This window comes from Mauremys mutica, chromosome 6 (genome assembly GCF_020497125.1).
Source record: "Mauremys mutica isolate MM-2020 ecotype Southern chromosome 6, ASM2049712v1, whole genome shotgun sequence".
Lineage (NCBI taxonomy): Eukaryota > Metazoa > Chordata > Testudines > Geoemydidae > Mauremys > Mauremys mutica.
This window is the reverse complement of record NC_059077.1, coordinates 40,988,809-41,060,897: the sequence shown is the minus strand read 5'-3', so window position 1 is coordinate 41,060,897 and position 72,089 is coordinate 40,988,809. Positions and strand designations below refer to the sequence as shown.

The 72,089-nt window shown below is 42.4% G+C and overlaps 1 long non-coding RNA gene across 1 annotated transcript; it reads right to left on the bottom strand.

Moving 5' to 3' along the window:
- Positions 1–32,522: 32,522 nt before the first annotated feature.
- LOC123373139 lies at positions 32,523–69,247 on the bottom strand. The gene is made up of 3 exons (XR_006580581.1): positions 69,100–69,247; positions 47,448–47,521; positions 32,523–34,271 (listed from the first exon to the last, which is right to left on the bottom strand). It is a non-coding gene; the product is annotated as an uncharacterized LOC123373139 (long non-coding RNA).
- Positions 69,248–72,089: the final 2,842 nt, after the last annotated feature.

Here is a 72,089-nt window from a genome sequence, read left to right as displayed (position 1 = left end):
CATTGATATAGCACCAAATGTACCCATAACTTTATTGAACTCAACTGGTTTGAATCATGGCTTCATAATATCTACAGCCTCCTTCCCCCTAAATAAAACTATATTTTTCATATGCTCCTTAATACTAACTGCCTCCATTCTAGTCAGTCAGACTCTAAACCAAAACATGTGAAAGAATCACATTTTTATTTTATTGCTGTTTGATCAATGACAGGATGTGCAGTGCTGTTATCTAACTGGCCTTGAGAAAAGAACTATCCTGAGAAACATAGAGTTAAGAGGTTTAGGAGCCAGTATAAGTAATGTCGTGTGTAGGAAGGGCAAGGCACAGGACATAACCTTTCCTGCCACAACAAGGGTTGCCCTGCAATCAATAGGGGGGTAATGATGAAACTATTTCCCCTTCACCGTAAAGGCTGTTCCTCTGGGGCCAGCCTTGGAGATAATAAACATTTGAAGTAAAGTGGGCTGATTCTTTTTCTTTAGTGGTTTTCATAATCTCTTCTGAATGTTAATCGGGAAGACCAAACATAATGCTGGTGATGGCAAATGTGACAATTATGCTCATACGAAAGAGGGAAATAGAACTGAACTGCACCAGCGAGAAGGCCTCTATGTTCCTGGCAGCACCTTTTGTGAACTCTGGTCTACCATCCACTAGCCAATCCCAGTGCCTCCTAGAGGTGTTCGGATTTACCAATAGCAGCCCTCCTAAAAAGTAAGGGCTATCATTGACAGCAGGCAGTACCATGCAACCCCTGGAATGTGGCTTGCCTTCCCTGCCCAGCTCAGCTCTCTGGCATCAGCTGAGGTGACTGGCACTCTAAACTTGGCCATGGTTGTCAGGCCTTACACTCAACTGTCTGCGGGTATGGAACATGATAGCTTTTTAATACTACATCAGATCCACTCCAAAATGTCAGGGTATGCTCTAGGCATCAATGGATAGAACCCTATTGACCTGGGGGGAAATCAGAAAACCCCAAGGGGGAAAATGGGGAACACACTGAGCCCCTGCCATCTGTCTAGCAAAGCCACAGCTCAAGCACCTCTGTGATTGCAGTTGATGACACCCATTAATGCCACCCAGCATAACAGTACCTCTATCTTCTCACTGCCCATCCTCCCAGTAGTGTTTAACACATTGACACCCTGAATGACTTCTCTCCCCAGGCAGAAAGAAGAGAAATAATAATGGTGGTGGAGGAGAGCCTGAGGGAGAAGGGTAGAATTGGGACAGAGCTGGGGGATGTGGGAAACACAGTGCCCTTGGCAGGGGGGAAAGGTAGGAATGGGCAGCCCACAAATGGAGGAGGTGGGAGGGTGACACACGTAAACTTGTAGGGGAGCATGGAGGATTGCAAGGAGCCCCCAGTGTTTGCAATTAATGCAGCCTAAAGGAGCAACAATGTTCTTTACTTTGCCTCCTCCTATTTTTTTCAATGTCCTTTTTTTCTATTCTTAATCAGGGGCAGGAGTTATGTGCATTCACGGAATTAAGGCCTTCACATGCATTTTACAGCATTCTCCAGAATTTAAGCTCTTGTTAAATATAAGGAAGTGAAATCTTTGCTCATGTAACTCCAGTGTAGTCCATGGTTTTTTGGGGAAAAGGTTTGCGGCCTTTCTGGTTTTTCAGATAACCTTAACAAGATGAAAACATGCATGGTTATCTGATTGAGTCTGTAGCCAGAAATACTGAAACAATACCACCAATAGAGGTGTGATCCCTCTTTCATCTTAAAGGATTGTAAATTTTGAAACTGCATTGGCAGAGACAGTGACTGTCTGGATCCAGGAAAATGCAGATGGAGCAACAATTAGCTGAGCCGAATTTGAATTTATCACCAGCACAAATATGCAGTAAAACTGGATTGGGGGACCTGATAGAATGATGATTCCAGGCAACTGTTGTCTTTGGCCCCTAGACCCAGACTGGTTCTGGGCTCTCTGCTGCTGCAGTGTCAAATCTCTAATCTAATTCACACTCCTTTTGCTACACCAGCCCCATCTATTTGTCCTCTTTTCCCTGCCCCTTCTGGTAGCATTCCTCCTGAGTTTCAAGAGACTCATTTCCACTCCACCAGCTATGACCTGTATGAGGCATAGGAATAACACTAATTTAAAACGAATAAAAGTTTTTTATTTCTACCACATCGCTGTCCATGTCAATATTAGCCTGGCAGCCCAGTTGGGTGTTTTGCTGAGTTGGCTCTCTGCTACACAGTAGTGCTGCTTCTTTCTGATGGACAGGAAGTCTTGCATGTGGCACAAAACACATGCATTGCTGTGCAGTAGTAGGGATGACAGAAAAGGAGCAGAACAGGTGTGGGCTTACAATGTAGTTTTAAGTGATCACCTTTTCTCCATAGAGGAAAAATCATTTTAATTCTTCTCTTTTTCTCTCACTATCATTTTTCTATTTAATCTTTTTAATTCACACACATACACACATCCCCTCAAACAGAAGTTGTGGGGGCCGATGCAAAAATTCCAGGGTAAGGTTCTATGGCCCATGTCATAGGAGGTCAGATTAGATCATCATAATGGTCCCTACTGACCTTAAAATGTATTAATCTTTTGAAGGATATTAAGGGTACATGAAAAAATGTTTATAAATGTAATGAAAAAAGAGCTTTTATGTATATTTTTTGCTAAATAATAAATAACTATTCTCAACAAGAGGCAAATAAAATTAAGATGAAGCCAATCTGTAAGCCCCTCGGAAAGCAGAAACCGCCTTCCCCACTAGTCTGCTGATTACAAAATCAGTCTGGTGCCTTTTTGCAGAGGAATAGAAAACAAAAAAAATTGCCCTCCAAACTCTTTTGAACCAGGTTTAGTTTGCATTCTTCACCAGTTTTGCACACCGGTTTGGACTGATTCTTGTTTTATCTGCATCCCCGTCACCCATCTTCACATTAGTATACATCAAGTGGGGTTTTCAGAAGCACATGCCATAGGCCTTCCTCTGCTCCTATTAAAGTCATTAGCAAAACTCCCAGTGACCGTAACAGCAGCAGAGTTAGGCCAACATTGAGCACTTTGAAAATCCCACCCAAAATAATAAAATCTAGTGTGAGTTCACAGAAAAAACAGTAGGAAATGGAGAAGCAGCTCTCAGTTGCTTAAGTTCCTTTAACAGCCAAGTGCTGTAATGGTACCATTGTAAGACCTCTTAGTGGGCATTACGTAAAGGTTCGTTACTATTGTGCTCAAGGCATGTGTGTGTAAGGGTGGGAAGATTAAGAATCTTCTCCCCATGCAGCACTAACAGTGGCTTTGATCACAGACACAAGTTGTGTACAGGGATAACTCCGTTCAAGTGCTAACAGCAGCATAGCATTCCTTAAGGAGCTGAGAGTAGGGGAGAGCAGTGTCATAGACTCAATGTATTGGTGAGCAGAGCTGGGCTGGGTTTGGGTTTTGCCTTTCACTCGGTGAAGCAAGGGCTGCTCTGGCCTACATACCCTCTCAATGGCACTGCAGCTTAGTGAGCACGTCCAAACTGTGCATGTTTAGTTATTTTCATCTCTCCTCAAACATCAGCCCTTTAATAACTATTGTAAGCACTCTTCTTCAAATTCCTTCCCTTAAGCTGATGCCCCTTTGGAAGGAGATACATTACCTACATTACTCACACACCCCAGAGAATGTTGCAGACACGCATACCACTCAAGTGTCTGTCATTTTAGTCCCCAGACAACTTGCATTCCACACAGATTTGGTGTCCCCCTCACTTCTTTATTGTTGAATACCATTTACCTCAGAAACACGTTATGGAGAGTTATTTACACTAAAATAGATCCCAAGTTTCCTGCATGGATAATTTTATTGTGTCCCTAATTGTGAGGCTTCATCACAGCTAGTGTCCATCATTTGTGTCTTGGCACATTGAAAGATAAGCAGACATGTTCCCCTTGGGTGAAATAGATCCCTATGAGAACTATGCACCACTTAAATAGTATTTAAGTGGTGCATGGGACTCATGCTGGTCCTCTGCACTGGGTTACCTATTGTGAAGATGACAGTAATATTTCCCTAGAACCAATAATATACAGCACCCAAGAACCTTACTCTATCTTTTTCAGGTCCTATAGCCAAAGCAGAATGTAAAAAGTGAAATTTCATCTTATTTGCACATCCTGTTCCAGTTGCTTTCATGGCAGTCTTTTTTTAAGCAGAAATCAGCTTGAATACATCTACCTCTGAAGAAGAGAATGCAGTGGGGAACTATTCTCTTGGCAGGGCTTAGCAGGTGTTGCACTGGCCAATAAGAAACAAAGACAATTTGTACTAGGAGGTTCAGACAATGGACAGAACATGATACATATGTAAAGACTGATATTTTTATAACCTTGACAAAGCCAGTCCCATCATCAGAAACAGTGAGTTCCTGTGAGATTGACAAGGCAGAGAACTGTTCTTTTAGTTCCTTTAGCACTGTTATTCCTTAAAAAAGGTTTCAGGGGCCAGAACAGGGAGATCCTGGAGTGACAGGACACTTGGTTTTGTGGGGTAACTCTTTTTGGCTGCATATTACTTACTCGGGATGGGTGCACAACACCAAGTGTACAGCTAGAGGAATTTTATAGCACCCATTATAAATGATTGTGTGATTATTCTGTGTGGCTGTACCCGGTGTGTTTTTTGGGAGACTGAAGGAAGTTGTGTCCAGTAGGCTGTGTTGCAGCCGGGCACTGTGTGCAATGCTTCATTTTCTATCACACTTGGAAAAAGTTTCTGTGAAGTCTGCAGGCTTGGATTGTTGCCAGGCGTTGCACTGAAGAACAGAACCCTAGTCTGAACATCTCTCTTTTCTCCGCCCCCTAAAGCATCCCCATATTTTGAAATGTTTTCTAGCTAGAGAGAAGACTGGAATATGCAAGATAGCACTGACATACTCAGGATTAACCCTCAGACCACTGAGAGTGAGAGACTTGGGAACTTGCCCCAACCCCTTCTCTCCTCTCCCTGTCCCCATCCCGGCATTTTCCCCATCTCCCTCCTTCCTTCTGGTCTTGTCCTCTTCATCCCATCACACACTTAATATGCTTCCAATCACCTTAGCTCTCAGCAAACCCATTCACTCAGCACTGGGATGGGCTAGCTGTGACATTCTACTCTCTGTGTCACTGGAGCAGAGAGCAGATCTCTTGGCTTGACATGCCCCCTTTGCAGTCTTCTGTGATGGGCTTCATAAGACTGTTGTGGAGACTTTCTGCATAGGGTGTGTGCAAACACTCCTGTGTGGTCACTTGACTCATGAGCTCCTTGCACTGCCCCGTTAGTGGTGTGAACTTGTGCTGATCCTCAGCATCACAAGTAAATTCCACTGTGGCCTGATTTTAAGAAGAGCCAAGCACCCATATCTCCCACTGACGTCTGATAAGGAGACTAATCATTTAACATAACTGAAAAGCTAAACACAGGTTTTGCTTCCGATACTGAAATGTGTGTGATTTATATTTACCCTAGTAATAACTCTGGAATTATATTTAAACTGGTATTAGAATAGTGGGTTTGCCCTGGAGTTTCATTTTCCCACAGCTTTTATTTTCAAAGTCTTACATTAGCCTTTTACATAGTTTGGAACTATTCCCTGGATTCATACTAGTGACATAGAGGTTAAAGACTCCATCATCCACTACTAATTCCCTGACCCACCCACTCCTCCATTTTTGCATAGCTGTAAAAAAAAAAAAAAAAAAAACCATCGTCCAGGCTCTTTTTCATCTTAGTGCTAGCCGCTTTCTTGAGCAATTTAATGGCTATGCTTTGCATCTCTGTACATTTCCACCATGAAAGTAAAACTACTGGAGCATCATAAGGAAAAGCAATAGAGAGACTTTTGGAGGGACAGGCTTTGGAAGTATAGTATTCACCTCTCTGAAAATAATCTAGGTGTTTGAGACTGGCTCAGAAATTAAAGCAGGCTCCATTCCCAAAGAAACCATCCCATCCTGATCTTTGTCTATCAGATATCTTCACATGGCATGTCTCCATTTTTTTTCACACTAACTGCAAAATGTGCTGAAATACAAAACTTAGTGCAACTTCAGTGAAACTATGCAAAAGGACAAGTCAGCACAGGGGACAAAAGGAACTACAGTGCTCAGCTTTTAGTTAAAGCTATTAAGCCTGTGGATATCTGTGCTCCCATCAAGCTTATTAAATCACCCAGAAATGCATCACTTCCCCCATTTCTTTTAGGACTCTCTCAAATGTTTCTGACATGCTCTCACCTCTTAAAAACATGTCTCCCCATATGATAAAACTTTGGACAATGGCCTCTGATACCACACATGGGAATGGGGAACATAGCAAATCTTGTTAGAGCGGGAAGTCACATAGGATGCAAAATAAATGTTTTCAGTGTCATTTATATTTACATGAAATTCATGATTTATATTAGTAACTAATATTAACAAAATGGGGGACCCCATTATGTTGCAACTAGGTTTGAGGAAAGTTTGGATCCACAATCTGGGATGCCCCACACTGGGAAGAACTAAGTGCAAACTGCAAAAAAAAAAAAATCATAAGCACGCTCTCAAATTTTTACATGTATTTGCTTCAGGTCTGTTCATGCCCTGTTCGTATTTACTTTCTATGAATGTTCTAGCAAACAAAAACAGTTGCAGGAATAGTCATAGAAACCCTGATTTTTAAGTCACTATTGCAGGATTTTCAGGGAGAGTGAATTCCAGATTCATGATCATGAGTACTTGCCCTGGAAACTGGATAAAAGATTATCATTCCATCAAAGAACAAAACGTACCATGTGACCTTCATGTTCAATCAAAACAGCTTGAATGTTTAATTGCAAATATCAAATATTTAGAGTCATAGAGTCTAAGGCCTGAAGGGACCACTGATAATTTAGTCTAACCTCCTCTATATCACAGGCTACCAACATCACCCAGCACCCACACTACAACCCCAATACCCGAAATGAGACCAAAGTATTATAGCCCACAGGAGATTAGACTATTATGTGCCACAGGCAGAGAATAGGGAGGACTGAGGTGCACCAATTCTCAAGGCCCACAGAATGGCAGGGAAGTGATTGAGTGAGATGCACCCTGATAATCCTGGCTGGTGATCCATGTCCCCACATTGCAGAGGAAAGCATCACCCCCCCCCCCAGGTCACTGCCAATATTACCTGGGAGAAAATTCCTTCCCAACCCCATATATGGTGTTCAGTGAGACCCTGAGCGTGTGAACAAGACCAGACAGCCAAGTATCTGACAAAGAGAATGATCAGTGCCGCCTCAGAACCCTGATCCACCCTGCCCAAAGTGCCATCTCCGGTCATGACCATCCCTGATGTTTCAGAGGAAGGAGATAAAAAATAAACTGGAAGGGAAAATCCCTTCCTGACCCCTGCCAGTGACCTGTTGAAACCCTGAAGCATGAGCTTTAGGAACATAAGACATAAATCAGAAATGAGCCCCAGGACTGTGGGGCCCTGCCCTTACCATCACAAGCAAACCCATCATACAACTGCACTCATAAATTTGTCCATCTCTCTCAAAACTAATTAAGTTGTTTGCCCCCACAACTCGTATTAGGAGGCTGTTCCAGAACTTCACTTCTCTGATGGTTAGAAACCTTCTAATTTGTTCATGGCCAGTTAATATCCATTTGTTAATATCCATTTACCTCCCTATTGCATTTATAGAGAGAAATCATATTCCCTCTCAGCGTTCTTTTTGCTAGACTAAACAAGCCAAACTCTTCCACTCTTCTCTTATAAGACACATGAAGCAATCCACAGAGCAAATAGTTCATGACCAACCCATAGGCTGAAATAACATTAACTTCACATAAAACATTCATTAACATTTTTTGAACAATGAACACACATGTGGGAATTGTGATCTGTCCATAGACAACGCACAACTGTGGAAGTGCTACATTTCACAAATAAATTGATTGTTGACAATAGTTTTACCGCCTTCTTAAGTGGAATGCAGGCACAGCAGTGTGGTCAATGGACTACTACAAGTAGCTGGTAGCTATGGAAAGTGGTTTCTCAGCCTTTTGAGACAATTTAGCAGTTTACCAAACAAAGGGATTGAATCAAAGCCTGTTGAAATTAATGTGAAGCTTTCCATTAATTTCAATAAGTTTTGGTCAGGCATCAGCTATAGTAGCTATTGAATTCCTTGCCTCCTTCCTCTTGCAGCCACAACCAGCTGGCAGCCCTACCTTCAAGGTGAACTCCACATCTAGTCTCTGCATTGGGCCATGATGTGTTACCAGGAAGGCACCTGAGCTGCCTGACTTCATACACATGTGTTTGCTATAACCCACAGTGGAGATCTGAGCACTCTAAGTTGTGGAGCATACTGGACTCTGCATGGGTGAGGTTGGGAAAAGTCTGAGTTCCATTCTGGGTTGGCACGCACATATTTCAATGGGAGGTTGGCAGCTTCAGTTTGGAGATACTTAGCACAGAGATGTTATGTTGATTTTATCACTAAGATTTGGCGGGCGGGTGAGATTTGTAGTAGGAACCCCAACCAGAGGAGAAGAAAGGTAAACACCAGTGACATCAGCTTGAAATACCAATACTAATATAGATACAAGTGGCCGGGAGTCACTGATCTAGGGGAGAAATGGAGATAAAACTATTGTACAGCTATAAATTCTTGAATTTCCAGAGCACTGTAATTTGCTTATTGCAGAGGACAGATGAAAATTCTTGTGAAAAATTGCTTTTCCATAAAGCAAAGTGAATTAAATCAGGTTTCCTTTTCTGCATTCATATTCAGACACTGGAAAGAGCCGGTCTAAGAGCCGGGCAAGGCCTGAAACTGCACAGGCCCAAATCCCTGCCAGCTTGCACAAGATCCTAAGTTGGCTTTCTGTTCTCTAGACTCTCTAAAGTGTGCCAGTTCCAGTAGGAAAATGCTTGAAAACAATTCTACAGTCCTTTTCCAGTTATAAATTGCTTTTCAGCTGATGTCTTTTGAAGTGAAATCTCACACTGCAAAATATTCCAGCTCTTCGCTTTTGAATGTCAATGAGTTAAAGAATACTTAAGAGCCGGGAACTGACCTCAGCTAACATTCCACGCAAGGGTGAGGAGGTTGGAAATGGGTTAATTTTAGGATCCCTAACTTTGAATAAGTAGAAATATTTGAGGTGTTGAACTTTTAACCATCTTTGAGACTGAAGAATGTGGACCTCCTTCAATGACTGCACCTCACAAAAAGCTGTCACATGGTCTAATGCATGTTTGAGACCCCTGGTCTAATGCTACCTTAAAAACTGAACAGATGCCCCCAAAACTCCCATTAGATCTTTGTAATATTTATATGGACCTGCTTTATATTTGCTTATCTTAGGTAAGATTCTGCCCTCAGTTATACACATGAAGTCAGTGGGAGTTTTTGCACATATGCCGGGACAGAATTTGGCCCTTGTCCTTAACACAAAGTGTTCATTTTAAAAAAAACCAGTTGAATGACTGCCCAGTGCATACTTGAACTCTGCCTGATAATTGTAGCTTTTCTTTTGATATATTCCTGTTTCATATCCGCAAACTGATAAAGTCACTACCACTTAATAGAAAGGAGAGAATGACATTAACATTACCAATTAAAAGATGTCAACAGCATCCATTTCTCAAAATTATGTGACTCCTAACCACCATCTCTTTCTGAGAGTTGTCTGCTAGCCCAGTGACAGGAAGGGATTGGCCTGTTCTGGTGCCGGTGTCAAGGTTATTGCATGGATCAACCAACAAGAGGTAATTGCTACTTCTGCAACATTCTTGACCCTCTCTAACCCACTGTCTGGGAATTTGAGATCTAAACTCAGGTCTATCACATGGCAGTGCACTGTGCAGCTGTCACAAAATCAGCCTATACTACAAATGGGAAAATTCTATTTTTAAACTAAAAGTCCAAACACCCTCCGTCTTCCTTAGCATGGACATTTTTAGAACCAAACTTGAGTCTGGTACTGACCATCATTTCAAACTGCATAGGCCGCATTTTTTCACCTCAGATATGTGGGAATGCATTGTTGCATGTCTTGACAAAGTCAGTTACTCTGCCTCTGTTGCCTGCATCTAATCATTGGAGTTGGATTTGACCCACTATTCCATTCAACTTTTTTCTTAGCAGCAATTGAATTTTATCTGTGTTGGCTTAATTAATAGGCAATGTGGTACCTTAAATGTTATCAAAGCAATGAACATTTCAATAATGGATGCCTAAAGTTAGGCTCCTACGTCCATATTTTGGGGCTAAATAAGTGCTGAGCTCCCAGTAGCTCCATTGACTTCATTCAGCAGCTGTCAGCATAGACTTAGCAGAGATCCCAAGAAACCACTTCCTCTTCTTCTCTAGCTACCTCAGACCAATAGGTAAGCAGCACTGTCTGCAACAAGGTCATGGCCATGGCAATGAAAATGCACTTCTTCAGTGCATTACCTAAGATGCCTTAGCTTGTGGAATTCTGTGAAGCTTTAATTGCAATGCACAGCTACTCTCCCTAATCAGAAACATCAGTCTAAGGCAGGAAGAGCTGGCTACATCAACACAGCAGTAGCTCGATGAGGCACAGTGTTTGAGCTATGCATAATGCTTCTGGGACCACTTGAGTAATATGGTGGCAGAATTTGCTACAACCTTCTTACAAGGGATGTATGTGTATTTCCTCAGCATTAGTCCTCTTCCTGCTCCCTATGGCTGTCTACATTTGCATGCATATTCTGGTAGCTGACCGTGTACATGCTCACACATGTTCCCCATACCCATACCAAGTGTCCACATCTGCTGTGGTAAAGATGGGTTTAACACTTTCTGCACACATATACCCACGTCCACACTGCCTCTTTCGTTACGTGACATTAGCACTACCATTTCAGGGCAGCATCCCAGGTTATGTGCAGCAGAGGAAACAGGAACAGCCTTGACGTTCGATGTTGGCTGTTGCAGTTCCTGCTTGCTTTTCCCTCCGGCCAAACCAAGTGGAAGACATGGAGCAACTGGATGATTATCTGCAGGACATTTGCTTATGTGATGGAAGAGATGATTGACAAGGTGCAGGGTGGAATCTTGGCAGAACTTTCTGACACACAAAGATGGCTGACCTTGAGGGTGAATGACAATCCATTAGAGTCCCCTGGAACAGATATGGTGACTGCTGGTGGTATTGCTGTATATCCAGGGGTGAACCACTGTTTCAGGTCCAGGAGAAATGGCATGATGTGGTGGGATCACATTGTTATGGAAACCTGGGATGACCTGCAGTGGCTTCAGAACTTCCAAATGAGGAAACAGACCTCGATGGAGCTGTGTGAGGAGCCTACACCACACCTCCAGCACCAGAACACTGGGTTTGAGAAAGCCATGCCAGTACGGAAGCAGGTGGTTATTGCCCTGTGGATGCTGGCAACATTGGTCAGAAGAAAACCATTCTGGGGTTGGAAAGTCCACTGCTGGGATAGGGGTTGTTTCAGTTTGCAAGGCAGTTAACAATGTGATCTATCAATGGGTGGTTGCCATAAGCAAAGTTCCAGTACTAAACACTGGATTTGAGAAGATTGGGTTTCTGAACTGAACACTGCCTATTGATGGCACCACGTCCCAATACTTTGCCCACCTGAAACAGGCAAGTGAGCATGTGACCTGGAAAGGTTACTATTCATTTGTTCTGCAAGGCTTAGTGGACCACAGAGGCAGATTCATTAATACCAACACAGGAAACAGTGGAAAGGTTCATGACACCAGGATGCTGAGGAGGTCGGGATTGTCCTTGACAATACCACAAAATATACATCTCAGTAGTAAAATAATGTAGCTAAAGTGTTGTGAGATGATGTAGTGAATCGCTGACCTTTGCTGTACTCTTGCTGTACCAGCCTGCCCAAACACTCTTCATTGCTTCCTTACTTATTTTGCTGTCAAAACTGATTACAAGCAAATATATTACTATTTACACATACACACCGGCCTGGTCTACACTGGCGGGGGGGGGGGTCGATCTAAGGTATGCAACTTCAGCTACGTGAATAGTGTAGCTGAAGTCGAAGTACCTTAGCTCGAATTACTTATCCGTCCTCACGGCGCGGGATCGACGTCCGCGGCTCCCCCGTCGACTCCGCTACCGCCACTCACTCCGGTGGAGTTCCGGAGTCGACAGGAGCGCGTTCGGGGTTCGATATATCGCATGTAGATGAGACGCGATATATCGAACTCCGAGAAATCGATTGCTACCTGCCGATCCGTCGGGTAGTGAAGACGTACCCACCTGCATAATAAGACCCAAATCCAGGACCCAACATACATCTTGGATAGTGGGCTGAGTCCGGGTATAACAAAGGTATAATAAGATCCAATGGCTGGAAGTTGAAGCTAGGCAAATTCAGACTGAAGATAAGGTGCAAACCTTAGAACAGCTTACCAGGGTTATGGTGGATTCTCCATCTCTGGCAATTTTAAAATCAAGATTGAATGTTTTTCCTAAATAGACCTAGTTCAAAGAAGAATTAATTCAGGGAAGTTCTCTGGCCTGTGTTATGCAGACTAGATGATCACAATGGTCCCTTCTGGCTTTACAGTCTATGAATCTATACCCTCAGTGAGAGTTTTAGGCAGAGGAATTCTCTCCCTCAGGCTACGGAGTGGCAGGGAGTCACTCTGGGAGGCTACTTCATGCCCATGACCTTTATTACTCTAACCCGGGGAGAGAGACTGGAAAATGTGCATCAGTTAGATCGGTGGTTTTCAACCTTTTTTTTCATTTGTGGACCCCTAACAAATTTTGAATGAAGATGCAGACCCCTTTGGTAATCTTAGACATAGTCTGCAGACTCCCAGGGATCCACGGACCACAGATTGAAAACCACTGAGCTAGATCCTTTGCCTTCACCCCCTGCCCTTGTCTGCTCTTAAAAGAGCCTTTCAGAGCAAAGCTCTATGCCAAACATAGTGCACACCCCCCATTCAGCCCCTCTTCTCAATTGTGCTCCCCCCCCTTGCACTGGCAGAACCTCACCTATGAGCTGCTAGGAAAACACTCTGTAGCTGCAGAGATGGTCCCAGCATTTGTACCTAAACATATAAGATGCACATATTTTAATCTACCATTCAGATAGCAAGGCTCTGCCTCTGCATACCACTTTGTTAGTATGTTGGATTTAATCCTCATGCACATAGTACAGGAAAAATGAAAGGCAGAGAGGAGTGCTCTGCTCGCTCCCTCTCATTTAGCAGAGTGCTTTTTGAATGGATGAGATAATGATCCAGGAGAGTGACGTAATTCTGCACAGATGTAGCCATATTGATCTGTATGCGTCCAACATCCGTTCAACACTCATTAATACAACTGAGTGCAGAAAGTTTTCAGGGAAAATAGATGTAGGAAGAACAATGTGCGCTACCGACTTGGAGTAGGAGGGAAATTCAATAGACTATTTTTGTGCAGCTCAGTTGAAACCTACTCAGTGATATTTTTAACAGGCTGCTTTCAAAGGCCCTGATTCTCTCCCTACTTCATCTGCCAGCAGCACAATCACTGTCATGACAGAGCGGTGTTGCCCCACTCTGCTGCAGAGTATCAGCACACGATTTCTATTGTTGGAGGGTAAACAATAAAACCTATTTCTATTGTTGGTTGGGTCTGCATTTTTTTGCTGTAATACCACACTCGAGCAGATTCATATTTCCCACTGGAAAGGGGAAGTAGCTACATTCCCATTAGTGTGTAAACATAAATAGCAGCTTGAACTAAAGCAGCTTGAACTAATAGCAGCTTGCACATGCAAGTATATGAGAGCTTTCATTTGGCAGCTTTGCCTTTTTCAGTGGTATGATGAGGAAGAGTAGGGGATAAACTAGGCATAAGAAGACGCATCTCCGGGTGCTGATACTCTGCAGCAGAGTTTTTCCACTAGTTTTTCCTTTTGGAGATGCGGATGAATGTGGAGACTGAGCACATGATTCTTCTCTCATGCCAGTGTAACTCAATTGACGCCAATGGAATTACTCCCAATTTATACCAATGTAAGTAGAAAGAGAATCAGACCCTGAATTAGCTCACAATTCCATCTATGTTGACTATATGATGTAAGACATGAAAGAGATTTGTGTCACAGTGGTCACCTCTTCTACATCCCCATAAGCTTTTAAGAGGTTGTGCTTGTTTGTCTCTTGCTTCAGAATGAAGAGAACTTGTCTTCTCTTGTTATGGAAATGGTTAGAATCTGAAATGCGGGATTTGCCCATGTTAAGGAAAATATGCAGGTGAAGAGCTGATCTCTGCCTGGATGAACTATTCTCAATAATATATGTCATGTAAAGAATGCATGGTGGTGTGATATTAAGACTTATTGGCATTCATGTAGGAACATATTAATGAGGATAAAGTCTTTATTTCAAAGTACACCATCATGCATTCTCTAAACAGCTAATATGAAATACACACGCACATCTGGGGGCCTCATGGTATTGATGTAACCAGATCCTATTTCGTTTTAATCCAACCCTTGAGTTCCATCTCTACACAGATCTTGGTGTCTGTCTCCTCTGCTACTGCCATTCACTTGGACTGTAGCTGGGGAAACTGGAGCCTATGACAAGGATCCTAGTGAGCCAAAAGTACCAATATGAGTTACCAACTGATAAGTACAGATAGTATTTGGAGGCAATCATCACTGACGAAGGATCCAAGGCAGAAATTCGGGCAAGAACTGCACAAACAACAGCAGCAGTGGCAAAGCTAGAGTGAATTTGGAGGAATAAGAACATCTCCCTGGAATCCAAACTGAAACTTCTGCACGCACTGGTCATCTCCATTTTTCTGTATGCATGGACTCTTACAGCAGAACTTGAATGGAAAATACAGGTAGTAGAGATGAGATGCTTCCGTAAAATCCTGGGCATCTCCAACTTCGACCACATCACTAATGAAGAGGTCTGCAACAGTATCACCCAATGCACTGGGTCATATGAAGACCTCCGGACGACTGTGAAGAAGTGTAAGCTGAAGTGGCACGGCCATGTAACAGGATCATCTGACCTATCCAAGATCGTCGTTCAAGGGACAATACAGGGGAAGAGAAGAAGAGGTAGACAGAAGAAGAGATGGATTGACAACATAAAAGAGTGGACAGGAATGGACTTCGCGGAGACTCAAGCACTGACGCACAATTATCAGGGGTGGAGACAATTGGTTGATTGCTCATCAATGATTGTGCTGCAATGACCAATGTGGTTATGGGAGTGATGATGATGATGAAGTACAGATTGATAAGAAACCTGGAGAGTTTGCCTTTTGACTCCACCGTTCTCTGTCACATGATGAGAGCATAAATAAGCTGCCACAACAGCATGGTTTATCATAAAGGAGACATTTATTTATAAATAAATAAATCAGAGCTGGATTAAAACCAGTGGGAACCAACATTTGCCTGCAATATACAATCCAAGCAACCCACAATCAGGCCTGGTCTACACTACGCGTTTAAACCGGCTTTAGGAGCGTTAAACCGATTTAACGCCACAACCGTCCACACTAAGAGGCCCTTTATATCGATTACCATATCGGTTTAGGGTTAGTGTGGCCGCAAATCGACGGTATTGGCCTCCAGGCGGTATCCCACAGTGCACCACTGACCGCTCTGGACAGCAATCTGAACTCGGATGCAGTGGCCAGGTAGACAGGAAAAGCCCCGCGAACTTTTGAAATTCATTTCCTGTTTGCCCAGCGTGGAGCTCCAATCAGCCCAGGTGGCGATGCAGTCTGAAATCAAAATCCAAAAAGAGCTCCAGCATGGACCGTATGGATGTGATCGCTGTATGGGCAGGCAAATCTGTTCTATCAGAGCTCCATTACAGAAGACGAAATTCCAAAGCATTTTTTAAAAATCTCCAGACAGACGCCATAGCAGGGACTCAGCGCACTGCTGCTTGACAAGCGTAACGGAAAGCCAAAGAATCAAATGGACGCTCATGGAGGGAGGGGGGGCTGAGTACTCAAGCTATCCCACAGTTCCTGCAGTCTCCGAAAAGCATTTGCATTCTTGGCTGAGCTCCAAATGCCTGTAGGGTCAAACACATTGTCCACGGTGGTTCAGGGCATAGCTCGTCAATTTACAGCCCCTACCCACCCCCAGAAGTAAAAGGGAAAAAAATTGTCTCTTGACTCTTCTAAATGTCACCCTATGTCTACTGAATGCTGCTGGTACACGCGATGCTGTGGCACTCAATTGCAGTATCCTCTTTCCCCCTCACTGGTGGTAGATGGTGCAATATGACTGGTAACCGTCCTCATCATCAGCCTTGTGGCAGATGGTGCTGCACAATAGGACTGGTACCTGTCCTCATCATCAGCCCGTGAGTGCTCCTGGCTGGCCTCAGGTGAGGTCGGCCGGGGGCGCCTGGGTAAAAAACTCCTGGTCATTCCCAGTAGATGGTACAGAACGGCTGGTAACCATCTTCATCGTAGCAATAGGGGGCTGAGCTCCATCAGCCCCCGCCCTTCATGTGTAAAAAAAAGATTCTGTACTGCCTGGACTATCATAGCAGCGGGATGCTGGGCTCCTCTCCCCCACACTGCTTAATGTCCTGTCTGGACTATCATAGCAGCTGGAGGCTGCCTTCCCCTCATTTTATCTCACTAACAAGTCACTGTTTCTTATTCCTGCATTCTTTATTACTTCATCACACAAATGGGGGGACACTGCAACGGTAGCCCAGGAAGGCTGGGGGAGGAGGGAATCAACAGGTGGGGTTGTTGCAGGGGCACCCCCTGTGAATGGCATGCAGCTCATCATTTCGGCGGGATCTGACATGGAGGGGCTGTGCTCTCTGGTTCTCTGATACACTGCTTCTCTAGTACACTTACCCCATATTCTAGGCAGGACTGATTCTATTTTTAGATACCATAAAGGAGGGATTGACTCAGGAAGTCATTCCCATTTTTGTCTTTTGCGCCCCCGGCCGATCTCAGCCAGGGGCACCCATGATAGCAGCAGACGGTGCATTATGACTGGTAACCGTCTCTGCTTGTCTTTTGCGCCCCCGGCCGATCTCAGCCAGGGGCACCTATGACAGCAGCAGAGGATACAGCACAAAAGGACTGGTAACCGTCATCTCATAGCCAATTTACAAGGGTATGGTAGATGGTACAGAACAGCTGATAACCATCTCTGCTATCATGCAAAAGCAAATGAATGCTGCTGTGTAGCGCTGCTGAATCGCCTCTGTCAGCGGCATCTATTACACATACGGTGACAGTGACAAGAGGCAAAACAGGCTCCATGGTTGCCATGCTATGGTGTCTGCCAGGGCAATCCAGGGAAAAAGGGCGCAAAATGATTGTCTGCCGTTGCTTTCCCGGAGGAAGGAATGAGTGACGACATTTACCCAGAACCACCCGCGACAATGATTTTTGCCCCATCAGGCACTGGGATCTCAACCCAGAATTCCAAGGGGCAGGGGAGACTGCGGGGACTATGGGATAGCTTCAGAATAGCTACCCACAGTGCAACACTCCAGAAATCGATGCTAGCCTCGGACTGTGGACACACACCACCGAATTAATGTGCTTAGTGTGGCCGCGTGCACTCGATTTTAAACAATCTGTTTTACTAAACCGGTTTATGTAAAATCGGAATAATCCCGTAGTATAGACATAACCTCACACACAAACAATGGAAAAAACTAGACTAGGAACAGGAAAGCCCTGAGCTTTGCTGCGAGTATGTCATTTGTTATATATGTGAAGAAGGTGAACATTCTGGTGCTACGGATCATGATGTACATTCCTTTCAACCCTCCCAAGAATTTATTTTGGATAGTTAGCAATTCCAATTCCCAGATGTCATGAGAGACTGGTAATCTCTCAGGTAGATTAGACAGATAGCATTTTAAACTTAAAATGCTAAGAGGAAATCTTGTTCAAGAAAGAAAGAAAGGCTTTTGGGGAATGTCGATGAGGGACGTGTGTAGCATCATACATCTATGGTGCTTAAGTAATGCAGGATTATTATAATTTATTAATAATCTAATATTTATAACTATATTGAAATAAGTAATTTTTAATCTGCGACTGTTATTTAGTATAGAGGCTTTTCAGAGGAACTGAACAACAGGGAAAAGCCTATGGGAGAAGGGAGAGGAAAGTAGTTGGTAGATTTGGTGACCAATTTAACAATGCATCTGGTATGTGAATGTGTTCTGAGTCCTGCTTGATCTTCTTAATGCAATGTAATCCTTAATTATCTGTCTTGACACCTAATGAGCACACACACACATACACCCTCTCCCTGGGCATGTATCTGTCTTGCCCTCTTAATCCTTTTATCCAGGCTGTGGCTGTGTTAGCTCTGCCACTGGGAATGACTCACAGATGTAGCGTCTCTCAGTGCTGCCACATCTCTGACATGTAATCATAATAATCTCTCTCCCATTGTGATTAAGGTCTGAAACTGGTATAATCCCTTCCTGCTGACATCCAGCAAAGTCCACGCATGTTTTTAATCTATGGCATAATTTGTCAACCTCAGGGAATTACATTTTATGTTAATTTCTACTCTGCCACTGAATTTAACAGGTCATTGATGCTCTTACTGTAAATGGGTATCTCAATAACTGGTACTGTATTTAGTGAGGGCCAAATTGTAGTATTTAGATGCTATCCAGATTAGGGGGAAGGGGAGATGGTACCTCCGGATGGGAAACTCAGGCAGGAATTGTGCTTCAGGGAGGAGCATTCATTTCCTGAACACTCCAATGTGGCCAGACAGCACCATAGGGCAGTGCAACGAGGGCCAGGCCCAGGACCAGGATCCTGCTTCCTTCACTCTCACCACCTTTAGAGTAATGTGTCCCTTGAGGGAATACTGATGGAGCAGTCCCTATACTCCCCCAAACACAGAGACCACACCAGTGTCAGAACCTGATGTAAGCTGTGCATGGAAGGGAGCTGCTTGTGTGCTCCCTGCCCAACCTCGGAAGAATCTATCAGAACCAGGCCTGATTCCTTCCCACATCTGGGATTCCTGACATCTTTAGTAAAAACAAACATGGTTACAGGGAAGGGAAAAGAAACCATGAAATCTTCATCTTTATGTCATCTGACTCAGGAAGTGTAAGAAAAGGGGGAGGGGAAGATAGGGAGGTTGACACTAAAATCTCTACAATGTTGCATCTCTGCAGCATTTCCTCTAGAGGGAAAACCTAGGACAGGTATTCCCAAGCTATCCTCTTTTTGAGCCTTTAAATACTAATTACCCTCCTTATGCAGGCCTTACAGCTATTTACTAAAATATTTAAAAGATTGGGCCATATTTAGCAAAGCTGGTACAGGGAGGAGTGAAGTACTCTTGAGATCCAGCTATACCCATTATGCCAGAGGGAAAAATGATCCTTCTTTAGAGCAGCCCAACTGTGAATGATTATTTATCACCATGTGTCTCTCAGATTATTACGTGATTGGCACTTTCTTCTGCTACCAAAACAAACACAACGGAAAGAAAAGATAGAAAAGGAAGTCAGAGAAGTAGGGGTCCTGGTTATGAATCTAGTAGAATCCTCTCTTTATTTTACCAATGACAGTTGGAAATGAGTGCATTCCAGCTCCAGGTTTTGGGTCAGGTTTTCGAAAGCACTCAGCATTGGCTTAACTCCATTGAAGTCATTGGGAGTTTTAATGCGAGCAGAATTAGATCAATGCTGAGTCACTGCTTTCAGTGCGACTCGCTATGTCAACAGTGACCATGTTTGAAAATCCTTCCCTTTATGTCAGCCTTATCACACATTGAGCCTGACTTGTAGCGAGAGCCCTTTCTAGCTCATACACTCAGTATGTGGCTAACAGCGCATTCTCATTTTCCAGACCGTGAGAGACAGTGGTGGCAGTTAAAAAGTCAACATTTGCCAACAGTTATTACAAAGAGGTATCTGAGATATCAGTTTCCCCCTCTATGCTTAAAATATTGCGCTGTGTGTGTGTGTGTGTGTGTGTATATATATATAGTGATGTTTTCATGGCACATATGCTAAAGAAGGTAGGTTTTACGAGGTAGGCTTCTGTTTATTGTGAAAATTGAAAAATTCCCATTATTTTAACTATTTAAATTCTGCAACACTTTGGAGACCCACTATGCGCCCTTCCCCTCCAGAGCTCCTAACCCACAGTTTGGAAAATGATGACCTAAGGAATACCATGAAAACTGTGATGAAGTTACACTGGCAAATATTTTACAAGGAAAGATGAAAAAGAGCTAAATATTTCTATGAATGTTAGAGACTAAGGAGGCAGAGGAATTATTTAGCATAATTATTTAGCAATCTGGAACTACTGTGATGAAATCAGAAAGGGAACATTTAGACTGAATATCAGGAAAAATGTTCTGACAGCAAGATCTACTGTACTGTCAAATAATCTCCCAACAGATGTAGTAGAAGCCTCTGTTGCGCTGACATATATTACTGCTATTTTTAAGTGTCACAACGTGTGCTAGAATGGACAAAACACAAATAATTGTAAAAGATGGAACTGTATTTCATTTGCAGGGATAGACTAGATTACCTTTTTTTGTCATTAATCACAGGACCCAAAAGTTTTCTAGGGGTATCTCAAAAAGAGGAAAAAAATACAAGATCTGGGCCCTGCAATAACAAGGGGATAACAAGACAGTAGTCAGGGGATGAAAAAGGACAAGATAATGATGATAAAATAACCATCTAGCACCTTAAGGTAAAACCTGGGACATGATAATTCATTGAGAGTCAGTGCACAGCATGGTGGAGTAAAGAACTGGTTTGCTTTGTTGATGTCTGTCTTGACTAATTTCTTGTCGGCTTTGAATAAGAAGTGGGTGTGACAGTTCTCAGGGAGCCCAGGACTATGAGCCACGTTGTTACCCTCCTGCATCCAGTGAGAGAGAGACTTGCTGTGTGTGAGCTCCCTGACACCGCCAGCCTGTTAGCCACTCAAATAATCACCTCCGAGCAATGCTAGCCCTCACTTTGCTTTTTCAGGTTAACAATAGGGCACCTCTTTGAAGCATTCCTCTGTGATATCCAGCCCCTGACACTGGCTACTCACAGCAATTTCAGGTTTGTTATCCCCAGCAAAATAGGGAACACACAGGTTTGTTTGATTCAGCTGAGGATCAGTTCCTATAAAACATCACTGCACTGAGATATATTTAGAGTGAAAACAATCATAAGTTTATTACCAAAGGTTAAGATTTAAGAGATAGTGAGTAAGAACAATGGAAACAGAAAAGTTATACATAAAACAAAATCAATACATGCTTTCTAGAGCCTAAATTAACATTAACAGGCTAAGCATCTATCTAAAAGCAGTCTGATTTCACCCAGAGCTTTCTTGCAGTGTTTCCATCAAAGATTGGTTGGGACCCCATTTTCATGTATGTAATCACACTGCCCGATTAATTCCTGAGGTGCAGGATGAAAAGGTGTCCTTTTATCTTCTCCTGGTACTCCAAAATTCATTGGTTTGTCCCCAGAGTCAGGATGACCTCCCCACGCTCCTTCCCCACCCACCCCATAGTTTACTCTCTGGTGTCCTGACTCTATGTTGATTTCACATCCTCCTGTTGAATTCTTATGCAAATGGGGCTTCCATTGTGTTGGCTTACAATGCTTAAATTACATGTGAACAGATGCAGACAGGTGAGGTGAATATGCATCCTTTGATATATTTTCAGTGTATGCATAAACACACACACACACACACAACTTCTTAGATGGTATTTGTAGATACATTTCACAATGATATGAATGACCAGCATGAGCATGTTTTTTCTCGAAGACCTTGCATGACATTCTTTATGGATAAATACTATGAGAGTGGTGTGGTGAGTTTGTCAGGCCGATTAGGAATTGCTCTTAGACCAGTGAACCCTTGGACTGTTGGCAGTGAGGGGTTCTGAGGGTCATACCTCCCCTCTTACAATGATGCAGTATGGTCAGCCTCTGACTGATCCATAGGCATCGGTTCATAACCCTCTTGCCTGGACAGGGCCTCTGCCTCTATATTTTCTTGTCTGTTAATGTGCACAATTTCTATGTCATATTCTTGGATAGTGATGCTCCAAAGTAGCAGTTTGGAATTGGATCCTTTGGTTCGATGTAACCACACCAGCGAGGAATGGTCTGTCAGGACCCTACAGTTTCTGTTAAATAGATAAGGCCTTAACTGCTTGACAGCCCATACAATTGCATAACAGTCTTTTTCTCTGACAGAATAATTCAGTTCAATGGATGTCAGTTTTTGTTTAAGAAGGCAATGGGATGCTTTTTTTTACCCTTCCCCTGTTTTACTTACTGGGCTTTTATTAAGGATGATTTTCCTGATGCTGTCTAGGGAGGTGTCTGCACTTTGCTGAAAACTCATGGCTTCTGTCAGCAGTAAGAGCTGTCTCAGGTATGGGGGTGAGTGACTCCTCTTGGAGACACATTGTTATTCTCTGCTGAATATGAGCTGGAGGAGTTCCCTCCCCCGTTAGCTGCCTTTCCTGCTTCATAGTTCACTTCTGGGAACTCAGCTACATATACCTTGTTGCTATGGGAGACAATATTACCATCTTTGGCCATTGATACTACATCATTCCAAATCAACTCATCAGCTGGTAAATTTTCAAGAACCCCCACATTCAAAGTATATCATAAAACTTTCCTCTCCGATTCAATGGAGGCTAAAGGCACCGTGACCTTTAATAATAATAGGAGACATACCTATCTCCTAGAACTGGAAGGGACCTTGAAAGGTCATTGAGTCCAGCCCCCGCCTTCACTAGCAGGACCAAGTACTTATTTTTGCCCTAGATGGCCTCCTCAAGGATTGAACTCACAACCTTGGGTTTAGCAGGCCAATGCTCAAACCACTGAACTATGTCACACCCTTAAACTGTCTGGCACCTAGCAGGCTCACTTTTTCCACAGGGAGCAAGCTGCTTTCCTGAATCACATCTCTCCTGACTAGGGAGATCTGAGCACCAGTGTCTCACCAGCCTTGGCAGACTTTGCCATTCACCTTGGCACCATTGATAAACTCTTTGTCAACCTCCAATAAATCAATCCTCACAAAATTCACTAGGATCCCCTCAGGCACCTACAGGGTGATCAGGCACCTACAGGCACCTGACTAGGGAGATCTGAGCACCAGTGTCTCACCAGCCTTGGCAGACTTTGCCATTCACCTTGGCACCATTGATAAACTCTTTGTCAACCTCCAATAAATCAATCCTCACAAAATTCACTAGGATCCCCTCAGGCACCTACAGGGGTCCTGAATCTAAGGTAGCACCATTAACCTCGGCCGAACAGGGTTTATATTTGGATTCCCCCTGCTTACGGCAATCTCTTCTCATGTGGTCAGTGAATCCACATGAATATCACTTTCTTGGACCATTCTCCTGTGATAGAGGCCTGTAATTATGATTACCAGGAGGAGATTAGTTCTTGGATGGTGGGTCCCTGGACTCACCACAGTCCTTTTTTTTTCCCCCTAGGAAAAAAAGGATCCCCAATTTACACTGGGCTTCTGTCCTTCCTTCCAGGGTTTGCACTCACAGGATGGTCTGTCTTGCAGTAGGAATCAGTAATATCAGTTGCCTCTTGTACAGTGGCAGGGGGTTTAGCCCAAATAGCCACTTTGATTTCTTCAGTACATGTACTCAGGAATTGTTCCTGTGCAAAGAAGTCAAATAGTGGTAGTAATTCCCCTTCCTTTTTCCCTGCTTTTTTAAATTAAATATCACATACACACATACTCTATGACTCATCTTATCATGCTTGCTGAGATTCCTAAATCTTAACCAATTTCACCCTCGGGGGTGGTTTGAAACCTTTGCGACACAGCTTTTTTTAAACTCCTCGCATTTCAATGCTTCCCCCATTTCCATCTCATCAAACACTTGCAGTATTTTACCCGAGTTTGGAGATAAGCCTGGAATCTTCTGGAATCTTATGCAGTTCCCATATTATTTCAAAAGTGGTGAGAAACTTTTCAATACAATCCGTTTCTCTGTATGCAAGGCACAGATTGTCCTGGCTGGATGATCCTTGGGGAGTATTACCCATAGCCTGAGGGCTCTGTCCTTGTTTGTCCATTAGGCTCAGGCTACACAGCCACTCCTTCTCTTTTCCTTGGGCTTCTTTCTCTTTTAGTTCAATGGTTTGCTGATATGCAGCTTCTTGCTCTTTGGCTCTCCATTCAGCTTCCCATCTCTGGTGCTCTCATTCCTTGTCCACTTTCTCTGTCTCCAATCTGGCCACTGCTAACTTCATGGCTGTTTTGCTGAGGGTTGTATCGGGCTGGATGTCTGCGCCTGCACTCCCACTGTCCTTGCTCATTTTGGGGGTTTCTTTAGTTCTATTTTCCTTACCTGAAATAAATAAAAAAATAAAAAATAAATAAAAACTGTAACCTTTTCTTTGTCTGGTCCCAACCTTCTCATGTGTGAATCTTGTAGGATCCAATTTACCAGTCCTTGGAGCATGATCCTTAGCTAACCAGCGAACTAGGTGTGTGATCTTGCCACAACTATACTACTGTGATAATTCTCAAGGTGCCCAGGATTGTGAGTTGCCTTGTTACCTAACAGGTTTCAGAGTAGCAGCCGTGTTAGTCTGTATCCATAAAAAGAACAGGAGTACTTGTGGCACCTTAGAGACTAACACATTTATTTTTGCATAAGCCCACGAAAGCTTATGCTCAAATAAATGTGTTAGTCTCTAAGGTGCCACAAGTACTCCTGTTTTTGTTACCTGACTGCCTCCAGCAAGAGAGAGACTTGCTGGTGCTTATCTGGATGTCAGCTCCAGGACGCCACCAACCTGTTAGCCACCTAAACAATCTTTTCAGGGCAATGAACATAAGAACGGCCATACTGGGTCAGACCAAAGGTCCGTCAAGCCCAGTATCCTGTCTGCTGACAGTTGCCAATGGCAGGTGCCCCAAAGGGAATGAACAGATAGGGCATGGATCACTTGATGATAACCTGTCACCCCATCCCAGCTTCTGGCAAACAGAGGCTAGGGATACCATTCCTGCAGATCCTGGCCAATAGCCATTGATGGACCTATCTTCCAGGAATCTATCTAGCTCCCTTTTGAACCCCGTTATAGTATTGACCTTCTCAACACCCTCTGACAAGGAGTTCCAGAGGCTGACAATGTGTCACGTGAAAAAATACTTTCTTGTGTTTGTTTTAAACCTGCTACCTATTAATTTCATTTGGTGGCCCCTTGTTCTTGTATTATGAGAAGGAGTAAATAACACTTCCTTATTTACTTTCTCTATACCACTCATGATTTTATAGACTTCTATCATATCCCCCCTTAGTCGCCTCTTTTCCAAGCTGAAAAATCCCAGTTTTACTAATCTCTCTTCATACAGAAGCCATTCCACGCCCCTAATAATTTTTGCTGCTCTTTTCTGAATCTTTTCCAATTCCAATATATCTGTTTTGAGATGGGGCGACCACATCTGCATGCAGTATTCAAGGTGTGGGTGTACCATGGATTTATATAGAGGCAATATGATATTTTCTGCCTTATTATCTATCCCTTTTTTGATGATTCCCAACATTCTGTTCGCCCTCATTGCTAGCCCTTACTTTGATTTCAGGGTAACAATGGTGCACCCTGGTCCCCAAGCCCCTTTGAAGTGTTCCTTTGTGATATCCAGCGCCTGACATGGCTACTCACAGCAATTCCAGGTTTGCTATCCCCAACTGGATGGTGAACACAGCAGCTTGTTTGATACAGCTGTGGCTCAGCTCCTATGTAGCATCACAACACTGATATATATGTATGGTGAAAACAATGATAGATTGTTAAGATTGAAGAGTTAGTGAGGATAATGGAAACAGAAAAGTTACATATAAAGCAAACACAATACACACTTTATAGAGACAAAAATTAACTTTATCTGTCTAAGTCTTATTTCACCCAAGCTTTCTTGCAGGGTTTCCCACCAAGGCTGGCTGGCATCCTGTTGTCATGAATGTAATCACACTGCCTGATTACTTCCTCAGGTGTAGGAAAAAAGAGTGTCCTATTGCCTTCTCCTAATACCCCAAAGTTCATTGGTTTTGGGTCCTGACTCTGTGTTAACTTAACACCTTCATATTGATTTTATGTGCAAACGGTGCTCCCACTGTGTTGGTGTGCGATGCTTAATTTATATGTGGACTGAGGCAGACAGGTGAATATAGATTCATTGTCTAGCAAAAATCTGTTTGTTAACCCGGCCTGGATTCAGACTTTTAGGAACACATTTTCAATGTGTGTGTACACACACACACACACACACACACACACACACACACACACACTTCTTACATGGTATTTATTTTATTTTCACAAAGCTATGAATGACCAGTGTGATCCTGGCTTTTCTTGAAGACCTAGTATGACACTCTTTATGGATAAATGCTGTGAAAGCGGTGTGCTAGGTGGAGTGAGTTTGTCAGGCCTGTTAGTGGTTGTTATTACTGAATAGTGAATCCTTTGCTAGTTGACAGTGGCAGGTTCTTAGGGTGATGGTAGTTCTGGAGGAAGGACTTGTGTAATGGTCTTGCACATCAGTGGAGAAAGGGCATTCTAAGCATAAAGAGCAGCGTGGAAGAAAACCACCCATTTCTGGATTGTATAGTATCGTTTACAATCCCTAGAAGCCCCAGGTTGTGGAACTGAACTGATAAAGGTGTATACTATCATAGGAACATACGAATTGCCATACCAGACAGACCAGGTTCCATCACATACAGTATGCTGCCTCCAACTGTGCCAGATGTTTCAGAAGGAGGTACAAGAAGCCATAAAAACAAAAAGGAGTCTGGTGGCACCTTAAAGACTAACAGATTTATTTGGGCATAAGCTTTCGTGGGTAAAAAACCTCACTTCTTCAGCTGCATGGAGTGAAAAGTATTTTTCACTCCTTGTTGTTTTTGTGGATACAGACTAACACAACTACCTCCTGATACAAAGAAGCCATAGGCAGTTATGAAATAACTTGACCCTGGGGAAAGTTTCTTCCTGATCCTCATCAGCTAGAAGCTGATTTTGCCCTGAATCATGAGGGTTTCTATCCCTTCCAAAACTCTAGCTGGTTATTATTTTAAACTCCTTTCTATTTTATCTCTGGGTGTCCTCATTATTCATAAAAATGTCCAGTCCTTTCTTGAATCCTGCTAAATTCTTGACCTCAATGACATCTTGACACAAATTTTTCCTCAGGTGACTTGTGCTTTTTGCAAATAAGTATTGGCTTTTGTTCGCTGAAATTTGCTGCCTTTCAGTCAGTACGACCCAGGAAGTGCAGTTTACTGTTTGTGCATATTAAGTTTGTTTTTGAGTTTGTTTCTGGGTACATTTGAATTTAAATTACAAGCACATTTTTATTGATCAGAATTACGTGCCGTATTTACTCATGACCTTGTTTGTCAGGTGGTGGGGTCTTTTTTTAGAGCTTTCTGCCTGACAGTTTTATTTTGTTGCTTAGGCGCCCTTGAGTTGCTATGGTAATGGAGTGTGCTGCTGCCACCGCTGCACACTAGGAAGATGGAAGCATGACTACTTTCATCTGAGGAAATTTAAAGTGCTGAAATATTGATGCAGGTGTTGAGGAAGAATGCCTGTGACAGAAAATTAGACACTGAAGATAGGAAACAAAAATATAACTGTGTGTGAAGATGCTGCTTATTACCACAATGTATTGCTCCCAGGTACCTGAAGTGCCATTCTACCAAAAGGTGGAGAGGAGCTCATAATTGCCTTGTATGAGAAGGAAGTGATGTTGGCTCAATTGTATCTACTATATCAGTGTGACTGCTGCTGTGATGACCAAGGCCCAAGTCTACAACACAGTCTATGTGAATGTGCAGGCAAAATGATTCAAAGTCCCCTAATGTCAAGAGGAGTCTGTTTAGGTGTAGGGGTCTGCCAAATGGCATCCCCTTACAGGATCATGGTCTGAGGGTCTGATTTTCATTTATACTAAGGCCACTTTACATCACTCAGGCAGTGCAAAGGGGCTGTACAATGAGTGCAAATGTAATTTATTGTTGCTTTACACTGCCAGAGCATTGATGTATCTCAGGTATGTCATTGATTTCATGGTCCATTTGTCTAAAAATTCTCCCTCGAGGTGGCCCATGAAGAGGTTGGCATATTGGGGAACCATCCTGGTAACTATGGCTGTTCCCATGGTTTGGACAAAAGGTTTGTTTTGTTTTGGAATGTAAAATTATTATTGATGATAATTAAATGAATGAGTTTGGAGATGTGTTTGGGGTTGACATCTGAGTGCTGTCCATTGTCTTTGATGCAGAGAGCAATGTTGTCATGGGGAGAGATGTTGGTGTATAGGGCATGGACATACATGGTGTCAAGGATGGTATTCTGAGGGAGGTTGTTAATGTTGTGGAGTTTCTGGAGGAAGTTGGCTGTGTCCTGTGTTCTCTGCAAGCTGTGCGATTGGGCGGCTGCCCAGGAGAGATTCAAGTGTGGCGCAGCTGATTAGCAGAGCCGCGCACATCCGGCAGCATGTATTCAGGTGCAGCCATGTTGCTCTTTCAGCTGCTCCTGCTGGCTGTGCAGAGTGTAGGGGGGGCGGTGCTGATGTCAGGACGTCCCGCTCTCCTCGCCCCTGTACCCCATCTCTGCAGAGTAGGGCAGAGGGGGGATAGTCCGGCTCAGAGCTGCTGCCGTCTGAGGTCTGAAGACTCCAGCCTCCGGGCAGTGAGTGTCTTTTTTTAAAAAGAGACAGCACACAGTCTCTGAGACTTCCCCAGCAGCAAGCTCACACTGTCTCTGTCTCTCCCTCCCCACTACCCACGTACCCCATCTCTGCAGAGTGGGGGCAGAGGAGACAGGGCTCAGGACACAGCAGGAGAGCTTTCAGTGGGTGCCCTAGAGATAGCACATGGCATCTCTCAGAAACTTCCCCACCAGCGAATACACACACTGTCTCTGGGTGTCTTTCACACACACACACACACACACACACACACACACACACACACACACACACGTCTCTGTGTCACACACACATATTCTCTGTCTCTTTCACACTCACCTCCCAATACCTACTTGTATTATTATTGTTGTTACTTCTTGGTACTTCCTACAATGCACATATATTCTCTGTAATTTTATTTTTATTTTAGTGTTTTGACTGGTCTATGCATTTCATAATTTTTATTTCTCTTGCATTTAAATTCTTTGAGTAGTGTGTTCTAAAATGCCTAACCTGTCCTGGCTGGTAATTATCTCTATGGTAACTTTTTAAAAATACATATTATATCTAATTTTTTTGTTTACACTGGTGGCACACATCCGAATATACTTTGGTGCACATAACAAAATTTATTCTGCACATGGATGGAAAAATTAGAGGGAACATTGTTTGTGTCCTGAAGAGTTTCCTTTGGGTGGTGAGTGATTTGAGGATGGTTTCTATGAGTCCAAATATTCCACAACAGCCCTCGGCACTAGGATGGCTCTTCAGTACTCTTCCTGGGCCACTTCAGGGAAGAATTTGTTGGCAAATGCATCATGAAACCTAGGACTATAGGGGTGTTAACTGCTCAAATCACCCTGAATGATCTCTTGCGTCAAGTGTTAACCCTTATCTGTTCCACTTTGTATTTTGCTATGACACGCTGAGTAACTTCCCCAGACTTGAAGAAGAGCTCTGTGTAGCTCAAAATCTTGTGTCTCTCTCCAACAGAAGTTGGGCCAATAAAATATATTATCTCACCCACCTTGACTAATATTATTTATATGGCATTTTGATAGTTTGGGATGTTTTATAACAGATCAAATGTGCTACTAAGCAGAGGAGGAAATATAGGTGGGGACAGATTTAAAGAGAATTTAGAAGGTCAGAGGGAGATGCTCAAAATGTATGAAGAAAAAAGAGGGAAGCCACTGCAGAAATTGAAGAAAGGGGAGAAATATTCAGGGTGATGGGAAATGGAAAATGATTGGAGCAGCAGCCTTTTAGATGGACGGAGTGCTAGAGATTTGGAAAAGGAATGCTGTAGGTTGAAAGGAGGTATAGAAAAGGAGAGGAAAATGCAGTTTAGCAAACCATTTGAGAAGGAATTAGCAGAGATGGTTTTGAATATTAAGGAGAAGCTGTCAATAATGAGTGAATGTATACTGTCAGTACTGGACTGAAATCCAAAGTTTCCAAGAGAAATTGTTCCATTGACTTACGATCAGGTCCTAACTGTGGCACTGATAGATCCCTGAGATCACTTCAGGCAATGATAGATCTGACACTGGGTTATGTTTTTCCTGGGTAAAATGAATAAAAGCTAATGATTTAAAATGTATTTTTGCACCTGGGTGAAACTGGGGAGAGTTTTAATGGGGAAGCATCTGGGAAATAGTAGAAAGAACAAGTTCTTGGTTGTTGGGATTTTTTTGTTTTGTTTTGTTTGAACTGTCTCTGGTGTTTTCTTGTGTTTGCCTGTTCATAGAATCTCAGGGTTGGAAGGGACCTCAGGAGGTCATCTAGTCCAACCCCCTGCTCAAAGCAGGACCAAACCCAACTAAATCATCCCAGCCAGGGCTTTGTCAAGCCTGACCTTAAAAACCTCTAAGGAAGGAGATTCCACTACCTCCCTAGGTAACCCATTCCAGTTCTTCACCACCCTACTAGTGAAAAAGTTTTTCCTAATATCCAGCCTAAACCTCCCCCTCTGCAACTTGAGACCATTACTCCTTGTTCTGTCATCTTCTACCACTGAGAACAGTCTAGATCCATCCTCTTTGGAACCCCCTTTCAGGTAGTTGAAAGCAGCTATCAAATCCCCCCTCATTCTTCTCTTCTGCAGACTAAACAATCCCAGTTCCCTCAGCCTCTCCTCATAAGTCATGTGCTCCAGCCCCCTAATCATTTTTGTTGCCCTCCGCTGGACTCTCTCCAATTTATCCACATCCTTCTTGTAGTGTGGGGCCCAAAACTGGACACAGTACTCCAAATGAGGCCTCACCAGTGCTGAGTAGAGGGGAATGATCACATCCCTCGATCTGCTGGAAATGCCCCTACTTATACAACCCAAAATGCCATTAGCCTTCTTGGCAACAAGGGCACACTGTTGACTCATATTCAGCTTTTTGTCCACCGTAACCCCTAGGTCCTTTTCTGCAGAACTGCTGCCCAGCCATTCGGTCCCTAGTCTGTAGCAGTGCATGGGATTCTTCCGTCCTAAGTGCAGGACTCTGCACTTGTCCTTGTTGAACCTCATCATATTTCTTTTGGCCCAATCCTCTAATTTGTCTAGGTCCCTCTGTATCAGGAACTTTAGGTTATGGGAGGTTTTCTACTAGACGGAGTCCAAGTGCCCTAAGGGCCATGCCAAGTGCTGTTGCCAGAAAGTACGTAGGAGTCTGTCTTGTGAAAGGAAAATGGAAACCGGGGGCGATTGGTATGTTTCTGACCTAGTCGCAATGAAGCCAAAGTAATGGTGTCATCGAGTTACATGCGAATATGCAATGCTGCAGGATAGTGATTTAGGATTTCCTAGGTTCGGATGGATTTTTATAACCTTTGGGGTACCTGGCTTCCAGCCACTGTGCTGAGGATATTACTATGAATATTTTCATGAGATTTACTATGGAAAATGATGTTGCCTAATTGTAGAAAGATGTTTACATAACTTGCCTCAGATCAGCTCTACCTCCATTAAGTCACATGTTAGTATAATTTAGATTTTACATAGCACAAAGTAATGTGTCTTTGGAACGTAATTTGAATATTTGTGTTATGCCTCATCTTTTGAGCCTTTCTAAGGGGTGTTACTATTGTTCTTTGCCTGGTTTCAAGGGAAATAAATAAATCTGTTTCTGATTGGCATGCTTCCTGTTCTGCAGTGGACTTTTGATTGATTTACATTCTCTTTACTGGTGATGATGAACGAACGATGCAGCCTAGTGTGTTTAAAATTATATACTGTGTGATAGATTCCCCACGAACGTGAAACATTGAGACATCCAACAGTAAAATTCAACAAACAATGTTGAAAATACTGCATTTGTACCATATTGCCATGAAGCACAAATACATATTTTTTTCAGAGGGCCAAAAGAGATCAGTATAGCTCATTTAACACGTCTTAATTTGTTAGGATTATGTTGACCAAAATTAATTAGTTTTGGCTTCTGTATCTAGGTCAATTTAATATTTACTCTGCTTGAAAACTGCTGTGAAGAAACCATATTGAATCAATTCAAAGCAGATAAAATGTGCACAATCTCTGAAAATGAGATATTTATCTCATAGAATAGTTGTTCCAGTGACTCTGCAATTGGCATATCTGGGGGAAATCAAAGCTATTTGTTATCTGAGTGTAACTACGGAAATATATTCAGTTTCACAGAGAACAGAAACTACATGTTTGTGATCCATTTCACCTTTTTTAAAGCTGCATGATTATACTTTCTATTAATTCCGATAAAGCACATACAACAACACTAGAACTTTCATGATGCAGGCCATATTTGTATTTTCACTCAGCTTTGCATTTCTGGGGTCTGTTGACACTGCTTTAGCTAGACACATATGCCAGTTTTGAATTTCAGATGTTGCTAAGCCCTCAGACCAGTAAATGTGTACAATAGTTTAAAAAAAATCCACCAAACATAAACATACCTTTTTAAGAATATTGAGATCAGAAACAAGTATGAAAAGCTTCATGTGGAATACTATATCATAAGTAATAATGGTGGTTGCAGTTATTTCTATCTGTAGCAGCCATTCAACAGCTTGTGTATTTATCAAAATGTTGTAAAAACATTATTTATTTTGGTAATTCCTTTTGCACCCATTATTGTGATATTTGAGCACTTTAGAGATTAAAATGAACAGCTGTTGCCAAAATGGTCACTGATGAAGCTCACCCTTGCCTGCACCAGTTCCCTCACCCGCTGATGAGATTAATGCCATCAGGCTATGAGGCCTAAACTGTGGAATATGAAACTTGCTCTCCATCCTAAAAAAACGTAACATGCAGTATAGTGACCCACAGAAGGGAATGAGCTTGAGAGCTGAGGGGTCTGCGCCTAGACTACTCTGCCAGTCTCCTTTTTAATTTCATCCCTGGGGGAAGACAGCAAGAACTTTCTTCTGGAATGCTACCGTTGCAAGTGGGCAAAGGCAAAGACAGACACTCTGAGCCTAAGATAGTCAGGTCTGCGACCTTTCAGGGATTTTTGGATGATAACTGAATTGCATCCAGAGGAGGATTTTGGTAACCAGCTCAGAGCACATAGTTAAAGGTTTTGCATGCACACCAGCTTGCTCAACTTTAGACGCAGGTGACAATATTTTGCTCTAGCTGAAGCTTCACAGTAACCATCAAGGGCAGTCCTAAATGATGCACATTACAATAGCCCAGCCTGGAGATGACAAAGCATGATAACTGTGGGTTAGGTGAAGATGATAAAAGGCACATGGCTGAGATCTAGCCATCCAGGAGCACTGATGTGTCTAACAAAAGCTTTACATTCTGATTGCAACATACCCTTCTGGGCTTGCCCTCCTCCACTCACTCCCCTGAGAGGCAGATTATACTATGCGACTGCAACAGAGCGTACAGTATCATACATAATACCACAATGAAACTTTAAAACCTGGTTTAGGAGCAGACACAGGGCATCCTTGTACATCTCAGCTGACTTACTGAATGCGTCTTTCATTTTAGTATTTGTTAGGAATTTATATGTGTTTCTCTCTGACTTTTCTTCTATTTCTTCTGATACAGCTGCCTCAGTCTTCCATTTTGCCATTGGGCACTCAGTGGGTTAACAGTTTTCCTGTAATTGCTCTCTTTGTCTCTTTGTTCTTGCATTTGTTCTCAACCAACAGTATTAGTTACATTTGTGGTCATTAGAGCTATATGAAGCTTTGCAGCAAAATTGGAAACACTCCCTAAACATACCCCCTTTTGAATTCACTTAGCTTCTGTGAAAAACGTGTTGTTTCCAACCACATTCTTTTTGTTTGCAGAAGTGTTACTGAAAAATGACCATGAAATTGTTTGCATTGTTCAGATATGGATGCAAATTTCAGTGCAGATTTTCACAGGGCATTTTTGAGTTGGCTTCACTGGGACTAGACATAGAGCTGAAGTCACATGGTGTTGTTTCTGGTTCCCTGATTGGTTGAGACTACCCCTATAAGCTCTGGAGCAGCGTCGGAAACAATCTGGACTCATGTTCTTCTTTTCAGAGACAGCATGACTCATATATTTGCCTAGTGAAAGGAAAACATTGATTAGAAAATAATATCTGAGACACGTTGAAATGTTTCCGTGACCAACAGGCATGCATTTTCAATTCATGGTCGAGAATCAGAATGTGCACAGTTCCATTTGCCTGCAAACATGCACAATTAGTGAGATTTGCCTGCAAACTGTACATAGTGCCTCTTGTGTGCAATAGATTTCATCTAGCAGTGGCTAAAAGTTTGCTGTGCCTAAAATCATTCACAACATTTAACTCATTAAAAAAGTGGGCAAAATCTTCAAAAATGCATGCCACATTTTTTCAGCCTCAGAAAGAGCCTGATTTTCAAAAGTGCACAACATGCCCAGCAGGTCCCAGCAGGACTAAACTGGTAGCTAGCTGCTCAGCACTTTTGAAAGTCAGCCCACTTGTTAGGCCCTTTTGGCTTTAGAACGATGCACTTCATTACAGTTTTACGTGATGTTTGGTTGGGTCATTTTTGCTACTTCAGCATGTGTTCCCCAGGTGTACAAGCAGGGTTGGCTTGTGCTGCTGTTCTCACTGAACATCCATAGAGCAGCAGGGTGCAATCTGTCAGTCAATGTAGGATTTATTTAGCAAGACTGATTTTTATATATATATATATCCATAGCTATTTTTTTAACCAGGTCCTCCTCTTTTTGAACAGTATTACTATGAGTCTGATTCCCCTCTCACTTACATCACTGTAAATCTGGAATAACTCTGGTAGAGCCAATGACGTTTCACTGGTTCAAAACTGGTATGAGAGAGAGGAGAATCTTTTAACCATTTGAGATGCACAGTTTTTATTTCAATTTAATTCTAATGTGCAAAATGTAATAAAAATATCTAATTGTACGTATGCACAAACACCCTCTAGCAGAAATAGGAACAAACTGTTGGCCAAGTCAAATATAGTGAACTGCCGCCCACAGTAGTCAATTTTAGTGGTACTGCAGGCAACTCTCCAATTGATTCGGTTTCATGAGAGAGAACTATCGCTCTTAAACTAAAGTTTCACTTCACCTGACGTGAAATTTCACAGCACCACAATGGGCTCCTAGAATGCAACATTTTACACCCCTTGACACTGAACTGGAGATGCATAGCACTGTCCCCTCCTCTGTTATTCTGTTTGAGTGGGAAGAAGAAAGAATTGCCGCTATCCCAGTCTTGCTATAGCTGGTTCTCCCTTTGAGTGAGCATATCAATAGGGATACACTGGTTGGCATCAGCTGAGGAAGCCATAGGCAGCTATGCCAGATCCCCTTAAACAACTGGAAATGAGTGCATTTGCCAGGTGTGCCCTCTTGTTTTAGTGAAACATCACATGTAGTAAATATTTTTCTGAAGTTTTCACTGTAAAGGTTTTACTCAATATATGAGACTGGCAGACAGAGAGAGAGAGATTGAAGACGCACATACCCTCCCCTTTTGTCGATACAGCATTCGCTTTTTTCTTCCTTTAAGGAAAATACCATTTTGAAATGAAATCATGTCTCTGTTCCCTTTCATTCATTTATTTTAAAGCCACCTACTGACAAGTCCCTTTTTGTCTTCAAAGGGAATTGTGGGCACTTTGCATCATACCCATCAGAAGTAATGATTTCCATTTATTTTTAATGTTCAGGTACAGGTTTTTTGTTATTGCAAGATGAAAATGCATTTGAAGAGGCAGTTGTCTCTCCCTAGTGTGTACTTTTCATCCTCACATAATCAGTGGAAAACAGAAACAACGAAATACTGGTGACTTTTTCCTGTACAAAGATCTCGTTTCATTGAAGTTTCTTTTGCTAAACATAAACAAACTCTGTCTCACTTACTCTTTGCCAGGGTAGTGAATATTCTGCCATTGTCATTGACTGAAATGACACTGAAGCCTCAGGAACGTTTGGAGGGGTTCTTTTTAAATGGGGATCTACAGTCTTTCTTTCAAGTTATTTTGGAACATAATGAACACAGAGAGCAAATGGTCCAAAGACAAATGAACAAATTTGGCCTCTCTCCACCATCACCATGGAGGGCCATAACAGCAAAGGGAACAAGTACAGGAGATTGATGGGAAAGGAGGGTAACAAGACCACCTGCAGAGGGTCTAAACCCTTTTGTTCATCATGGAGCTGGGAGCTATGGTCCCTGGCTGTTCATTTTTATCTACTGCACAGAGGGTTGTATAGGCAGTAGATCCATGTCTGTTTGGTTATCTCATCCCCATTACTGTAACAGCTGAATGCTTTCCAAGTTCCTCTCTCCCTCCTTCTTCTTTCCCAGGAGAAATGACTTGGTTTATAGGAGATTTGTTTGTTGGTAGGTTTTTGTTTACTTGCTTCTTTATCTCAGCTTGTGCAAGTGAGTGGGTGTGCTGTGTGTTATGTGCCAGTGTGAAGGAATTAATGGGGCAAAGCCAAGTTGGACAAATGAGTTGTGCATTTCGCTCTGGAAGTGGTTAGTTACACATTCAGTTGTACTGCTTGTAAAGCCTGGTCTACACTACGCGTTTAAACCGGTTTTAGGAGCGTAAAACCGATTTAACGCCACAACCGTCCACACTAGGAGGCACCTTATATCGATTTTAATGGCTCTTTAAACCGGTTTCTGTACTCCTCCCTAACGAGAGGAGTAGCGCTAGTATCGGTATTACCATATCGGATTAGGGTTAGTGTGGCCGCTGATCGACGGTATTGGCCTCCGGGCGGTATCCCACAGTGCACCACTGACCGCTCTGGACAGCAATCTGAACTCGGATGCAGTGGCCAGGTAGACAGGAAAAGCCCCGCGAACTTTTGAATATTTCCTGTTTGCCCAGCGTGGAGCTCCGATCACCACGGGTGGTGATGCAGTTAAAAATCAAAATAAAGAAAGAGCTCCAGCATGGACGATGCGGACGTGATTGCTGTAAGGGCAGGCAAAACTGTTCTATCAGTGCTCCGTTACAGAAGACAAAATTCAAAATCATTTTTTAAATATCTCCAGACAGACGCCATAGCAGGGACTCAGCGCACTGCTGCGTGGCAAGCGTAACGGAAAGCCAAAGAATCAAATGGACGCTCATGGACTGGAGGACTCAAGCTATCCCACAGTTCCTGCAGTCTCTGAAAAGCATTTGCATTCTTGGCTGAGCTCCAAATGCTTCTAGGGTCAAAAACAGTGTCCACGGTGGGTCAGGGCATAGCTAGGCAATTTACGCACCCCCCCACCCCCAGAAGTGAAAGGGAAAACAATCCTGTCTTGACTCTTTTACATGTCACCCTATCTTTACTGAATGCTGCAGATAGACGGGATGGTGCAGCACTCAACAACAACATCCTTCCTCCCACCCCGCCATGGGTGGCTGATGGTACAATAGGACTGCTACCCGTCCTCATCATCAGCCTATTGGCACATGGGGCAGTGCAAAAGGACTGGTAACCATACCAACTTGCTTGGGACAGGTCAATCAAGGTCGCCTGGTCCTAATTTTTCCTGGTAGATGGTGCAGTATGGCTGATATCCATCATCGTCATAGCAACAGGGGGCTGAGCTCCATCAGCCCCCACCCTTCATGTGTAAAGAAAAGATTCAAGTGCCCCTGAACTAGCAGAGGGATGCACTCCTTACTGTCCTGTCTGGACTATCATAGCAGCTGGAGGCTGCCTTCACTAACAAGTCACTGTGTCTTATTCCTGCATTCTTTATTACTTCATCACACAAGTGGGGGGACAATGCTACGGTAGCCCATGAAGGCTGGGGGAAGAATGAAATGAACAGGAGGGGTTGTTGCAGGAGCACCCCCTGTGAATAGCATACAGCTCATAATTTCTGCAGGATCTGACACAGAGCAGCTGTGCTCTCTGGTTCTCTGATACAGTGGTTTTCTAGTACACTTGCCCATATTCTAGGCAGGACTGATTCTATTTTTAGATACCAAAAAGGAGGGATTGACTCAGGGAGTCATTCCCAATTTTGGCTTTTGCGCCCCTGGCTAAGAGCAGCCAGGGGCACTTATGACAGCAGCAAATGGAACAGTGCAAAAGGACTGGTAGCCATGATCATCTTATTACCAATTTATGGATTGGTAGATGGTGCAGTATGGCTGATAACCATCTCTGCTGTCATGCAAAAGCAAAAGCATGCTGCTGTGTAGCGCTGCTGAATCGCCTCTGTCAGCGGCATCTAGTACACATACGGTGACAGTCACAAAAGGCAAAACAGGCTCCATGATTGCCATGCTATGGCATCTGCCAGGGCAATCCAGGGAAAAAAGGCGCGAAATGCTTGTCTGCCGTTGCTTTCCCAGAGGAAGGAGTGACTGACGACATTTACCCAGAACCACCCGCGACAATGATTTTTGCCCCATCAGGCACTGGGATCTCAACCCGGAAATGCCAAGGGGCGGGGGAGGCTGCGGGAACTATGGGATAGCTACGGGATAGCTACCCACAGTGCAACGCTTCAGAAATCGACGCTAGCCTTGGACCATGGACGCACACCACCGATTTAATGTGTTTAGTGTGGCCGCGCGCACTCGATTTTATAAAATCTGTTTTACAAAACCGGTTTATGCAAATTCGGAATAGTCCCGTAGTGTAGACGTACCCTTAGTGTCAGTGCCATAAGGTGCAGCTCTAGTGACTACTCTGTCTCCTGCACTCTTGAGCCTGCTCCTGTATGGCTAAGCAGATAGGCTGCTCTGGTTTGGATCAGTGAGAATTTTTTCAGGGCGCTGGCTTCATTCCAAGATGTAACGAGTTTTAGTAAGAGACTCTGTATGTTACGAATGTGCGGTATGGAAGTGCCCAGTACATAAGCTGGTTACTTGGATTGTGTGTTGGAATTAGTATTTAGCCACGTTAAACATGGCAGGCCAGATCCTTAGCTGGTTGAAATCAGTGGAGCTGCCATGAGGAGCTGGTCCAGCTCCTAAGTTAACCAAGCATCAAGCACCTTTCTGGACATGGTGAGGAGAGAGACCTTCAATTAAGAGCTTTTCTACAGTAGGAGGATGCTATAGCTCTCCTGCCTTAGCACCAATTTGTCTTTTGACTAAAGAATGCAGCTAGATCTAAATCTAAATGGTATTAGAGCTACTGATACATGTCTCACTCCCATGTCACAGCTCAAGAATTGTTAATATAGTTCTATTTATTGTAGGAGACTAGTTAGTGGGATCTCTCTATTTTATCCTTACAGTGAGGGAGACCACAATTCAATGTGGAACAATGTCTGCTTGGGCAGCTCACTGCAGTGTTTACTTCAGCACCGTTAAAATTCACAAGATTGTTTTTCACCTCTGGAAGGGTCCTGGACTGGATGAATCAATTCAAATGAAAGAACCTCCTCAAACCTTCACACAAAATGTGAAAGAAGACTCTTCTGAGTTGAGAGGAGCCTGAGTAGTGTTGTTCAAATCCAGGTTCAGATCCAAATATCCTCATAGTTAGTGGGTCTCAGATGCAGGTTTTTGACAGGGTCCCAGCTTTAGTTATGAGTTTTTAAAATGTCCAGTTCAGTTTCTTGTCTCATTCAAACTCATGTTCTCACTTTTGACACTTTCCATTCCCTGCTGGAAGCAGAAATGCTAAAAATAAGACAGACCATTTTCACAAGGTTTCCTTCCCCAACTGGCAGACCCAAGACATTTAAAAAATATTGGAGACCTGAGGATCTTGTCAGTTGTGAGTGCACAGCTCCCGTTAGGCTGGCCAAGGGTTGCAGGAGCATAATTGATAGATAAGCAACCTCCACTGAGCTTTATGAGTGTTTATCCATTGATGTTACAAACCTTTTTAGATTCACCATTTACCAGATGTGACACAAACCCTTAAAGACTAAGATTAATATCTATCTAAGATACAGTCTGCATCACTATAAAAATGAATGAATTTAGCTGCATGATAGCCTTCTGAGGGAGGGAAGGCATGATCAGGGCATAGAGAGATAAAAGCCCTGATCCTGCAAACACATATGTACTTAACTTTAAGCATGTGAATAGTCCCAAGTGCTTAAAGTTAGTCACATGCATGGCTGTTCACAGGATTGGGGCCTGTCCATGTGACTTTGCTTAAGGTCACACAGCAAGTCTGTGGTAAGGTCTGGAATTGAGTCCAGATGTCCCAAGTCTGAAACGATTGCTTTAACCACAAGTCTCCTCCTCTGGTCACTGATTCCCCTTTACTGCTGTAAATTTCAGGTGTCACAAAAGTGACCTATAAAAACAGAATATTAAAATAACTGGCAACATTGCTAAATATTTGTGTGAGAGAGACAAAGTGATTCATAAAGAGAAATGCAGGGAGGCAATATTTTCACTTTCATTTTATTTTTCTCCATTTTATACCATCAATCTTCAGCTGAAAAGATTTAAAACTATTTCTGTACATGTTTCAAATTAGATCCACAACTATAAAACGCCCCATTCTGTAGGGAACCCTTACAAACTTGACAGTTAGCCATATAAATGTGATTTGTAATATTTGCAATAATTCCACTTTCAAAGTATTGGGAATACCACAAGTACTGTAAATTCTGTGTGCATTTGTGCCCTAGCTCCAGGAGGAAGAAATGTAAAGCTAAGGGACAACATCCCAGGAGTAAAAGAATACTCCCCAGCTGGAAGAGCTGGAGATGAAGCCAGATACAAAATTGCCACTTTAGAGCTGCAGCTGCCTTGCTTTGCCAAATTTAAAGGGCCAGTCCCCAGAAAGGCATGCTAAGTTCCTGCTAATGGGCAATCTTGCCCTAGGGGGATTAGCAGGGGCCAGACAGTCAGCAAGGTGTTCCTGGCTGAAGAGGCTGCTTCTGTTCACCACCACCAAAGACAAATATAAACAGTAAACTGCAAGGGCCCTAGTCTCATTTACTCATTGTGGCTCCTTTACTCTGCCAGAGGGGTGTAAAAGGGCCTTTGTGTATATGACAATCAGGTCCCTGGTTTTTAAGGCTCTACCCTGCTGTACTTCATCATTTTATAACCTAACAGATCCACCACCAAATAAAGAGTGATAATAATAGCAGGAAACCCAAATCAAACGCACCACTACCCTACCTCTCATCTTCTTGAAATGTCTGGGAAAATGTTCTCCTGTGATGTCCTGATTAGTGATACAGTATCTAAACTGTATATATACTAGACTAGCATAAATCCGTGAACATAGGACATCAGACTAGAAGAGACTCCTGGTTCATCAAGTTCAGTCCTCTGCTATGGTAGGCAACCGCATCATATAATCTCATTCACAAATTGTTCAAGCTTCATCTTAAAACTAGCTAGGTTGTTTGCCCCTGTAACTCCCATTGGGAGGCTGTTCCAGAACCTCACTCCTCTGATGGTTAGACACCTTCTCATTTCCAGCCTGAATGTATTCATGACCAGTTTATACCCACCTGATCTTGTGCCAGCATTGTCCTTTAGCTTAAATAGGTCTTCACCCTCCCTGGTGTTTAACCCTCTGATATATTTATACAGAGCAATCATATCCCCTTTCAGCCAAGCTCTTTTACTCTCCTCTCGGAGGCTAAACAAACCAAGCTCTGTCAGTCTCCTGATTGATTGTTGATTACAAAATAATTAGATTTGATATTTAAAACAAAAACGTGATATTGGCCCCTTCTTCCTGGGGTTATGTGTATGAACATGCAGTGCTTGTGGGTCTACCATTAGGTGATGTTCAGGGGACTCAGTATACAAATGAGCCATAAATTTAGCAGAGTTCAATCTGATCACAGATCTAAGTTAATCACCCAGACTTATTTTTCCCCCCACCACCACTTTTTAGAGAAGAATTTGTTTGACTTTCTCCCTTGTGGTGGATTCGCCTGCTTTAGGGCTTAATTCTGATCTCAGATCTTCATGTTCAAAGTACCAACAAGGGGAAGCAGTGTGTGAGAGATTAGCAGCAGCCTCTTCTCAAAGGACGAGAAGCTTTGATTTTTTAACTCCCCAAGGCTCCTTTCTTTTCCCCATGAGCTTATTCAGTCATTTCTGTGTTTCCAAATCACCCTTTGATAATTCCTCTCCATGGTAGTAACATGTCTACACAGGTTTTGAAAATCTAGATCAAAGTGCACAAGGCAACTTTTAGTTCCCAGCAGCACTATGGACACTGAGGTTATGTCAGCACTATGAACTAGGGGTGTGATTCCTTGCTTGTTGCACTAGTGTGAGTATAAATAGTGGGTAGTGTGAGGTAGTGTGGGTATAAATAGTGGTGTAGCGGCAGTAGCGTGGCCAATGGTGGTGGCAGCCATGCCAAATGCAAAACCACCTGAAACTTTTGGATACATACTTGGCATAGCCAAGTCGTGCAGTCACTGCAAGTGCTACTACAGCTACATTATGATTTATACTCGCAGTACCTCGATGAGACCTTGTATGTGAGTATATGTACGTGAGCTGGGAATCCCACCCCTCATTTGTGGTGTAGCCATAGTGCATAGCTAGCTGCAGCAGGGTAGGTTTACACTCCAGCTTGCTGAGTACTAAGTGTTCATGTAGAAAAGCCCTGAGATGTGCAAATATACTTGAGTCTTCCTAAAGAGGCATTAGGACAAGTATGGCTGTCATATGTACCTGTGTTCATGAGTTCCAGAAAGAAGGGCTAGAACATGCTCCTATCATGGGAACACGTCATAAGAACGGCACATTTGCTGCAATAAGCAATCACAGAATCATAGATTATTAGGGTTAGAAGAGACCTCAGGAGGTCATTTAGTCCAACCCCTGCTCAAAGCAGGACCAACACCAACTAAATCATCCCAGCCAGGGCTTTGTCAAGCCTGACCTTAAAAACCTCCATGGATGGAGATTAGAATCATAGAATATCAGGGTTGGAAGGGACCGCAGGAGGTCATCTAGTCCAACCCCCTGCTCAAAGCAGGACCAATTCCCAACTAAATCATCCTAGCCAGGGCTTTGTCAAGCCTCTAAGGAAGGAGATTCCACCACCTCCCTAGGTAACCCATTCCAGTGCTTCACCACCCTGCTAGTGAAAAAGTTTTTCCTAATATCCAACCTAAACCTCCCTCACTGCAACTTGAGACCATTACTCCTTGTTCTGTCATCAGGTACCACTAAGAACGGTCTAGATCCATCCTCTTTGGAACCCCCTTTCAGGTAGTTGAAAGCAGCTATCAAATCCCCTCTCACTCTTCTCTTCTGCAGACTAAACAAGCCCAGTTCCCTCAGCCTCTCCTTGTAAGTCATGTGCCCCAGCCCCTGATAATTTTCATTGCCCTCCGCTGGACTCTCTCCAATTTTTCCACATCCTTTCTGTAGTGGGGGGCCCAAAACTGGATGCAATACTCCAGATGTGGCCTCACCAATGTAAATGAGCCTCCTCTATATGAATAGAGAATTGCCCAACTTGCTTGTGATTTTACCCCTCTTTCAACTGGAACTGATCCAATTGCAAATGACAGCACGTGAGGACATCATGTACATTGATGATACACTTCGGAACTCTGCGGCCATCAAACACAAATACTTACATTCATCATACATTCACTTTTTATGCTATAACAGGTGAGATGTGAGTGATGCTTATCACTTAACCCACACAACTCAATACAAATGACTGATACAGCATACTGCAAATAGTCTTAGTTTTATCTGTCTGTCGAGACCTCTATGGATGAAAACACAACTGAATGGAAGCTGCTTCTATAAAATCTCAGCGGAGACTGCAACATGTTATATTTCTCAGTAAAGTGAAAGGCATGTCACACTTTGTTTTTTTTCAGTGGAGGCATGTCAGCTAATCTGTGGCATGCAGCAGCCAGACAAGCAGTGTGTTATATCACTTCACTGCGAGGCATACTTCAAAATGCTGCCACCCAGACTGCAAAATGTTGCAAGATCTAACTGTCAGGACAGTAATATCTTGTCCATTTATAACTGGTGACTGCAACTGTTGAAAGTGGGACAAATATACATATTCCTAAGCACAAATGTTTTGTTAAGATAATGAAGGGTTTAAATTAAAATCTATTTTAAATTGAGTGTAGTGGCTATTAAAATATAAATATATTCTCTCTCTCTCATAACCCTCAGTAAACCATGAGATTAGACTGACAGCTCTAAAAGGAGCTAATTGCCAGCCAAGAGAGACTCAGCTAAGGTTCCAACAGATTCCTCTGGTCTCTGGTCCAAGCAAGTCTTTTCCTTAGGGGCCGGATTTGCACAGTTGTTTGCCAGGGGTACAAGGGGGAGGACCAGGAAGTCTGGAAAGCAGCAAGGCACAAGTGCAGTTCCAGTACACCACTGAGCACAGGCATTGCTACTGCCTAGTACCCACTAGGGATCAAGACACTCCGAGAAGCAGGGACAAGGTGAGGACACACACCCCTTCTGCTCCCTCTACAGGACGCCTGAAGGACTGAAGCAGTAGGCATGCTACCTCTGAGAGCCAGGGAGCTCCCCAAAGGATTCTGCCTGTGGCTCTTGACCATCCCTAGGGCCTGTTCCACTCCCTCAGCTGCCAAACCTTCCTCTTCCTCCCTAACAAGCACCCCAGAATGAAATCTGACCAGCCATCAAACCTCTTCTAGTACCAGCCCCCACCAATTCCCAGAGGTCAATTCATTTTGCCTGAAGGCCACCTTCCTCGTTGTCATCCAACTCAATGACAAACTACCGAAACCTCCTCCCTGTAAATCCCCTTTCTAGCTGCAAAACTACCCCTGTCTAGTCAGAGTCAATATAAGTCTCCTCTCAATAGGTCAACCTTCCTCTGCATGTGACAATCCACCTACCCAGCCATTTTGTTCCCAGAGTTAATTAATGCAGCATGTTACAGAGGAGTGCACCCATTATGCTATCTATCTATGGAGACTTTACTTTTGTTCTTATTTTCCGTAACTTAAAAACAAAACATTTTAGATAATGTGTATGATTTCTGTTTTAACCCTTCTCCTATTTGCTCAAAGTATCAGCTGAAACATTGATAATCTTCTGGGTATGCTTTGAATCTCCGCTTGATTCCAGAAAGAACAAGATACCTGCACTTAAAATATATACTATGTAGGGTTACATTCTTGAAAATGCATCTACACTGCATGTGCATAACAGACAGCCACATGCAAACTGGGTAATTTCTCATTCAATTTACCGTTGCACATGTAGCTAACTAGTTTGTTGCACAATCATGTTTTTCATGTTCAGCATACTGTGGAACACACAACTGCTTGTAGTCTAAAATCATCATTGATAAAAGGCAGTGCACACTAACGTGGTAGATAGTGGGATATGTTAGACAGAAAGCAGAAGACCAGAAGTCCAAAGTGCAAACAATGTGATGTTTATTGGGGTTTGTTTCCAAGCAAGCATATTCCGAAGCCCTTCACACCTGTTGGCCTTATCTCTATATCCCGATAGAGTCTGTTTCCCAGTGTTCGGTTGTCAGCTCTGATGCTGCAGAGCATTTACCTCATGTCCCCCTTGACAGCTCTGACACTGCAGACCCTTGCCTGTGTCCCTGTTCCCCGTTCCCTATTCCCTGTTTCCGTTCCCCCCCTTAGCAAGCACGATTCCAATTTCTCTTCCCCCCATTTCCTGTTTGACCCCAGTTTCTATAGTAATATTCTCAGCTATACCTTAACCAATCATTTTACTGTAATTTAACTAACTAATCCTAACATATTGTAACATAATTCCCTAACCAATTATATCCCACTACCCTAATTAACTTACACCTAGCAAAAGTAATTATACAGCAGATAGAAACAATTAGAGAACCAGACAGATTAACAATAGAAAAGTGGGGGCCATAAAGATAAAACATATAGAAATGAGGGTTTCACAACCACCACCACTGATAAGTGATTTCTTGCCAGACAGGATGCTATCAAACTAAGTTTTCTTTAACCATCTTAAGATCTATTTATTTATCTGGTGGTGATGGGCACTATCAGGACAGGACTGTCTTCCTAACAGCCCAATAGCACCTTATTTCAATGTGACAGGTTTGGGATGTGAGGATGTGACCATAGGCTTCCCAGTTTATGGCTGCCCCTGCTGTTTAGCCAAAGGCCTTAGCCTAAGAACAAGGCCTCAGACTATCCTAGTGAGAGAAGGCCCATACACAGGCGGACTTGTGATTTTGATTCTTTGTTTTATACCTCTATAACAACTTAAGTGATAAAAATACACTTAAGTTCTTAAAGTATAGGCCTTCACAGGCAGGCCCGAATATCTACATTCTACCAGTATATAGTGTGAGCTTTCTTCCAAGTAAAGTTAAATCACATTCTTGACTTCCTACCCAGTTACAGACATTGTGTGGGACACAACTTTCTGGGGCCACGTTAATCATGGGATTTGATATGCACATGAGCTGCAGCTGGCTGCAGTCTTCCAAAACATTGGCTGAAGGTGATGGTTCTAGCTCTCCAGAAAATAATTCTGTTATTTTGGAGGCTTCTGGAAGAGAACCAAACACACAGTTTGTGACTACTATGGGCTCAAGGTGCAACGAAAAGGCCGACATATTGAACACAAATTGTGCTGACTCCCTTTGAGCAGAAGAATATTATCAGCTTCATGGTCCTTTGTCACATGTTTGAGATGGCTACTAAGGAAGAACAAATAATGTTTTGTTTTAAGTATACAGTGCACCAGAATTTTCTGGAATATAACTGAAAGAGGCCAATAGGGGAGCATGCTCGGCTTTTCAGAAACATTATTGAGAATTTATCCTGGTTTTGACACCTGGCTTTAACAAATGGCACCCATTCCTTGCTGAAAGTCTTCTGTCATATAAGCGTTGTACAACTGAAAAAAGAAGAAACTGTATATGGCACAACTATACCAATTACTCTGAGTAATCAAAGCAATGCACATCATACATACAGATGTTTTTCTCTCACTAGCAATGAGTAAGAGATCTGTTTTCTGTACTGTATCCTTGGTATTATTTATTTATTTGTATTATGGTAGCACTGACAAACCCCAAAGAAAACCAGGGTCCATTGTGTTAAGTGCTGTACAGATACTAAGAGACCGCCACTGCTCTGAGGAGCCTGCAATTTACATAGATAAGACAAATGGTGAAAGAGATAAAATATTATCTCTATATTGTAAATGGGGATCTGAAGCATTACGAGATAAAGTGATTTACTCGAAGTCAGAAAGGAAAATAAATGAAGCTAGGAATTGGACCCTGGTGTTCACTGCCTTAAGCACTAAGCTATCCTTCACTCTCATACTTACCACACCTTCATGATATTTGTGCTGGGAGCCCCTGTGGCATGCGCTGAGCCCTCAGCATTCTCCAGCAACGAACCCTAAAACAAATGTTAAATGTTAGTGCCACTTTGCTGATGTCTTCTAAGGCCTGCTGTGGGATTTTGCTGCTTTGTTAGTGACTGCAGACCTGCTTCACTGGGTCAGCTTGCTGCTCACTTTCATCTTCTGCATTCATTTCTATTCCTTTAACAGTATACTGGGAGATTAGCTTTACATTTTCAATTTGAAGAAAAGAAAGTATCCCAAGAGCTCTCATATGGGAAAACACCTGTGTTCAGTAATCACCATTCCGAGGCTGACTTTTGCCAAGACAATTTGAGATGCTGCCACTTTTTCTTCCTCTTAGGAAATGGGAGGGAGAAAATAATAATAGAAAATAAACAACAGTGTCTCATATAGCACTAGGCTAATGCTGACTTTTTAACAGTGACCTCTTTATTTTGTATTTCTTCCTAACATCTTCCTTTAAAAGAGCCAGTTTTTCCAGTATATAGTGTAGTGCCTGCATGCCAAATATTTCTTAAATCAAGATAATAAAATGCAAGATCATCACATTTTATTTTGGGACACGTCTCACACAAACTGCATTCTGAAATGCTTTACAGAATGAAACAATAATGGCTGAGTTACAGAATGAAAAACAGTTGACAAAGAAAGGAATAGATTTTATAGGGAAGAGCATACAGAGATACAATGCAAGCAGATGGAGAGCCAGGGAAGCAGAGTGATGCAGGGAGGTTGTTCCAGATGGCAGGAGCAGCAGAAGGCTGTCACTCCAACAGTGGTTAGCTTGTGCTATGGGACATAGAGTATGGTACTAGAGGAGCAGAGGAAACATGCGGGGGTGAGTAGAGTATGACGTAATCCATGAGGAAAGGAAGTCCATGGAGGCTTTAACAAGGATGGAAATTTTGACTTTTCTCTGGAAATCAATGCGGAGTCAAGTTGTTTGACGATGGGGGTAAATTGTAAAATCTAGAATACCACTACTTTTGCGGGGAGATATAGATGGGACAGAGATGTACAAACCTGCAAAACATAGCAACTCCCGAATGAAATCAAAACTCAGCAGCCAGAAAACTTTCACCAAGACATTAGCTTCCAGAAGTGACACAGAGCTATTGTAGGAAATTAAGTCAACATGGAAGCTGTTTTTATAACTAGCAGAGGAAATTGGTGTCAAATTATATATGGCATAGTCTAATGTGCTTTAGAGTAACAAGGAAGTATTTTCTTACTCACACATGGAATGGACACAGTGTAAGATTTGGGTTTTGACATCAGCTGAGGAAGAGGGCTGTGATGCAGAACTTACAGACTTTCTTATAAGCCTGACACCTGCTTCCTTGACCAGCTGCCTGGAAAAACACACTTCAGTGTTTTTTTTTCCAAGATGAGGAAGGAAGTCTATAATACTTCACTTTCCCAGGGGAAATCACTAACTGGCAGAGTATCTGTCAACAGTGTACTTTAGCACTATATTATACAAGAAAATGTCAGAATGTCAGATATCTTCTTGATTCAAAGGAAAGGTCTAACTGTAGGCCTTTTGAAAGGGTACAGAGATTATCTTCTCTCCCAAAAGGGACTAGTAATGGAAACTTTGGAAGGGAAGAAAATGCAGCTAAAGCAAAAATTTAGTAATACAGAGTTTAACATTTTTTTTTGTGAAAAAAAAATCAAAAATCCTTGAGCTCTTATTGAAAGTATCTCTCTATTCCTTCCTAAGAAAACATGTCCACCAGTTATTCAGGAACAGAGTATATCAAAGAGAGACCTCAACCTAATGAGTATATTTTTAAAGTAAACACTCTTACGGGAAGGAATTCGAATTTTGAAACACTGGAGTAGGGTGATTTTAAAAAATCACCTTGGGACAAATCCTGCAGACTTTAATCATGGAATTTTGCTCGAATAAAGACTGAAGACCGTGTTTGTAAATTCTGTAGCAACAGCTGCTAGTGCCACTCAATTAAAGAGCCTGCCAGTGTTTCTATTATCAATGGCTGGCTTCAGATACATATCACCTCACTGTAAAAATTCAGTCTGGTGCGAAAGGGAGCAACTTCATTTTTCTTTAAACAAATATTATTTTCTGGTTTTAAAGTTGGCCTGTACTGGCCTTAATAAAGAGCACTACAGAGTTCTTATGAACAGCAGAGTCAGCAAATATATGTAGGAGGGATTACAGGGCTGTAGGAAATGGGTTTCCTTTTCTCTTGTTTGCTGCAGCTTCATGATCACCAACTTCCCAGCATCACCAGGTTGCTGTGCTGGAATATCACAGGATGAAGGAGTCTTTCTGCAGAAATTAGGTCCAACTTGCTATGGGCTACACAAAATCTTGGGTATAGCAAAAGGGCTGAGTGAATGGCCAGTGACCAAAATCCGTACTAGGTTCATATATTTTAAGGCCAGAAAGGACCGCTGTGATCGTGTGGTCTGACCTCCTGCATTTAGGCCATAGGACTAAATTAATTCCTGTTTGAACTAGAGCATGTCTGAAAAATACCCAGTCTTGATTTTAAAATTGCCAGTCATGGGGAACCCACCACGACTCTTGGTAAATTGTTCCAATGGTTAATTCCCCTTCCTTTAAAAAATGTGCCTTATTTTGAATCTGAATTTGTAAGGGGGTTTATTGCCATTCAGACAATCTGAATGAGTTTATATGGATCATGTTGGCATCAAAGCTAGACACTTTACCTTCTCCATATAGTGTAGCACTATTTATATCTCTATTTATATCATTAATAGGTATTAATGCTGCTGTTTTTTGCACAAGATGTAAAGCTGATGTTATAGAGAATTTTCTATATACATCTATAGTCCCCATTATTATAATATCTGAGTGCATCATAATCATTAACATATTTATCCTAAAAACACCCCTAAGAGAAAGGGAAGTATAATGATTTCTGTTTTACAGATGGGGAACTGAAGTAAAGAGTAAATGACCTTCTCAGGGTCATACAGGAAGTCTGTGGCAGAAGGGGAAGTGAACCAAGGCATCATGGCTCTTAAGTCAGTGTTTTTACCACAGGACCATCCTTCCTCCTTCTTGGTACCTGTAAAAAAGCCAGAACTGGTATATTAATATGATGGATTGGGCTGTCTCTGAAGGTGATTGTTGATTGGCTGCAGTTTAGAGAGGGTGGGGTGAAAAAGCTATAAAGCTTGTCCTAGGTTTGAAAGAATTAATTTAGCCTGGGAGATTGGCTCGGATAGAGATCATTGAAAGAGGCTTATGAAGAGTCCTACTCTAGCCAGAAAGATTTAGGCCAGCTGGGGAAGCTTAGTTTAGATAGAAGTCTGTACTAGCCCTGAATGATTCTGATTAGCCTGGAGGCTCAGCCCAGGCAAATGTTTGTTCTAATTGTGTCAGTTTCCACTTCAGCTGGGAGCTATGCTATTATGAAGGTATTATACAAATCTCTGTAGATTAAGCTATTTCAGTTCCTGTAGGATCTTAAAAAAAACTGCGAGAAAATATATTTAAATTCTCCTGGCTTTTTCCTCTTCCTGGAAGCTGAGTCTATGATCCCCAATTTAAATGTGCTAGACCACTCTATTAGACTCCTTGCATGGTTTTTCTATTTATTTGCCCTCCTAGTACTCTTAGAATATTGTTTTCAAATGTAGTTAAAACAAGCATCTCTTAGAAGCATATCAGGCTCTAAGCTTCAGATTACTTCAATGGGCATTTTTCTATGTTTCTCAAGATTGGCCAGAACCACCAAATTTTGAGCAGAACCATACTTCCCAACATTCGGGGTAGTCAGACCTCCTAATATATTAATCCACATCCTAATTACAGTTTGTTCGAGGACACAACCTTATTTCTCAGCTCACTCAGAGTAGCTTAGAAAAATTTGGGGAAGGGGCAAAAAGAGAGAAACGGAGCTATTGTACACGCAAACCAAACCTTCATTTTTTTCTATTATAAGTTTTAAAAACATTTTTCTGCTAAATTGATTTTGAAGTATTATCATCACATACATCCATCCCTCGTGCACATCGCCTGTGACTGAACCTAACAGCTTTTACAGGCACTGTATCCTCGCTATTGCAAGTTCAGAAGTGTGCAGTTACCATGATATAACTTCCCACCTCTACTGATCATCCAGCCCTGCTACTAATCAACAGTTTGGTAGTGTTGATAACCCAGACTAAATAGCTTGTCTTCCTAAGCTTACCTTCCTTATCCTGTAACTAAATCCTACCCAATGCCAGAGGAAACAGCTGTAACTAGATTTTTAAAAAGGGCTGGATAATTTTAGGACCCATAATTAATTCAGTAGTTTTGCACACTAATAATAAGAAAGGTCAGATCTCATGCTTCAGGGTATAAGAAGTTTAGTAATGCAGTAAGGAAAGAGAGAAAAAAAATCTGCTTTTAGGGTCCTTACCCTACAAGCCCCCAAGGTCATATACAGTAGCCACGCATACTATATGGGATTGTCTTGGAAAATTGTTCACTTTGCGTCTTATGAACACACATTTACAAAATGTATCATATTAGGGCATTGCAACTTTGGAGCCTACAGTATGTAAATTTAAAAGTGTAGGGGAATTGATTAGTGAGTCCAGCTATATTTCCCATTATGGGATCGATAAAGTCATTTACTTCTACTTCTCATTGTTGCTTTGTTATTCATCAGACAGTCTCAAATCCTTTATGAAATATTACAGTATCTACATTAAGAGCACCCAAAATTAATGCTTGCACTAGTCAAACTATGGTGTTTTGTTAATGAAATTATGGTATTCTGTGTTCTTACAACAGAATACCGTGGTATTTTTTGTGTGTGTTGGAAAGCGTTAGGTCACTTTTGAAGCTTTAGAAGATTTGGTTTAAGTTTAACATGTCTCTTTAAGCACAGGCACTTGAAAATTAAAGAGATCTTTGAAGTTTCAAAATGTGAGACTCACTCAGAACTAACATGAAGTCCTTTGGAAAAGACACAGTTTAGACATCAGAGGAGTGTATCACAAGTACCTTAATGGTAAATTTTCTTTTACACATGCATGGATAGGCTGGGATCCCAATATTTTAAAGCAGGGCTTTCAAATCAATCCCCCAATTTATTTTTCTTGGTCTCTTCACTTATGACCTATTCTTCATATTGTAACTCTTGTTCAGGCTTGAACAGTAATGGATTTCCAACTTTGAAAAGAAGAGTCAATCTTTTCATTTCCATCAGTGCGCAGATGAGACTTGTATATCTCTCATGTTGATCTGAAAAGACTGCCAAGTATATTATGCCAGGCAGCAAAATAAATCACATTATTGGCAGATAAATAGCAAAATAAACATCCATAAGCTGTGGATAACACCACACAATTGGCTTTGTGCATGTTCTACTGCCGATGCTCCTCTAATTAGGAAATGAAGTCCAAAAAGTACTTGAGAGCAGAGATGTTGCTAGAAAACAGGGGAAAGAATGTGACTGTGGGTGCAGAATAGTACAAAACACTAGAGAATGTGAATAAAAATACTAGAGGATGGCAATGTGTAACATCCTGGACAAGGATTCTTAAGGGTAGTCTGGAGAAGACAGATGCATCTACCAAGGAGACTATATGAATGAGATCTGAAAAAAGGCACCTATATAGTCTACTCTGTAACAGACACACAGATTGACTCAGCATAAATTAATCTATGATTGTGCCTTAGTCATACCATATATAATTCTTGGGTCATATCATGTTGCAATAACAGGAGAGGGCCATTGTTTTGTGTGGTTCACTGATGTTTCTCCTTTGCCCTGCCTCATCAGTTAATCCCTCTATGAATAAACAAAGGCAGCCTCTTTTAATTGTAGCTGTAAGAAACAAGTGCAAGCACTATAGTTTAAGAAGCTATAGAAATCACTCAGCAGCCTGGGGCTTACTACGTACAGTGCCACGCTCCAAGGCACCAGTCTTTCAAAAAATCCCACAGTGATATTAAAATGTATTGTGACTGGGGTTTTTTAATCAGATACTACTATTACTGATAGCAGGTGAGTCAGAGTCTGCAGTTTGTTACTACTTAATGCCTCTGAGTTTATCATTGTTTTAGCCAGTCTGGAAATTGCTAAATGATCAATAATAATTAGCTTTTATATAGTGCTTTTTACCTCAAAGCACTTTACAAAGAAGGTCAGTATCATTTTCCCCGTTTTACAGAAAGGAAACTGAGGCACAAGGCAGGAAGTGACTTGTCCAAGTTCAAAGCAAAGCAGTGGCAAAGCCAGAAATAAAACCCAGATTTTGTGAGTCCCAATCCAGTGTCCTATCCACTAGGTAACACTGCCTGTCTGGATACCTTGGAACAGTGTGTGTTTCTCAACTTGTCCCAGGATAATTATTAGCTAATTCTCAAACTGACCTGGATATTTTTAATTAACATATTTCTTATTTTTAATGCAATCTGCATTTTATTTTTAAATGCAACTGTAAGGTGCAGAAGTCTACTGCACAGCCCAGTTGTAGGTCAACCCAGGCACATGGGAAGGTACACTAGCAGAGCTGCAACAATGAACAGCTTCTGCAGCCTCACAGCTCTTTCAATAAACTCCACTACCAGCAAACTAAGCCAGACTTTGCAGGGTCTCAAAGCCCTGCCCAACCCCGTTCCCATTCGTACTCTGGAGGACCAAGAGACATAAAAGAGAATCTCAGCTTTTATTTCAATAAAAGTTTCTAACCTTTTTCTTTGGAAGGATAGCCTGGAAAATGTGAACCATTGCAAATCAACATGAGCTGATCACAAGAGTTGAAAGCTTGTCGCTGATTGTTCTGACGGACTACAGACTATTCAAACTCCCCCCTACAAGCCACTCACAGCTAGACTTGGAGATCAGGCCAAAAAAAACCCCATAGCTACATGTCCCTTGATGTTTGAGAAGACCCCAGATTAAGTTCAGTTTTAGGGGATAGTATCATCCAGGCTACTGCTGATGGCTAAGGGCTGCTGAAACACCCTGCCAGCTTGCCTCCCTATATCCGTATCAGCTGCTCTGAGAATCCAGTGACCTCTGGCCACAAGGAGAGGTAACAGGGTTTCCTGGCTCAATAGGTAGGAAACTTGACAGGATCCGCAGAGCAGTGGGCAGCCTCAGAAGGAAATGGTGGGGGGGGATGTATGCAAGAGTAGGACCTTCCTCCCCCAAGTGCTCTTTGCTTCCCATTGACCAGCCGATGGGAGATGGGAGTTGATTGGCTCCTTGCTCCCCCCGCACATTAATTTAAACCCTTGCTCTGAACTTTTCAAGCCTCTTTCTCCATTTTAGCTGCCTCACTCTCACTCCCTGGAATAGTAGGGGGTAGTGCAACTGTGATTTTAGGATGCTGTGGGCTCAAAAAGGCATTTTTCCCATTGGGGCCAAATTGGCTGAGGCCTGGTGGGATTTTTGCCTTCCTTGCAGCATCATGGAGGCACGGTTGGCTTAAACAGGATGGGACTTAGAATTTAATATTAGTAAGTTGTATGAATGTTTAGTTCATTGCAACTTGTGGCCAATGTGGATAAAAGGGCCAGTGCCTAGGAGTAAAAGATACCTGGGATTTCACTGGTAGATCTGGGCCTGTGGGAAAAGGGGTAACCTCAACTCTTTTCAGACCAAGGTCATCTTAGCTACCTTCTGTGCCTCTCACAGTGGGAAGGGTTACCAAGGTCAGCAGAATGAGCTGTCTCCTAGGAGCAGGCTGAGGAAAGTCTATCCTGAGTTATTGGTTATATGGTGGGAACCCTGTAATGCTCACACTGGATCCACTTTAATGCTTGGTACAGATAATGCCCCTTCCCAGAGATAACAAAGTTGCAGCCTGCTGCTTAAATTCATCCCTGTGTCTGTCCTCGTGCATCTGCGTCTCCTGATCAATAGACAAGGGACTATGAGCAAGGGGCTAATCCCATTTCTGACTTTGAAGCCCTCTGTGGCATTTGTCAAGTTACACAGGCCCAAAATTTCAAATTTGGGTGCTTAAAAGGGTGCAGGTTTTGGTGCTTTACTTTATAATCCTTTCCCCTTTTTATTTAAATGGGGCCTCAGTTGCTGCATCTGAAAAATAGGAATAAAATTGATGCCCTATAATCCAGTGCTCTCCTGTTGCAAAGAGGAGGTGAGCAGAAGCTGAATGCAAGCCCACAGACTAGGTGTGTATCTGTCTGTATAGGGGGGCAGAGCAGCTATGCTACTTGTAATCTTGCCCTTTCAGCAGTGCTCAGACTCTCTGACTCCATCTGTATCTGACTCCATGTGAAGACTTGAGTGGGGCATCACTGGGAATCTTCATGGCAACATTTATTGCTGAGTCCTGAGGTGCCTGGGTGCTTTCTAGCCCATTCTTCATTTAAACAGCTCAGCTGCCTGGTGGATCCAGCAGGGTCTACTGGGGTTTATAAAAACCAGGACAAAACACTGTTTTCTGCACGGCTAACAGGGACATGCCCTGAAAACATGGGCTGTTTTCTGAGACATATGGTTTACTCTATTTATCTGCTACCCACGGTGACTGTTAGTCATTCAATAAATGCCGAGGGATATGATCAGAGTCAGGATTTAAAGAGAAGGGGGCTGAAGTGGGACATTTTTTTTATTTTGGTGCAGATTTCTGGGGAGGTTGGGTAGCAAAATGTTTCACAAGGTCTGTCAAACACTAAGGCCAGCTGGCCTCCAGGAAACACCCTGTGACAGCACTTTTCCAATACTTTGCAAACCTAGCAATGGCTCATTTGGTTCTTATAGAAAGCCCTATCCCAACTACAGTTCTGCACCCTTCTTTTAGGGCTCTTGCTCCTCATACTGTAATCACATCCAAGAGGCTCCTTGCCCCAGTGGTGTTTGCAGTGGGATAGAGGAAATCTGCTTCTGAAAAGTTTTTAGCGGTTGCTGTAATTCAGAGGCATTTTACCATTAACATCCTTCTTGGATCTATGGAATTTGGTGGAATTATTTTCCTCCATAATGAACTTGCTTGTTCTTTTTTCCTGGTGTTCTCGAAAGCCTCTGAATGGAGGTATTGGCAATGCATATTCAGATTTCCTCCAACAGCCGTTTGAGTTGTGTTTGTCTGTGCTTGCCACCAGATCTTCACTTGTACTCTTAGGCCTTGTCTACACTATAGGGGAAATTCAATCTAAGCTGCGCACTTTGAATTACGTGAATAGCGTAACTGAAATCAACGTAGTTAGATCTACTTATTGCGAGGTCCACACTTCGCGATGTCAATGGGAGACGCTCTCCTGTTGACTCCCCCTACTCTTGTCAATCCAGTAGTGTACAGGAGTGTATGGAAGAGTGATCTGCGGTCGATTTAGTGGGTCTTCACTAGACCCTCTAACCGCTATCAACCACTGATACATCGATCGCCACTCATCGATCCCTCGGTAAGTGTAGACAAGCCCTTAGTCTTTGCATGTTTTAACACCTTTTTAACCTTCACTTTATAAAATCTATCAGTTTTTTTCCTGTACTGTCTTGAATTAATTTTCAAGTACTTTTCAGATCGCAACTGCTTGTAGTCTTGAGTCTGCTTTACCTCAGTGTCTACCTACTTCATCACTTTGACTTCTGATTTCTTCTCTACAGCATCATTTTTCTGCATTCATTGATCATATTCAGAGAAAGCTGCAGGTATTGAGAACTTGAGGTAAATCTTTTCTCTTTTAGTTGTGTTTTCATGGTACTGTACCTCTGCCAATCAGTAGCATTTTCCCCTGTAGGTATTTTCTGACCAACGTAGAGTCCTTATCCTTTGGCCATACATCTTCCTCTTCCAGACAGGTACATTTCCCTGTTCCAGTCATGAGTTTGAATTCTGGTATCAGCATTATATCACAAAACATTCATTCTTACCACTTTTCAGTCCTTTCCAAACAGTCGACAAGCTGAATTTCATCCCAGCTGTGTATATAACCATCACACCTATTGTAAGTGTTTTGAAACCCTGTGTTACTTGAGATTTGGCCTTCTAGTATGGTAGCTTTGCATACCTTTACACAATCTGTGTGCATACTACTGTTTTCCATGTTAAGTGCTTGTGACTTCAGCACATTTATGACCGACTTTACAACCAAAGTTCTGTCCTACATAAGCTATGGCCCATTGAGAGCTCTTCTCCAGAATTTGTTTAATGAACAACGTTGCACAATTTACACTTGACTTCACAATCCATGTCAACCAACCTATACGTAAGTAGTCGTTGGTTTAATCTAGCATAGAAATTAATCTGGTGCATGGCCTACTTGCCTGAACACAAATGTTGCATACGCCACCTTTCCTTTTTGGAGAAAAATGCTTTTCTCAAGGTTATCTCTAGCTCAGGTGTTTTGTTGGTCAGTGGATCATCAATGTTCTTTTACCTCTCCCTCTTGTGTAACATGTATGCTACACTTGTCCATTTGGACTGCCAATTTTAAGGCCAGTATTTTCAAGAGTGACTTAAATTGCTGACAAGGCTTCATATTTAGGTTTCTGAGTATGCCTGGCAACATTTTCAAATATGCTGAGCCCCCTCTGAAGACCTTATGACTTACTAGGTGCTCAACGTTTCTGAAACTCAGGCCAAACCTATTTGAGAGGCTGAGGAGTGGGTCCTCACCTACAGTGCTTGCACTGATTTAACTGTCAGTCTGGGGCATTGTGGGACAGCTTCTGAAAGCAACAGTCAATATAAGCAATGTGATGTCTCTACTGACACTGCCTCAACCTAACTACATTGACCTAAAGGCAACACCTCTCACGGAGGTGGAGTTATTAAAAGTCAGTATAGTGGGCAAGTTATATCAGTGGGAGCTACATTTTAGTGTAGACGCTACAAAGTTAGGTCAATGTAAGCTACTTAACTCTGTAGTGTAGACCAGGTCTCATTTTCTAAAATCTTGATCTAGGTGTGGATCCAACAGATTTCTGAAGGATCTTGTGAAATTTTTTCAATACTCTGTGAAGTAGGGAAGTGCTATTCTCCCGATATGAGGCATTGAGGCATTGAGGGACAGAATGACTAAGTGACATACCTCACAACACCTCTGTGAAGTGTTCTTGACTCCCATTGACTTTACTGCAATTTAAATATGTGCTTTGTTGAATCAGGGTCTCAATCAGGAAAAAAATAAGCTACAATGTGACTCATTTGACTAGTCACAACTGAACAACACAGAGCAACATTTGAACTGTTATTCAGTTTTTTTAAGTTGAATTATTTCAAATAAAGATTATTCAAGAAAATTATAATCTGTTTGGATATTCCACAAAAAGAAAAAGTGATAATATTTGCAAAATATTATTGCAAAAACTATATACAAGTCCATCAATAGATGAGTTTTTGTTTACATACCTCATTTTTCAGTCTTTTAAAGCTCTATTAAAACAATGTAGATTGTTTTTAATATTACAGAAAATTATCACTCAATGGAAAATTAAAATGACATAAAGAATTTGTGGCGGAGTTCAAAATTATACCCCAATGAGTGGGAAGGATGTCACATATGACATGGATACATAATTAATATACAGAATCCAGAAAATCTAGTGATTTGTCAGAAATTAAATAGAATTAAAGGAACAATGGTTTTATGATGATTATAATATAGCACAACATATCTAAATATATATATATATATATATTTTTATTTATTCATCACATTTCTATCACCAAAGCAGCATCAGAACAAAGCTCATCAAATTGTCTTCCTGGAAAAAAGCAATCATTTTGAAGAATGAAAAGCATCTAAACATTCGTTAAAGTGAGTTGGTGAAAATGTCACCAACAAGTAGTATGACTAAGGCAATGATATGTGTCTTGTTGCATAAGAGGCCAACTGAAATGTGTGAAAACCATCCTCTTTCCTCTCTTCTCTCTTGTTTATTTAATGAAATGTATTAAATATTGTTTTCAGAAAAGAACAGATTTACATAGCACCTTGACTGCAGCATCATGAGCTGGGTAAAATGATATGGGCAATCCGTCTTTGTGTTTCACGGCAAAAATAATCAGCTTCTTGAGGCCAGGAGGAAATTTCCCCCATTGTATAACCCTAAACAAGTAGGTCCAATGTGCAGGTTTTAAATTTCCCCTTGTAGCATCTGGGGCTCATTTAAAAGTTTACAGTTATGTCCATCAGTCATCTATAAAGTACACTTATTGCTATGGTGACTAAGCACTAAAGCCAGAATGTTCAGAAGTGCTCAGCACCCAAAATCACAGCTGGATTTCCCAAATAGTTCAGGACATTAACAGTACATTTTCCATAGATTCACAGATTCCAAGACCAGAAGGGATCTCTGTGATCATCTAGTCCAGTGGTCACCAACCAGTCAATCCTAGAAGATCTCCCAGTTGATTGCGATCTCTGGTGGTGCTGCGGCAGTGGGGCTGCTGCTAAGGCAGGCTCCCTGCCTGCCCCAGCCCCACGCCACTCCCAGAAGCGGCCAGTGTGGCCCCGGGGGTAGGGGTTTCCTCCACGCGCTGCTCCTGAATGCAAGCACTGCTCCCACAGCTCCCATTGGCTGGGAATGGGGAGCTGTAGCCAATGGGAGCTGCAGGGGTGGTGCTTCAGAGAGGAGCAGTGCACAGAGCTATGTGCCCCCCGGTCTCCTCCCCGGGGACTGCAGGAGTGCATTGCCCCCTTCCGGGAGCGGCATGGGGCCAGGGTATGCAGGGAGCCTGCCTTAGTGGCAGCCAGACTACTCTGCCAACCAGGAGCCACCGGTGGTAAGTGATCCCTGGCAGTAGGCTGCACCCCAACCCCCAGCACCCCAGGACCCCATTGTTCTAGGTGCTGTTCTAACACCGAACGATGGGCAACTGCCCAAAGCCAGGCAGACAAGCAGCTGCAGAGTGGCAGATCTGCCTGGTTTCTACAGATCTAGACATGCAGAAGGAAAAGGGGACAAAGTGTGCATTCCACCTACGGTCACACTCCCCCGGGGCCACATACTTGGCATGTGAAAAACCTGTAGAATTTCCTCTAGCTTTTAAAAGTTAATTAAAATATAAATTAGGACTGTCAATTAATCGGAGTTAACTCACATGATTAACTCAATAAAATTAATCATGATTAATCTCACTTTTAGTCGCATTGTTAAACAATAGAATACCAATTGATATTTGTTAAATATTATGGATGTTTTTCTACTTTTCAAATATATTGATTTCAATTACAACACAGAATGCAGAGTGTACAGCGCTTACTTTATATTATTTTTTATTACAAATATTTGCACTGTAAAAGTGATAAAATAAATACTATTTTTCAGTTCACCTCATACAAGTACTGTAGTGCAATCTCTTTATTATGAAAGTGCAACTTACAAATGTAGATATTTTGTGTTACATAACTGCACACAAAAACAAAACAATGTAATACTTTAGAGCCTACATGTACACTCAGCCAATCACTCAAACAAATAAGTTTGTTTACATTTATGGGACATAATGCTGCCCGCTTACTATTTACAATGTCACCTGAAAGTGAGAACAGATATTTGCATGGCACTTTTGTAGCCGGATTTGCAAGGTATTTACGTGCAAGATATGCTAAACATTTGAATTCCCCTTCATACTTCAGCCACCATTCCAGAGGACATGCTTCCATGCTGATGATGCTCGTTAAAAAAAAAAGTGTTAATTAAATTTGTGACTGAACTCCTTGGGGGAGAACTGCATGTCTCCTGCTCTGTTTTACTCACATTCTGCCATATATTTCATATTATAGCAGTCTCGGATGATAACCCAGCACATGTTGTTCATTTTAAGAACACTTTCACTGCAGATTTGACAAAACACAAAGAAGGTACCAATGTGAGATTTCTAAAGATAGCTACAGCACTTGACCCAAGGCTTAAGAAGCTGAAGTGCCTTCCAAAATCTGAGAGGGAGGACGTGTGGCACATGCTTTCAGAAGAGTTATAAAAGCAACACTCTGATGCGAAAACTACAGAACCCGAATCACCAAAAAAGAAAATCAACCTTCTTCTGGTGGCATCTGACTCAGATAATGAAAATGAACGTGCATCAGTCCGCCCCGCTTTGGATTGTTATCGAGCAGAACCCATCATCGGCATGGACGCATGTCCTCTGGAATGGTGGTTGAAGCATGAAGGGGCATGAATCTTTAGTGCATCTGGCACATAAATATCTTGTGATGCCGGCTACAACAGTGCCATGTGAACACCTGTTCTTACTTTCAGGTGATGTAAACAAGAAGCGGGCAGCATTATCTCCTGCAAATGAAAACAAACTTGTTTGAGTGATTGGCTGAACAAGAAGTAGGACTGAGTCGACTTGTAGGCTTGTAAGTTTTACATTGTTTTATTTCTTAATGCAGTTGTTCTGAATGGTATGTAATTCTACATTTGTAAGTTCAACTTTAAAGATAAAGAGATTGCACTACAGTACTTGTATTAGGTATATTGAAAAATACTATTTCTTTTGTTTTTTACAGAGCAAATATTTGTGATAAAAATAATATAAAATGAACACTATACACTTTGTATTCTGTGTTGTAATTGAAATCAATATATTTGAAAATGTAGAAAATATCAACAAATATTTAAATAAATGGTATTGTATTATTGTTTAGCAGTGTGGCTGATCATGCAATTAATCACGAGAAATTTTTTTTATTGCATGAAAGCCCTAATATGAATGTGAAGAGAAACTGGCAAGTTTTGCCCAGCTGGAATAGTGACAAAATCACAACTTGACAGTGTGACACTTGAGCAGCTGGGCTACTCTTACTTTGGTCATCTGTGTTCTTGCCCTGAAGTTACCACAACCCTGTCCTGCTGTACCCTGTTCTTCCAGGGAGGTTGCACATGAGACAATATATCATGTGTGAGGATGTCCTCATGGCCAGAGTGACTGACACCTGACACTGTTAGTAAATGTTTATTCATCTCTTGGTTCCAAGTTTATTACAGAAGCAACTTTAGAGGTTACACTGATATTTTGACTCATTCTTCTATTTAAAGCCCTTGTTCTCTAAATGAGGTCTTCCCTCACATCCTGATTGCATGTGTGATTTATTTAAAGATACTCTTTTATTATTTTAATAGTTGGTCCTTTGAAGATATTATTGTTCAGGGTAAATCTTCTCCTGTTGATTATCTTTCACTTGAGCCATCTGGCAGGTTTAGGCAGCTAATCAATAGAAGTATAGTGTGCAATATATTTGCATGGGTCCCATTAATCACTCAGCAGTCAGGGCTAAAGCTGAATGAGAAAAGCAAGACTTCTGCACAAGACTTGCACTAAAAATGCAATATCTGCCTGATTAACAGATCACTTGTCTACCAAAATGAGCAAAAAGAATCCAGGGTTAATGTTGCATTGAAATAAAATTAAGGAGCAGAGATGAAGATATGTGTGTGTGTTGCAGTTGAGCAATACTGTTATGGTGAAAGGTGCTAGTGGCTTGAACAGTAGGAATCTCTGATATATAAGCACTCAAGATGTACCTCCCCATAGAAAGAATTAAAGTTGCCCGGCAGTCCAATGTTCCCTCTAATTTTTCCCATAGATGTGCGGAATGAATTTTGCTATGTGCACCAATATGGAGGTGATGTGTGGCAGGGGTGGGGTTGGAGTGTAGGAGGGGGATCAGAGTTGGGGCAGAGAGTTAGGGTGAGGGAGGTGAGCGCTCTGGCTGGGGGTCCGGGCTCTGGGGAGGGGCCAAGGATGTGGGGTTTGAGGTGCAGGCTGCCCCGGGGCTACGGCAGGGAGACAGGAGTCCCTACTGCCCTCTCTCCCTGCAGCAGCACCTGGGCTGGGGGAGAACATCTCTCCCCACACAGCAGCTCCGGAGCTAGGGCTGGTGCTGGGGGAGAGGTGCCTCTCCCCACCACAGCAGTGCTGGGACTGGGACTGGGGCAGAGGTGCCTCTCCCCACTGCAGCCCCTGGGCAGAGGGAGGCATCTCCCCACTGCCCCAGAGCTGGGAGGGAGAGGCATCTCTCCCCATCGCAATCCTGGAGCTGGGAGGGAGAGGGATGTCTCCTCGCTGTGCCGCAGCCCCAGGGCTGAGGAAGTTAAGTGCGCGGCCCTTGGTGGCTTCCTGCGTGATCACGCAGGCGCATACCTTAGAGGGAACTTAGGCAGTGACTACACTCTTTACAGGTACAATGGGAGTTAAAGCATTCTCCTTGAATGGCCTGCACTCGCAAACTTTTCTGAGGTTCAGCTACTGCAGAGCAGATGCACAAAAAGGAAGGTGAGTTGCCAGGCCACGTTTGGATTGCATGTCATCCAAAGTGAGGAGCTTTGAGCAAAGGGGTTGCCCTGGTGTAAAATTCAGGAGCTGGGGAAGGAAGGGGAAGCTGTATGTTAAGGAGTTAGATCTGAGTGGGAGTTCAAGAGAGGGAGAGACTTGATGGAGCTGCTCCTTGGTGAAAGGGCAGTGGGGCCTTGGCTGAGGTTCCTGCAGGATGGAATTGCCTGTGCTCACTTTCCAGGAAACAGGACTTATGTACATTTTGTAAATAAAGACACGACACTAATATAATACACTGACTCTGCCCCACTGACTTCTGCTCCAGTCAGGAAACTGACTCGCAAGCCCCTAATCTGCTAGTGCCAGGCAAAGGGACAACAATACAAATCAGGATCTCCCACATCCATAGTGTAGCACCATAAACAATTCATCCAACTTCCGAAATCCTGATCCTCCTCAAATCTCCCCCTTCAAAAGGGCTAATTACTGTCCCTTGTTAGCATTTTTGGCATACCGCAATACCCCATCACAGCTAAACAGTCTGGCACAAGCACTGATGGGATGAAGTACCAAACCTCTGCTAACAATGTGGGGACAGCTGTTGCAGCCCGAAGGATTGGGATACCACCATGAAGAAATGGCTGCCAATCAGAGAAAGCAGGCACTAGAGTATGAAGGTCATCCAAGAACCTAATGGCCCTGGAAACAGGGCATTTCTGTGAGGATCCAGCCATTAGAGAGAGTCCAGAAGGAGTGGACTAAAGGAGTCATCAGGGATGCAATGGCACCCTAGTCATAAGAGGAGACTACGCAAGAGGGACAAGTGATCCAAAGGAACAGGAGATATTTATGAGCCTGCACACACAACACCCAGACAAAGCCTACAGAGATCCTCACAGAATGCAGAGACAAACATCTGGAGGCCAATCCCACAGGGATGATGGAGACTCCACAGGCAGAGCGTTCAGAAACAGGTGACAGGGAGACAGAGATGGGTCACTCCTGGTGTGGTCATCTGTTGAGGATACCAAACTTTCTCAAAGACTGTGTAACCAGCTAAGTCTGTGGTAAAAATGAGACTCAAACCTGGCAATGTGCTAGCAACCTGTGAACAAAGAGACTGGGGGGTGGAGCCTAGACATCAATTATTTGTTTTTAATCTTTATATTAATTTTTTTTAAATAGGGAAGATGTTTCATGGAACTGAAGTCAGAGGGTCCATGTTCCTTGGAAGGACTGTTATTGATGGGATACCAGGAAAACAGAATGCAGAGCAGTGCACTGTAGTGTTGCTGTCTCTATGATACAAAAGCTAGGACGTCCAGGATGTTCCTGAGCCCATAAAACTGGACAGCTGGAAGTGTGTAATGACTACCCTTACAGATTTCCTGGAATAGCTACCTAAGAAAAGGGACAGCTGGCAGTGTGTACTGAGCATGCTTGTAGATTACCTAGCACAGCTACCTCAAAACAGGGTTGATTTTGGAGAGGTGTCACCCTAAATGCACAGGGCTTAATAAAGTTCCACATGTTCAACTTGACTTGCATTCAGTTTCACTCTTTGCTAATAACCCTCACATGTGATCAGCTTATGCTCTGAAGCATAAGGTTTGGTTACTCTTAACTAGCTTGTGTAACAATAAATATTACTGATTGTGAAATTATCCAGACAAAGCATTTAATGTGACCTCTCTCAGCAAATTCCTCTGGTTGACAATGTGCATGGGAATGACTAATTCCTTTAAGCTGTCTTGAAATTAATGGCCATTAACTTAGTCATGTGATCCCTTAGTAATTTCTGTTATGGGAATGCGTAAAAAGGAAAAAAGGGAAGGGACTGTTTTGCCGTTACTACAGTCCTAAGTATGTTGACTACCCCCAACCCAGGCCCCTCTAACTCTTTTCAAAGCTTTCCTTTCCCCTTGGTTCTCCCATCCCTTGATCATGCTTCTGCACTACTGGAAACCTCTTTCCTTCTTTTCTTTATGTCTGGGGAGACAGGGAGAGTGGCTTTATGGCCATGGCCAAATAGAAACGATGATGCAATTTCCATGCACAGCCACAGGCACTATATGACTGCCCTCCTTTTAATACTGATCACAGTGCTCTAGTGAGTTCACGAGAGGCTTCACCACCACACTGCAATTTTCGCCCACTTCCTCCTTTTGCAGTGGGAGGAGTCCCCTCTCTGTCCCACTAGTACCCAAGTATGTCCCTCCTTGTTTGCTCCTTTAAATTTAGAAAAGTAACAAAAATATCATGGCAGATGTATGGAAATTGGTGAGTGGAATTTAGGAGTTATTTGACTAGAGGAGATCAGAGCATTAGTATACTGATGGCATGGCTTTCCCTTTTATCCTCCCAGGAGCTCCTCTCCTCCAATGAGATAACCTCTCCTTTCTTCTATAGCTACGTAAGTAAAATCTTTTTTAGAGGTGCTCTGAGTCCCAGCTTGTTTCAAGAAATCCAGTAGGATGGAAACACCCTGGCAGTGTTAGGAAACTGTTCCGAAACAACATTTCTTGGCATAACATTCGTCAACGTCATAAAATAAAGAAATTAAAGTGCCACAATGGGTTGGCTCTTTTTGATGTTGAGCAATTGCATAATAAACAGTGTCATAAACAGGCATTCAAATCTGGGCTTTTATGCCTTTTCATGGCTTAATTTTCATTAATTATCAACCTGACTTCTTTAGTTACAGAGGAGTCAGTACCTGATGTTCCATAATTTGCTGAGATAAAAGGCAGTAAAGGATGAGTTCACTATTGTGAACAGGAGTCAGACACGTGGAATATCACACTCCTCCTATGGCACATTCAAGATTTTGTTTCCAATTCATTTTTTAATTTCTTCAACCCCGTCCTCAGTAACAATATGCTCTGGCTCTATTGTGTGTTGCAGACACAGTATCCTCTTGGGCGAAGTGGTAAATCCTGCAGCCTCAGGGGAGCACCCTGCCCCCTCCCCCCCACTTCGGAAAGTCTAGCCTTGACAATTGCACTAGCTATACAATTTTCTGCAATCAAGGAAGTGCAAGGGTTGCCACTGCCGCAATGCCCATCCCCTGTGCAAAGGGGAAGGTTCTTTGTATATTCATGGTAGGCTCAGTCTTTCCCTGTGTATTTTAAATATGTCGTTGTTGTTAGTTGTGCCATAGGTGTACATGGTACTTTGCAAACAATTAAAGGACATGGTTCCTGCCCTGAAGAACTGTCTACATATGGACTAGGGGTGTGATTCCCAGCATGCATAGATGTAATAAAAAAAAAGGTAATAATTGGAGATATTCCAATCTCCTAGAACTGGAAGGGACCTTGAAAGGTCATTGAGTCCAGCCCCCTGCCTTCACTATCAGGACCAATTTTTGCCCTAGATCCCTCAGTGGCCTCCTCAAGGATTGAACTCACAACCCTGGGTTTAGCAGGCCAATGCTCAAACCACTGAGCTATCCCTTCCCCTGCTGTACTTGCTAGCTCTCATTGAGCTTATATGCTAGAAATATTAGAGCAACTGAGCTAGCACAGGGAGCAGAAGCAGTGGCAAGAGCTAGCCACCCCAAGTACCTATCCACAGGGTGCCAGGCAGGTTTGTACTTGGCACAGCTAGTCCGTGCTGTGGTTCCAGCTACCCGTGCTACCTTGGCTACACTATTAGTTTTAGCATGCCAGCTCCATGAGAACTAGTGCAAGTATGTCGATTGGAGCTGGGAATCACACCCCTAGCTCGTAACATAGTCAGAGCCAAGGTATAGGCATAACACAACAGGTGAAAATAACAGAAATGAGGTGGGGTAAAGTAAAGGAGAAACCAGGGTCCAAACAAAGGACTGTGCTGTTGTCTTTGGTTAGTTAAGCCCACATCTTCAGGTAAGTATTATGTGCCCCGTTTTGTTATGCTCCATGGTGGTGTCATGCTTTTCAATTAACAGACAGTCAGTTACGCCAACCAGCTTTTGAATATGCAAACTGGAATGAATCAAAAAGAAATACTGGCAAGTGTCTAGGGTAACTTGCTTATCAGAGAAATCTGCTTGCTCTACCTTCAAACATATGTGATTTATTGGGTTTACTTATTAGATAGGTAGTAAGATCAAGCTATTTAAAATATTTGGCCAAGGAAATCCTCAGCATATTATACGCTCCTACAAGCCTAGAAAGCATGTACAAACATGGATGAACACAACTTAAAGCCTTATTCTGATCCTGTGTATTCCTATATAAAGTCCCTTTGCTTCACATGGGACTGAAATGAACGAATGTCCTTGTTTAAATTACACCTTGGCTACATTGGGTGTGTAAGTTAATGCACTAGTTCCCAGGCAACTTTAATTTGTATGGCCATCACTTATACAACAATCACACTATGGCCCATAGACATTGGCAGTGTTACAGGGATCACATTATCACAAGGATAAACTGTTCTTAAACAATTTCTCCAACAAATGGACAGAAAAAATTGTTTTTCTTCTCCATCTGGCATACAGATCTTTGCTTTCTAGCTTTTGCTTCTTTAGCAAATATGCCTATTGGGGCAAAATGATGAAAATCTATTCTGGTTTTGATTGTCCTCTGCTTTTCTCTACAATATTTTGGTGGTAGTAATGAAGTCCAGGAATTATTCTACTTTTCTGTATTTTGGAACATTCTCCTTTGAGACTCAGGGGAAATAGAGCAGCTCATGGTGTCTACAAATCTTTTCCCAAAAATAACTGCTCATAGCAGGAATGAGTAATATCCCCTTTTCCACATGTGACACTTCAGAGTATATCCTCCTCTCATCTCCCCAAGAACATTATTTGGCTCTAGCAGCGAAGGATGTGGAAGCAGTAACTTTTCAGGTATTAGAGATGACAGCATGAGTGTATCGCATTCCTTAGAGTGGTTTGACTGTCTGAGTGTTTTGAGTCCACACCGTTCCTTCCATTAATGCACATTGCTTGCTTGGTGGCAGAGTGCTGTAAATAGTGCATGTTTTAAGCAACATCAGAGAGTGTCAAGGCTGGTAACAGCACAAGCAAGGGAACAGAGACACTTTTGCTGGTTGGCCCTGACACCTCTCTCCCTTCCACTATGGCCAGTTCTTTTGCCTCATCTACCCCCTGACCCCAACAGCTTTGCATCTATTTTGAAAGGGTTTCTTCTTATGCTGCTTCCAAGCTACCAAAAGTCTTAGGGGGTAGTCACAAGTGTTTCTCTTTCCCCTCTGCCCTCCTCTAGTTTTCTTAAGGCTGCTTCTGAAGGTAGCGATCTTATCTTCAGGAATTCCATATTATCACTAATGATGCTGCCAGCCCTGCCTTCTGCTGGTGATATAAGAAATTACAGTACAAAAGCAGGGCTTCTTCCTGCTAGAAGGCAGGAAGGACAAGAAAAACTGATCAGGCCTCAAGATGAGCTAATATTTTAGAACTTACCAGGCTTGGTCATTCACTTGTCATTTCCTTAATTTTCCAGAGAGTGAGCTCAATGGGCCGTATTCACATCTGACATGAGAGGACTTCTGCTGACATCGATGAAATTGAGCTTGTTTGTGCCAGTGGGTGACTCTAGTCTTCCTTGGCCCAGTGCGTTTAGTCTTCCTGGAAAGGTGTGGGAAAAGAAAAAGACAGGCAGACAGATGATGAGAATATTGGCATTTTAACAGTTCTAATTGTGCATACATCCCCATAAATGCTTCCTGCTTTACCGTGATCGAACAGTAATGAAGCCATCTTACAGTCACTCATTAATTTTATTCTTTAATATACTTCATGGGGTGTCTGCTCATTTGTTTAGGGATTTTTAAGTTACAGGTAAAACAATACCTAATACATAGCAGGTGCACATGCATATCTTGGGATGAAAGATTTAAGAATACAAAGCTATCATCTCTAACCATTCCAATTTTCACCTGCTCATGTGGTGCCCACCTGTTCCTTTGTTTCCTAATCTAAGATTTTGGACAGTTTTGGCCTAGGCTTTGCATGGTTTTCAGTGCTGTTGTATTACTTACTACTTAATGTCTTTAGCTATTTAGCTAATTCTTAAAAATGAGCTCAATGCAAGTGCAGAAGTCATGAAAGAACCACAAGAAATTTACATGACATTTTCTTGAAGTATTTGCAATGCCATAATGAAGAAGGTCTAACACAAACTGTGAGAAGTCTCATTATATCAACCAGTAAAGCATACTGTGAGGGTGCCGTACTTCATAATAGTAAAGTAGGTACCTGTCGTACTGCCATTGGTTTTGCACTGGAATTTCATAGTTGTTTACCCAACTGAGTCCCTTCTCCATGCTGGCACTCATGATAAAGAGCAATTAACAAGGGATCTAGAGACAGTGATTTGCATGACAAGGGTGACAGGATTTGCTTTCCATGTTCACTGTGGTGAGGTTAGAAGGAAATTTCTAAATGGGGTAGAGACTGGTTCCATTTCTGTGACTATTTTGGTTGGTTTTGTACTAATATATTTTCAAGCTAATGTGTTTTCACTGCAAAAAACATTCCACAATTTCATAGACTTAAGTAGCTACATTGCATTTTTTAAAAATAATAAAAGTAGGTAATTTTGAAATTGTGTAAAACTTTGTGAAATATTTCATAAAATGTTATTATTTTTGATTACGGCTTTTCTCTGGCACTGAGCTTTTGCTACACAAGACTATAATTGCTTCATTAAAGCACTGCACATGCTTCAAAGATATGTCATTACAATTCAAGCACAAGAGATGCAAAGCATTAAAAAAAAAAACCTCTGGAAGGAACTTCAAAATGTTTTTAGAATTCATCCTTAATGAATCCATTGAAAATAAAACATTGATACAAAATTTGATGAAACTTCAAAGTGTTCTGATATAATTGCCAGGATAGATGAACACAAATTTTTTCAGAATATTATGGCCCAATTTTAGAGGTTAGTCTAAAGTAATCTAAGCCAGTGTAAATTAGAGTAGCTTCTTCTGTCTCCCTTGCCATGTGAGTATATCAGCTTAGACTCCAATAGATTCAGACTCTATTAGACCCACATCTTGCTAACAGCATGTAACTGGCATCCCTTGTGCATTACCTGAACTTGGCCAATTAAGACTAACTGAATATAAGGGACTCCTTCATAATGCTTCTACTAGCAATAACACGTTAAGGAATACTTTCTGAATAGCAGGCACTTGAAGGAGAAAACTTTTGCTGAAGCTACCTTTAATATGCTAAAATGCTCCTCTCCATATCCACGCTCATAATAATATGCTTTCACTGACGGGGAGTCAAACTGAGTCTGTGAACATAATAATTCTTCCTTCCCGGGTGTGATGCCAGACTATCAATATGCTGAGATACATTCAGAAATGCCATGAAAATGCTTACATTTTATTTTGCTCTTAATACTGCTAACGACAATGTGACTGTGGGAGTTATTTCTTTACTTTCTTGGATACTCCCTGATGTTATAGGAAGATGTTCTGTTTAATTAGCTGTACCTGGCCTGCACATTTAAGCTGCAGGGAAAGAAATGGAAGAGGAAGCTGCCATGGCTTTCAGCATTCTGTTATGAGAACATCTTTTCAGAGATCATTGATGGCATGAGGTCGCTTGGCAACGAGTCCAGTTTCAGCTGTGCCCTTGAGGCATGGATATGTTTCAGGCAATGTTGCCAGTACATATTCTTCTCTTTTTAAATACTCAACTGACTGCTGAGTCTGAGGACAACTTAGAAATAAGTTCTTTTGCTAGGGATGCATCTGCAGCACTGTCTACTTTATTGTCAAATTCTCTTCACATTTTTTTCTGAAGGAGACACAGGTACTAGACAAGTCCAGCCTTCAGTGACTATTTAAAGACTCGCTGCTGGCTTCCTGTGTTGTCATTTCAGATGGATGGGGAAAGTGTAGCTAAACTACAAAAAGATTTAAATGCAGTAGGAGAACATGTTTGCTGTTGCTATCTGGAGCTTGCCAGAATAGGCATATTTAGTCACCTTTAACCTTTCCAGCAACTTCTGAAGGGAATGATACTGAGAGTTGTTCCACTGAGCCCAAACCTCCTGTTGAGGGTGCTTTCTTAATAAATCCCTTCTTTCTTTCTTTCTTTCACTTGTTGAGATTCTTCTGGCTTTGCCAAAATGCGTCACTTCTCTAGAGATATTGCATGAGGTGATTCTCTGTCAGAGGGAGACCAAGGGATTGAGATGAACATTTCTGTTCCCCCTGGTTACAGCCGAACAATTTGTGGCCTTGCAGGTGCAACCTGGGTGCAATAGCTAGACATTGATTGTACTTGTCTATGTAGTGCTATATCCAGGATGAAAAGGAACATTAAAAACAGCAACAACAAACATCAAAATCACATTAGAGTGATGGAACTGAAGTTACCACCAGCAGGTACCTTGGATAAGCCACTTCCCTTGCTGTGCCTCTGTTTCCTAA